Source organism: Giraffa tippelskirchi, chromosome 5 (assembly GCF_054371585.1).
Source record: "Giraffa tippelskirchi isolate mGirTip1 chromosome 5, T2T-mGirTip1v1.2.pri, whole genome shotgun sequence".
In the NCBI taxonomy this organism is placed as follows: Eukaryota; Metazoa; Chordata; class Mammalia; order Artiodactyla; family Giraffidae; genus Giraffa; species Giraffa tippelskirchi.
In genome coordinates this window covers 147,079,879-147,151,967 of record NC_137279.1, presented here as the reverse complement: position 1 = coordinate 147,151,967, position 72,089 = coordinate 147,079,879, and positions in this window count along the sequence as shown.

Sequence of the window (72,089 nt, the reverse complement as noted above, 5' to 3'; positions counted from 1 at the left end):
TCAGCATAAATCCCTGACCTCTAACTAGTCTGGTTCTGAGTTGTATTAAATCCTATGATCCATGGGGGTGGCCTGAGATGGAGGAGTTGCTGCCTCTGAAATAGTTACCAATATAGAATTAGGAATATCTCAAATTTCACTTACCAAAGGCAAGTCATCAATTAGACACTGAGCCCTTAGAATGATACAGAACCCAAGTTTTCAAATCAGAGAAAACGTTTCTATTTTTCACAGTTTTTTTTCACATTTCACTTTTCACAGTTCTTCTGATCTAATATGATAAAACAATAGTGCTTAAAGAATCTAACATAGAAAACAAAATATGCTTTAATTTTTTAGCATGACTAACCATATCAATGATATTTCCATACCTTATAATCTGAGGCAGAATCATTCATATGTGAAAAATTTTGTAGGTAATGTCTATGCTCATACAATTGCACTTTGTATGTTAATGACCCTCATCTATTGAGCCCAAAAGAATAGAAACTATGAAATGTTAACTGGCAATTATGCACCAAATAATACATCTGCTATTTTACATAAATTAATCGATGCTCTGAAAACAGAAACAAAGTTATATATACCTTACGTCAGGTAAGTGAGGGCTATGTGCATGTATGTGATCAGTTGTGTCTGATTCTATGCAACCCCATAGACTGTAGCTTGCCAGGCTCCTCTGTCTATGGAATTTCCCAGGCTGGAATACTGGAGTGGGTTGTCATTTCCTACTATAGTGTGAGTGCTAGCATGTTTTATTTTATATTCTCTTTTAAAGAGATCAAGATGAATAAATAAGCTGATTGGCAAGTTGTATTTATTTTGTAACATAATAGTTTCTAGAACTAAAGCTGTATAAATAAGTAAAAGAGGGACTTTGATGATGAGAGAAGCTATATTTTGAATGGATATATTAAAAGACTATAAAATATATATTAGTTTTCAAACAGGATGCGATTTAATTGCCTCTCTAAAAATCACCTTTTGTCTTCCTATAAACTGAATATTCTCTCCTGACATTTTAATACACTCATATCTCCAGCCTCTTTGAACATTCTGTATCCATTCCTAGGTCAGGTATTTTCATCTTCAAAGTATTTGCTCTGTCATCATTAAATATGGAATTAAAAGAAGTTTGGTTACTTATCTTCAATAATATTCAAATTGATCATCTACAGTGAAATACAGCTTAAAATTTATGACTAAGTTAGTGAATTAAAAGGAATGACAAGACAAAGTTGAGATGATCAATGTTTCTGCTCTAATTTTCCAGAAATCAACAAATTAAGTTATTTTGACAAGGACATAAATAACTTGATCCATTTAGATGCAATATAAAATTATAGAAATAATATGAATATCATTTTTCTTAAAAAAGTAAAAACAAATATATTTCTGAACAGGCTATGATAAGGAAAAGTTGATCTTTTTTTTTCTTTGCTGTAGCAAACAACACTTTACTTGAAGTGTACAGTTTTTTTTTTCAACTTGATTTTTGTGACAACGTCTTAAATGGCCTGTAAATTTGTGAGTCTTTCAATGTTACCTGATTACAAAAGTTTTTCTGAGATGTAAAAAAATAAATAAATTCTGTCATTGTAACATTATTCTAAATTAACTCAGTGTACAATTTAAAAATAAAATATTTACAAGGTTAAAAAAGCACTATTTTAATACTTATTTGTTCAACGTGCTTATTGATGCATGCACTTTAAATCATTTCAAATGAAATAAGCTCCTCTGTCCCTGGAATTCTCCAAGCAAGAATAGTGGAGTGGGTAGCCATTCCCTTCTCCAAAGATCTTCCCAACCTAAGGATTGAACCTGGGTCTCCTGCAATGCTGACAGAATCTCTATAGTCTGAGCCATGAGGGAAGCCTACTTTGAAAAATTTTAAGGGCTGTGAACTAGGAGGTCTACAAAGAAGGAAGAATAGGCTCTAATTGTTTTAATTCAAAAATTATCCATTCTGCTTTCCATTTCTATAACTTTTTTCCCTATCAAAGAAAAACTATAGAATTTAAAATTTTAACATTTTTAGAGCTGATTTTCATCAGGTATGAGGCTTGATGATGTGATTTCCAATGTGAAAACAAACATACCTGCTCTGAAGAGCTTACAGACTAACAGAAGGAGCTGAAACTCACAATTAATTACAAGTCACTGTCATTTATGTGAAACCATATAAAATTCCAAATGTATTCTTTTCCTACATTAAATATTAAATATTACATTAAATATTATAAATTTATATGAGTCAACCTATGATTATGCTAAAACAGAATGATTAAAATGCTGCTGAATCATAGAAGTGAAAAAACAGTTGTGGTCCCCAAAATTGAGTGAATATTTCATTTTATAAAATTACAGATAAGCCATGAATCTCAAAATTTTGAATACTAAAAAGAAATCAGCACTTTTTAACAATAAAGTTCTGGTAGTTTGGTACACATTTCCAGATTGAAGATGCTGAGGGTCCACCATGTTGCACCACCATGAAATCCAGAATGTGAGGTCGGAGTTAGGATTTGAACTTGGAGATCAGGAAAGCATGATCACTTACAAAGAAATCAGGAAGGCAGGAGCCTTCTCAGCAGCGGCCCCAGAAGCCTGTGTAGCTGGGGCTCAAAATGCTGGAGGATATTGCTCTCCAGCCTAGAATTCTGCTTGAAGACACACAAGGCCTTGGAAATGTTTTCTTGCTACCTTTCTGGGTGAGATATTCCACCAAAACAAAAGAATTAAACCCAGAAAAGTGGGACATCTTAGTGCAGGAGAGGGGCCCAACAATCTTGGGAGAAAGAAACCCATTTAAGTTGGAGCAGGAGATGGAAGCTTATAAAAAAAAAAAAGAAAAGAAAAGAATTGGCACCTGGTTGTACAGAAAAGGGTTTTCTAATTTAATCAAGGAATTTAGGAAAAAGTAGCAAGAAGTTTGTTGAAAATGAAAACTCAAGGCAGAAAAAAAGCAGTTGTGAGAGAAGGAGAATTGACTATTGATTATGCACATGTGTTATTTAAATACAAATAAAAGTTAACATGAGGGCCTTTCCAGATGACAAACAGATGGGGAAAAAGTGGAAACAGTGACAGATTTTATTTTCTCAGGCTCCAAAATCACTGTGGACAGTGACTGCAGCCATGAAATTAAAAGACGCTTGCTCTTTGGAACTAAAGCTATAACAAACCTAGATAGAGGATTAGAAAGTAGAGACATCACTTTGCTAACAAAGGTCTGTATAATCAAAGCTATGGTTTTTCCAATCGTCACATATGAATCTGAGAGTTGAACCATAAAGAAGGCTGAGTGCCAAAGAATTGATACTTTTGAACTGTGGTTTGGAGAAGACTCTTGAGAGTCCCTTGAACAGGAAGGAGATCAAACTCATCAATTGTAAAGGAAATCAGTCCTGAATATTCATTGGAAGGAGTGATGCTGAAGCTGAACCTCCAATACTTTGGCCACCTAATGGGAAGAGTCCACTCTTTGGAAAAGACCCTAATGCTGAGAAAGACTGAAGGCAATAGGAAAAGGGGGCAACAAAAAAATAGGATGGTTGAATGGTATCACCAAGTCAATGGACATGGATTTGAGCAAGCTCTGGGAGATAGTGAAGCACAGAAAAACCTGGAATGCTGCAGTCCACGGGGTCTCAAAGAGTCAGACACAACTTAGCGACTGAACAGCAACAGGTGAGTCAGCAGTAAAGAATCTGTCTGCCAACATAGGAAAGGAGAAGGAAATGGCAACCTACTCCAGTATTCTTGCCTGGAAAATTCCATGGACAGAGGAGCTTGGCAGACTACAGTCCACGTGGTCACAAAAGACTCGGACATGACTTAGTGACCAAACAATAATAACAAACTATAAAACTTAGGAATTTATGGAAGACACTCTGGAGTCTTCCTTCAACACATACATATAAATATGTGCATACACAGACATTCGGACTTTTTTCATGCCTAAAAAATTTATTATGCTTTACTCATTCAGAGATACCAGTCATTGTTTCCCAATCAAAATAAAGACCATGACAAAACAGTATGCCTCAGAACTTACTAATGACTATTAAATATATATTTTAAAATATTACTAAATGGTGGATTCTAGCTGATTAAGCAAAATCCTCTTTAAGATATATTGCCCAACTGGAATAAGAAGGGTTTATAGATTTAATTAATTTTAACTGAATTTTAATGAACTATATTTATTAGCTTATTTATTTTTTTAATACTATAAACACTTTTATTCATCTGTAACTCAAAAAAAAAAGATAACTAAAGGTATCAGTTCAGTTCAGTCACTCAGTCATGTCTGACTCTGCAACCCTATGGACTGCAGCACGCCAGGCTTCCCTGTACATCACCAACTCCTAGAGCTTGCTCAAACTCATGTCCTTTGAGTCGGTGATACCATCCAACCATCTCATCTTCTGCCATCCCCTTCTCCTCCTTCCATCAATCTTTCCCAACATCAGGGTCTTTTCAAATAAGTCAGTTCTTCACATAAGGTGGCCAAAGTATTAGAGCTTCAGCTTCAGCATCAGTCCTTCCAGTGAATATCAGGACCAGTTTATAATCAAAGTCAAAATGTATTATTTTTAATATCTGAAGGTATTTTTTAGTTCTCAAACATTTAGAAATTTTCTAGATAATTTTTGTTATTTAGTCTAGTATAGAAGATATTCTGTGTGAATTTAATCTTTGAAAATGTGTGGATTCCTAAGAATTCCTAAGATTTAATGTTCTTCCATACTGTCCTTTAAAAAAAATATTTCATGTGTGCTTTAATAGGCTTTAATAGGTGGTGTATTCCACAGATTTGGGGTGAGTGTTCTTTAACTACAGCAAACATTTACTCTGTTTTTCAAATTTTCTGTATCCTTATTATTTACCTATTGATAAATTTATCTACTGAAATCTGGTATTTATCTGGTATGTATATACTGAAAGAGATGTTTAAAAATAAAATGAACCAAATGACCTCTGTTCCTTTCCCAAGGCAAACAATTCAATATCACAGTAATCCAAGTCTATGCCCTGACCAGTAATTCTGAAGAAACTGAAGTCATATGGCTCTATAAAGACCAACAAGACCTTCTAGAACTAACAACCAAAAAAGATATCCTTTTCATTATAGGGGACTGGAATGCAAAAGTAGGAAGTCAAGAAACACCTGGAGTAACAGGAAAATTTGTCCTTGGAGTACAGAATGAATCAGGGCAAAAGCTAATAGAGTTTTGCCAAGAGAACGTACTGGTAATAGCAAACATCCTCTACCAGCAACACAAGAGAAGACTCTACACATGGATACCACCAGATGGTCAACAACAAAATCAGATTGACTATGTTCTTTGCAGCCAAAGATGGAGAAGCTCTACAAAGTCAGCAAAAACAAGACCAGGGGCTGACTGTAGCTCAGATCATGAACTCCTTATTGCCAAATTCAGACTTAAATTGAAGAAAGTAGGGAAAACCACTAGATCATTCAGGTATAACCTAAATCAAATCCCTAACAATTATACAGTGGAAGTGAGAAAAAAATTTAAGGGACTAGATCAGATAGAGTGCCTGAGGAACTATGGAGAGAGGTTGAGACATTGTACAGGAGGCAGGGAGCAAGACCATCCCCAGGAAAAAAAAATGCAAAAAACAAAATGGCTGTCTGAGGAAGCCTTACAAATAGCTGTGAAAAGAGAAATGAAAAGCAAAGGAGAAAAGGAAAGATATACCCATTTGAATGCAGAGTTCCAAAGAATAGCAAGGAGAGATAAGAAAGCCTTCCTCAGTGATAAGTGCAAAGAAATAGAGGAAAACAATAGAATGGGAAAGACTAGAGATCTCTTCAAGAAAATTAGAGATACCAAGGGAATATTTCATGCAAAGATGGGCTCAATAATGGACAGATATGGTATGGACTTAACAGAGGCAGAAGATATTAAGAAGAGGTGGCAAGAGTACACAAAAGAACTGTATAAAAATGATCTTCATGACCCAGATAATTACCATGGTGTGATCACTCACCTAGAGCCAGACATCCTGGAATGTGAAGTCAATTGGGCCTTAGGAAGCATCTCTATAAACAAAGCTAGTGGAGGTGATGGAATTCCAGTTGAGCTATTTCAAATCCTGAAAGATGATGCTGTGTAAGTGTTGCACTCAATATGCCAGCAAATTTGGAAAACTCAGCAGTGGCCACAGGAACTGAAAAGGTCAGTTTTCATTCCAATTCCAAAGAAAGCCAATGCCAAAGAATGCTCAAACTACTGCACAATTGCACTCATCTCACACACTAGTGGAAGAAGGCAATGGCACCCCACTGCAGTACTCTTGCCTGGAAAATCCCATGGACGGAGGAGCCTGGTAGGCTGCAGTCCATGGGGTCACTAAGAGTTGGACACAACTGAGTGACTTCACTTTCACTTTTCCCTTTCTTGCACTAGAGAAGGAAAGGGCAACCCACTCCAGTATTCTTGCCTGGAGATTCCCAGGGACGGTGGAGCCTGGTGGGCTGCCGTCTATGGGGTCGCACAGAGTCCGACACGACTGAAGCGATTTAGCAGCAGCAGCAGCAGCAGCACACACTAGTGAAGTAATGCTCAAAAATCTCCAAACCAGGCTTCCACAACATGTGAACCGTGAACTTCTAGATGTTCAAGTTGGTTTTGGAAAAGGTAGAGGAACCAGAGATCAAATTGCCAACATCCACTGGATCACTGAAAAAGCAAGAGAGATACAGAAAAACATCTATTTCTGCTTTATTGACTATGCCAAAGCCTTTGATTGTGCGGATCACAATAAACTCTGGAAATTTCTAAAAGAGTAGGGAATACTAGATGACCTGACCTGCCTCTTGAGAAATCTGTATGTAGGTCAGGAAGCAACAGTTAGAACTGGACATGGAACAACAGACTGGTTCCAAATAGAAAAAGGAGTACGTCAAGGCTGTATATTGTCACCCTGCTTATTTAACTTATATGCAGAGTACATCATGAGAACCACTGGGCTGGATGAAGCAGAAGCTGGAATCAAGATTGCTGGGAGAAATATCAATAACCTCAGATATGCGGATGACACCACCCTTATGGCAGAAAGTGAAGAAGAACTAAAGAGCCTCTTGATGAAAGTGAAAGAGGAGAGTGAAAAAGTTGGCTTAAAGCTGAACATTCAGAAAACCAAGATCATGGCATCCGGTCCCATCACTTCATGGCAAATAGATGGGGAAACAGTGGAAACAGTGGCAGACTTTATTTTCTTCGGCTCCAAAATCACTGCAGATGGTGACTGAAGCCATGAAATTAAAGGACACTTGGTTCTTAGAAGAAAAGTTATGACCAACCTGGACAGCATATTAAAAAGCAGAGACATCCTTGCCAACAGAGGTCCATCTAGTCAAAGCTATGGTTTTTCCAGTAGTCAGGTATGGATGTGAGGGTTGCCCTATAAAGAAAGCTGAGCACCGAAGAATTGATGCTTTTGAACTGTGGTGTTGGAGAAGACTCTTGAGAGTCCCTTGGACTGCAAGGAGATCCAACCAGTCCATCCTAAAGGAGATCAGTCCTGAATATTCATTGGAAGGATTGATGCTGAAGCTGAAATTGCAATTCTTTGGCCACCTGATGCGAAGAGCTGACTCATTTGAAAAGACCCTGATGCTAGGAAAGATTGAGGGCAGGAGGAGAAGGGTACAACAGAGGATCAGATGTTTGGATGGCATCACCGACTCAGTGGACATGATTTGGGTGAACTCCGGGAGTTGGCGATGGACAGGGAGGCCTGGTGTGCTGCAGTTCATGGTGTCACAAGGAGTCAGACACGACTGAGTGACTGAACTGTTTTGAACTGAAAAATAAAATATATCATACTATGACTGTGCATTTGTATACTTCCCCTTGTGGATTTGTCAATTTTTTGTTTTATGTATTTTGAAATTTAGAATAATTATATCTTTTGATTATTCAGACCTACTATCATCATGATTTGATGTGACTTTAACTATTTTACCTTAAAGGCTTGTTGTAATCTAACGTAATAATCAACTTTATCTTGATTAGTTTTTGCATGGTATATATCTAATTCTTTTTTTTTTTTTTAACTATTCCACTCCACTCAGCATGTGTGCTCATATACTCAGTCATGTCCGACTCTTGGCGACCCCATGTACTGTACCCACGTACCCATCAGGCTCTTCTGTAAATGGAATTCTTCCAGCAAGAATACTGAAGTGGATTGCCATTTCCTCCTCCCATACATTTTCCTGACCCACGGATCAAACTCATGTCTCTTGTCTCTGGCATTAGTGCCATCTGGGTAGCCACTTGGAATGCAGAATCAATTCTCTAACCAGGGACCACACCCATCCCCATTTGAAGCCTTAACCACTGGACTGCCACAGAAATACTATACTTTTTAATTTAATTCTTTCCTCTCAACTTCAGGGAATCCTTATGCTTTCAACGTGTCACTTGTTTAAAAATGTATATTATATATATATATATATATATATCAGTTCAGTTCAGTCGCTCAGTCGTGTCCGACTCTTTGCGACCCCATGAACTGCAGCACACCAGGCCTCTCTGTCCATCACCAACTCCCGGAGTCTACCCAAACCCATGTCCATCGAGTCCGTGATGCCATCCAACCATCTCATCCTCTGTCGTCCCCTTCTCCTCCCGCCCCCAATCCTACCCAGCATTAGGGTCTTTTCCAATGAGTCAACCCTTCACATGAGGTGGCCAAAGTATTGGAGTTTCAGCTTCAACGTCAGACCTTCCAATGAACACCCAGGATTGATCTCTTTTAGGATGGATTGATTTGATCTCCTTGCTAATAGAGTTTTGCCATGAGAACGCACTGGTAATATATATATATATACATATATATATATATATATATGTATATATATACCCGTATTTGTATATATATGTAAATAATTCATTGCTTTTTTGAAAAGGTCTGACAATCTAACTGAAAGTTTGTCCACCTGCCTGGAATGTAATAATATTTTAGTTTAAATAAAAATCTGACAGTTTATTTGCTCCTTATCTCATTGCTTTTATTTTTCCTTTTTTTTTTCTTCTTTCAAGCTTATTGAAAATTGTTTCTTTTTTTTTTCTATTTAGTTATCTCATGATAACCTCAGAAACTACAGTATGTATCCTTGACTTATAAAAATTTGGAGTTGATTGGTAGTTCCTTTTTTTTTCTTATTCTTCATACACTATGCAAGAAACATATCTCTTACTCCACTTATTTCCTTTTAACCTTATGCTCTTTTAATGTTATGTGCTTTATTTTTCTATATACATTAAACCCTAAAAGACTGTAGCTATTGCTGCACAGTCAACATCCGTTCCATTTAACCCACATATTTATCATTTTATTTCTTCCTTCTTTCCTCCTTCCCTCCCTAAATTTTCCTTCTTTCCTTCTTTTTCTTTCCTTTCCTTTCCATCTGGAGTAATTTTCCTTCTGTCTGAAAAACATATTTTAGAGTTTCCTGTTGGATTTTCCAGTCTGGGGTGTGCTGGCCATAAACTCTAAACTCTCACTTTTATTATTCTAAAAGTGTCTTTATTTTGCCTTCAATTTTGATGGATATCTTTGCTGATTGTTAACTTTTAAGCTTATATTTATTTTCTTTCACTGTGTAAAGCATATTTTTCCACTAGCTTCTTGTTTCCTTGCTGATGTGGAATAATCAATTGACTGCTCTTTTTTTTTTTCTAGCAGCTGCATTTAGATATATTTATTTCTTTGGTATTCAGAACTTTCACTGATATGGATCAATGTGGATTTCAGTCTACTTTCTCTGCTAGGAATTCTTTGGGCTTTCTAATTAATCAATTCCAGGAATTTTTTAGCCATTATATCTTTGATTATAGATTCTTTTATTTCTCTGTTCTCAGCTGGATCTCCAATCAAACCTATGCTAGATCACGTTTGTGATAAGATTTTATTTTTTGTGTTTTTCCCTCTTTATCTGTGCCTGTGATTCATTGTGAACAATTTTTTTTTTTCTCCTCCTGTCTTTTTTGGTCAGCTTTGTGCAATAGAAGTGGCTGCATTGATTGAAATGTTCTCTATTTGCATTTTCCAATACAGTAGCGCTAAACATGCATGACTATGGAGCACTTGAAACGTTGCTAGTACAACAGAAAATTTTAATTTTTTCCTTAATGTAATTTTATAAAATTTTTAGTTTGAAATACTTTTAGATTTACAGAAGAGTTGCAAAGATGGTATAAGGAATTTCTCGGTAACTTTCATCCTGCTTTTACTAAAGTTAACTGTGAAACATTAATCAAAACTAAGATGTTAAGTAGTGGTAAAATAGTGTTAACTAAGCTACAATCTTTACTTGATTTTCACCAATTTTTCCATTAATGTCCTTTATCTATTCCAGAATTCATCCAGGATACTATATTCCATAAAATCACTTTTATCTCCAGTCTGTGAATTTCTTACATGTCTTCATCCTCCATGACCTGGGCACTTTCAAAGAGAACTGGCAAGTTATTTTGTGGAATGTTTCTCAATATTTATTTGTAAGATGTTTTTTATAATTGGATTGTGAATATGAATTTGGGGGAATAATATCACACAGGTGGTATACCCTCCTCATCTCATCATATAAAGAAAGTCCATACTGATTGCATAGCTAAGGAAGTGCCTGTCAGGTTTATCCACTGCAAAGTTATATCTTTCCACATGCTTTGTGTTAGAATACAGACCAAATACAAGGGGAATAGTTAAGTCCTACCTTGTGGACAGAGCACTATCAAAGAATTTGTGGACATATGTTAAAGCCATCAGAGTAATTAATAAACTGGGGGAGGTGAGTGATACATTCAGAGTATGCAACGATCCTGTTAGTCCTTAAAATTTCACCCACTAATGTTAATATTCATCAGTGGTTCTCTCCTGCAGCAGTTATTACTATGGTATACTAATGGTGATTTTAAAATTTCCTTACTCCTTCTGCATTTACTAACTGTATTGCTTCTGTAAAAAAGAGTTGTCCCTCCACATATGTTTATTCATTCATTCATTCATTCATTTATTCTGGAGAAGGCAATGGTAACCCAGTCCAGTACTCTTGCCTGGAAAATCCCATGGATGGAGGAGCCTGGTAGGCTGCAGTCCATGGGGTCGCACAGAGTCAGACATGACTGAAGCGACTTAGCAGCAGCAACAGCAGCATTCATTTATTTACTCACTTATTTATAATAGTATGGGCTCATGGGTGTTTATTTTATTTCTTTTTGTACTGCATTACTATGTATTTTGTTTCCATTGTTTTAGCTTTGGTCAGAAGGAGCTTTTTCAAGTTAGCTTGCATGTCATTTGACATATCCCATCTGTGTGTGTGTGAAAGATAGAGGGAGGGAGAGAGAGAGAGCAAGAGAGAGACAGAAGGCATTTTTTTACTTTCTGGCATTATAAAATGTTCTAGACTAATGACAGATTGAAATTACAATGGATTAATATAGTTCAGTGGGCTTCCCAGTTGGCTCAGTGGTAAAGAATCTGCCTGCCAAGCAGGAGATGCAGATTTGATCTCTGGGTTGGGAAGCCCACTACATACCACCCCAGTATTCCTGCCTGGGAAATCCCATGGATAAGGGAACCTGGCAGGCTACAGTCCATGAGGTTGCAAAGAATTGGACATGACTTAATGACTATACAACAGCAGAAATACAGTTCAGACATACAAAAAACAGAGTTAGGTGGTCATTGATCATCTGGTCTTAGGTGGATCTTGAAGACCAGATACTCACCACTGAAAACCTGAACTTTCTTTGAACTATATCAGATGCAAGGACACCACTAGCCCAGTCACATTCAGAACAATACCTGCCAGCTGCACTTTTATTGTCTCAAGATCTCCCTTTGTAACTATACACTCATTTCAGACCCCAATCAATCCTAAATTAGCAAGCACCCTTACTACTGGCCAGCTCTATAGTTCCTGTAATTAACTGTATCCTTAGAGCTTGCCTTTATAAGCCTCTTCCATTTTGTAGTCCACCAGAACACAATTCAAGTGCTTCTTGAATCTATGTGTCTCAAACTGCAGTCCTAACAAATACCAAATACACACCTGTTTATTACAATCATATTTCTATCTCTGAAATTTTGGTTGATAAGCTCATTTTCTTTTTTTTTTGTTTGTTGGTTTTTCCTGTCCCAACCCTAGAATCAGACATTTCTTTCAGGATCTCTAGCTCCATTTAACAGAGAATTGTATTCCGGAACAAAATTTGTTATAAACATAATTTTAATTTGAAGTATCTATTTCTTATTAATGTTTACCATATTAGACAGCATGGTACTAGATCATTCATTCTTTTTACAGTTTTTCTTAGTCAAAAACTGTCATTCCCATATCTTTTCATTACCAGTAATTGCAACCCTCCATATATCAATATTATGCCATAATCTGACCATCATCTCTTTTTGCCCAGGTCACTCTCTCCAGTACCATTACTCCAACTATCCTTTATCACCTTGAATCTATTAATTCTAACACTTTTCCATCTTAAATTTCAAGATTAGTTATCATAGCTAATCCCTTGAGTCATTTGTTCCGCTCTCCATCGTACTCTGAACTCTGCCTTCTTAACACTTCTTCTGTGAAATTGAATGTAGAAAGGAAAAAGTTAGCCATCACAATGACCAGTCTCATTTTGAACACATGATTACGAACTGCAATGCTCCAGGGAAACATTACACATATTGCTAATCTACTTTATCATTCTTTGAAATGACTATGTACAACTTCTTTTCTCCAATAATTATTCTCCCATTTTTAATAATTCCTACAGCAATTCTACCAGGATCATTCCTCAGAGAACTTTGAAAAAGATATATAACTTCAGAGAGAAATTTCTTGGTTAGTAGTTTTACCAAGTCTCCAAATTCCTCAAGAATTTTCATTATCCAAGATTAGCATGGACATTGTGGGGTTTTTTTCTTAGATAAATAGAAAAGATGTATCTCAGAAACAACTATGAGGAACTGAAAATTTATTTTTTTTTTCTGGTCAACTTGTAAGTCTTTTTGCTTCTTATATAACTCTAGGTGGAAGGAAGGATCATCACACATAAAAGTTTTATATTCTCACCATTCTAACAGGTGGAATTTCACAGAAAGATTTAATTTGATTTAGGAAAAAAACAATTTGATATTTCTTGAACTAAGATACAGTGATTGAAAACTTATACCTGGCACCATAAGGGATGATACTTAGGTCTGAAAATTTTCATTCACCACATAATGACATCACAGACAGAATAAAACTCTAACTAATGTAAAACAACAGCCATTACCTGAGAGAGATCCACTGTGTAAAGGTGAATGGAGCTCCCAAAACTCACTAATGATTTGGTGAATAAAAGAAGACTTTAATGAGTCTGAGTCTGCAAAAATACATCAAAATGCTTAAAAACCCTTGAGAAAATACAAGATGACAGGGGATTTTTTTTTTTTTCAAAATGGCAAAGAGTATGAATTCTTCCTTTTCAGAACTTTTTTCACAATATTAGTTTCTGTGTAATTCCCTGTTTTCTCAGTCACTCAGTGGTGTCTGGCCCTTTGTGACCCCATGGACTGTAGCCCACCAGGCTCTTCTATTCGTAAGATTTCTCAGGCAAGAATACTGGAGTGGGTTGTCATTTCCTTCTCCAGGGTTTCTTCCCAACCCAGGGATCAAACCCATGTCTCCTGCAGCTCCTGGATAGGCAGGCAGATTCTTTACCACTGAGCCACCAGGGAAGCCTGTAGCCAAAATAGACATGCACAACATACTTAGTTTTGACTCATTCTAGTGAAAAAAAAAAAAAGTGCATGTCTTCCTAATTCTGAACTTAACACTAAGTTTTGGATAAGTGGTAAAGAGAGTTATTCTACCTATTTTAAAAAGTGACAAATTTCCCCTGATCAGGATGTGTTTTAGGAATGAAATGGCTACCATGGGAGAAGAGCAAGTTAAACATTAAATGGGGCACATAATGGCATTGCTGCAGCAATGGTGACTCTCCAGGGCTAAGCAATGATAACAACTGATAGAGTGTCTAATTTTCCCAGACTTTGTGGCCATTCATAGTCACAGAGCTAACAATAGTTCACTGACTCTAGCTGAACAGCTGAATATATTAGAATAGGCTCCTGGAGTTAGTAAAATCTACATCACTTACACTTCAGATCAAATATTTGATCCAATGGTGTTGCCCTGGAGAACTTCAAACTATGGAAGCATGTACCTCTGGTACATTAAGACCAATAGATGGGAGGACAATACAAGTAGCATTCTCTGCTTCTAGTTCAGTCACACTGCACCCCACTATGCTGCCAAATTCTCTCAGCTGCTAAAACGGCTAGGGCCGGATGGGGGAAAGATAAGGGTGGGGAGAAAGGAGAAGATGAGAGAAAAAAGTTGATTGATTGCCTCCACAATGAGGCCAATCACATACAGATAACTTCAGTGGAACCAGCCTAAGCCTTGTCACCTGAAGCCTTCTAACAGCAGAAAGTCTTAACTAAATAGTTAAGCTTTTGAGAAGTCAGGTGAGAGCAGCTTTCTATCTACCTCTCAAAAGTTTGCTACTCAAGGTGTTGCCCGTTGATCAGCAGCATGAGCGTCACTGGGAGATTGCTAGAAATTCAGAATCTCTAAGAGGTCTCAGAGGTATTGCTATTAAATTAGAATCTAAATTTTAACAAGATCCTCAGTTATTTCATATACACATTAAAGTTTGAGGGACAATGCTTTAAAATTTGCATTCCAGAACAAGAGAACCTGCATATCATCTTAAATATTAAAGTCTCTTGATCATCTATGTATTTGCTTGCCTAGTGCCTAAGCAACTTAGAGAAAGAGAATAGACTATGTAGTAATACCGCCCAAAAGCAAACAAATGTCAACATTTTTCAGAGTAGCTCTAGTTTATGTCATGGCAATATACAAACTCAGAAATCTCAATGGCTTTATACTATAGAAATTGGGGATTTTTGTCTTTTGTTACACATGTTGCAACTCAGCATAGGAATGGTGATCTTCTGCTTTATAGGGTTGCCATTTGGAACAAGTGCTCACCAAAGTCACTGTGGCAGGAAAGATGAAAGTGGCTCACTAGCTCTTTATTATCTTAGCCTAAAAATGACAAACATCAGTCCTATTTATGACTCACTGGGTAGAACTGGTTAAATAGTGAAGTTCATGAATATTTAGTGACTCCTGCTGCAATCTCCCTATGTGCTCTCATAATTATCATTTAAAAAATTTGGTTCACATTTTCATGTTTCTTCTATAGCAGCTCAGATTCATTAAAGGCCATCTGTTTTGGTTATTCTGCTTATTTTTCCTCTCACTTACTACTGGATTCCTGATAGAATATGTGTTTTTGTTTGTTTGTTTGTTTGTTTTTATAGGCTTATTGGGGCTCCAGTCCAGCTTCTGGGATACCTTATGTGGTCTGCAGTGAATTATGAAAGTGAAAATGCCTCTGCCCTTGTGAACTGACATGTCTAAGGCATCAATATATCAGTCTCCATTTGTCACCCAGCAGAAAGGTCTCAGTTCCACCCAGACCCCCAGACTCAGAGAAAAATTGAATTTAGCCCATCTTTGCAATTTCTTTTAGTTATTCATGTACCATAAGGACACAAACACATTAAATTCCACCTCCCATCATCACCCGAGATAATTTGTGATCTCTGTAGACCAAGCTATTTCTAGAATCTTCTATGTACCAATGCTCACTCCTTGGATTCTTGGATGCTATCTCCCCAGGCTCTTCTTTCATGAGGACATAAACTCCTCAGCTGGGCTTCCCTGATGTCTCAGATGGTAAAGAATCTGCCCACAATGTGGGACACTGGGATTTGATCACTGGGTTGGGAAGATCCCCTAGAGAAGGGAATGACTATATATTGCCTGAGAATCCCATGGACAGAGGAGTCCATGAGATCACAAAAAGTTGGACATGGCTGAAGCAACTTAGCATACACAAACTCCTGAGCCAGCTCTTTCTACCAGTAACTGGACAGACTGGCCCCACTAGCATTACCTGCCTGTTAAGCCTTGCTGCCATTGCTCAGCACCATAATGATACACAGTAATATGAGAGAACTAGGGTGCACCTAAATTATAATTTACCCATAATTTTCACTTTCTCATTTTATAGGAAACAAAAAAACTCAGCTTAAGATATTTTATACTCTTTGTACTAAGTCAATTAGGCAGTAAACTGCAGAGATTAGAACCAAGGTTAGTGGCTCCAGCTTCCAATATATTTGTATTGAACAGGTTCAATTTACTCACATTAGCTTCAGTATCAAGGACAGGTAAGTGGAAAACGGTCTATGCTGAAATCACAAAAGCAAGAGGAACACACATGTATCCATGGGTATGGTTACCTCGAGGTCAGAGATGGGGAAGTGGGGTTTGAGAAGGGTGAAGGGAGGTCCTACTGTTAATGACTCTTTGGAATCAGGTCTCGATAAGGGGCCTTCTGGCTGGTGTCCTTTGAGCCAATAGAACAAGACCAAGTTTGGTTCAGAAGTAGTTTTATTTTTCATCATAGAATGGAAAAATGCACATTGGCACTCAAGAGTACAAGCTCTCCTGGAGAGGCGATGGGCAGGGTCTCGTCAGCAGGGAAGGCGTGGAGTCCTTGCATCTTAAATTAAGCGCAGCTGTGATACAACTGCTTCATAAGGGTCTAGTCAGTGGGGAGGGGGCGGAGTTCTTGCAAGTCTGGTACAGCCGCATTGCTCACAGCTCTTATTCCAGATCGCAGTGTGAGAGGTACAGCATCTCTGCAGACAGCTCACCACCACATTTTTGTATTGAAGACTCAGTTGGGTGTATCTGCTTTCCACTAAGAGCCCTGGTCTGAAGTACCAGGAGGCAAGGTCCCTGTACCCTACAAGCAAGTGAAACTAGGTGAAACACAGAGGAAAAGAAAAGGTTAGATTTTATTTTACTATTCAGATTCTATTTTTATTTCCCAGATATTGTTAATGGGCTTTGCTGGTTGACAAATCCTTCTTCTGTTGTGTGTCCTGCTCCTCATTCTTGAGAGGTGCCTGGGGTTCAGGTCTGTCTTTTGTAACTACCTCTGCTGATTTAAGGCATCATCATAACCCAAGGAGAGGAGCAGTACTTCTCCCCAGCTGCCTTTAGATTTGATTGTTCCCAGGCCTTAGCCCTGAGCATTTACCCTGAATCACAACCATTTGTCCAACATTTTGGACACAAAGGGTACCAGACAGTTTAAGATGTGTAACCCAAATATTAGAAGAGAATAATGGTCACATGTCAGCTTTTTCCTGAAAATGAAGGAATTGAGGTTTCTCTGCTATAGGCAAAAGTATGCCCTGATGCTGAGGCTCACTGCCTTGGCCTAAATCTCCCTGGTCTCACTTCGCTGTTTTCCAGAAGAGAAGCTGCAAGTTAGAGTGGAGTTCACAAGCAGAGTCAAGGGGGTCTGTTGCCCCAGCTTGATTCTCCGGGGGTTGGGGCTCTGCGGCCTCTTCATTCAAGTGAGATGTACCTATAGAGTGACCTCAGGTAACTTCAGGCATAGTGGGTGGTTAGAACCACCAAGCAGGGTCTGTTCCGCTTAGCAGTGAGCTGATCTTAAGGGCTGCTGGTTTTCCAGGTTTTCACCTTTACCCAGCCTCCTGGCTGGGAGGGGTGGAGTCCGATCAGTGGGTGCAAGCAGCACCTGGTTACCATATTCTGTGAGAGGTTTAAAGATTTCTCCTACCTGGAGGTCATACTTGAGTTGTTCCATTTCAAGGGGAGCTAAGGGGTTGGTTTACCCTTCTCTTGGTTGTGGGGAATGGGTCTACCTTATGGGAATTCAAATGGGCTTAACTTTAACTTACTCCTTGGGGCTAACCACCCATGGAGCAAGGCAATAGAAGCAACTTAATCCAATTTTCTTGAGAGTCCTGGCATAGCTTGGTTAACACTTGTTTCAAGGTCTAATTGCATCTCTCTACTTTCTCTGATTACTGGGGTCTCTGGGCTGAGACGAAGGTCCATTTTATGCCCAGTACACTTGTTACCCCCTTTGTCATTTGAGACACAAATGCTGGATCATCATTACTTTGCAGGGATCCTGGGAACCCAAACCTGAAGATTATTATTTTTAGTAGCACCTTAGCCACTTCAGCTGCTGTTTCTGTTCTAGCAGAGAATGCTTCTATCCACCTAGAAAATGTGTGTTCTAGGACCAAGGGCTACCTGAAATTTCCCAGTAGTTCCAACAGGACAGGGAAACCAATCTTCAAATTTTTGTCAGGATATAGCTCTCTGGTTTCAGTGGGCCTTATCTGGGGGCCTTTGGGGAGACTGTTTTTGGGGTTGTTCATTGTGCAGATGATGCAGGTCTCAGCTATCCCATTGATTAAACTTTTCTTGCCAGAAGTTACCGTGACTTCAACTAACTAATTATATAGGGATTCCCACCTGGACTGAGTTCCTTGATGAGCCTCCCAGATGGCTTGACAAGCTACAGTTGGGGAAAGAAGTATTGTCCGTGATCATCAACTAACCACATGTGGCCTCCTAGGCCTCTACCAGAGCCCTATTTTTTTCCAGCTTTGTCTAATTCTTCCTTTGCACAGGCTAGGGAGTATTGGATAGATCTACCCTTGGAGGTATGAGGGATAGTTGCCAAGTTACTGGTTCTAGGGCTGCCCTTTCAGCATTTGCTTCCACCTCGTTATTCCCCCTTTATTATCTCTGCATCCCTCTTTGGTGACCCTACAGTGAATCACTGCCACCTTTTTGGAAGCTGTATTGTTTCCAAGAGCTTCAATATGCTTAGAAGCTATGTTTCACCTGTTTATTCTCTGCAGTAAGCATACCACTTTCCTTCCAAATAACCCTGTGTGCTTGTAGAATGGTGTATGCACATAAGGAATCTGAGCAAATATTTAGTACCTTCCCTGTCCCAAGCTCTAAGCCTCAGGTGAGGGCTATCAGTTCTGCCTTTGGGGCAAAAGTCAGCGTTGTGATTTTATGACTTAGATATGGGAGGTCACTGTGTATCCAGTTGGCTTTTTTCCCCTCTCTCATAAAACTCTGCCTATCTGTCTTGCTATTCGCTGGACCCAGGGTAGGGCAAGGCATGAGCAGGGAAGCTGGATGAAACTCTCAAGGAGCTGGAGGAACTGCAGTCAAGTCAAGAGAAGGGGATGAGAGAGGATGAGATAGGTGGATGGCATCACCGACTCCATGGACATGAGTTTGAGCAAGCTCCACGAATTGGTGATGGACAGGGAAGCCTGGCATGCTGCCATCCATGGGGTCACAAGGAGTCAGACACGACTGGGAGACTGAACTGAACTGAGGAACTGCAGACATGTTTATTCTCTCCTGGCTGGCACAGCACCGGTTCAGCACATGTGAGTACATCATGATGCATGTGTGCAGTGCTATAATGATTACCTGTTACATAACCATGCAGAGTCATTGTTCACAGAACATGGGGCATGAGCAAGAGAACAAGGGGTAAGAGAACCTGACCACCACCATCTTGGCTAATTGCTATTTCCCTACACCATCTGTGAACAATTCCTCTTCTGTCTTTGGGAGAGGCTTGTTCCTAGGTTGGGGCAACTGAAATAGATCGTGTCTATGGTTTCTGTATAATCATGATTCAGAGGGCCCATTTCTGTGGGTGGCAGGATTTTGTGTGTGACAGGTTTTATATTTTGTTTTTTTTAATTTATTTTTTATTGAAGGATAATTGCTTTACAGAATTTTGTTGTTTTCTGTCAAACCTCAACATGAATCAGCCATAGGTATACATATATCCCCTCCCTTTTGAACCTCCCTCCCATCTCCCTCCCCATCCCACCCCTCTAGGTAGATACAGAGCCCCTGTTTGAGTTTCCTGAGCCATACAGAAAATTCCCATTGGCTATCTATTTTACATATGGTGATGTAAGTTTCCACGTTACTGTTTCCATAAATCTCACCCTCTCCTCCCCTCTCTCTCCATCTCCATAATTCTATTCTCCATGTCTGTTTCTCCATTGTTGCCCTGTAAATAAATTCTTCAGAACCATTTTTCTAGATTCCATATATATGTGTTAGAATACAATATTTATTTTTCTCTTTCTGACTCACTTCACTGTGTATAACAGGTTCTAGGTCCATCCACCTCATCAGAACTGACTCAAATGTATTCCTTCTTATGTCTGAGTAATATTCCATTGTGTATATTTATCAGAACTTCTTTATCCATTTATCTGTCAGTGAGCATCTAGGTTGCTTCCATGTTCTAGCTATTGTATTTAGTGCTGCAATGAACAATGGGATACATGTGTCTTTTTCAATTTTGGTTTCCTCAGGGTGTATGCCTAGGAGTGGGATTGCTGGGTCATATGGTGACTTCATTCCTAGTTTTTTAAGGAATCTCCATACTGACTTCCATAGTGGCTATATCAATTTACATTTCCACCAAAAGTTCAAGAGTTTCCTTTTCTGCACACCCTGTCCAGCAATTATTGTTTGTAGACTTTTTGATGAAGGCCATTTTGATTGGTGCGAGGTGATAACTCATTGTGGTTTTAATTTGCATTTCTATAATAGTGAGTGATGTTGAGCATCTTTTCATGTGTTTGTTAGCCATCTGTATGTCTTCTTTGGAGGAATGTCTGTTTAGGTCTTTTTCCCACTTTTTGATTGGGCTGTTTGTTTTTCTAGTATTGAGTTGTATGAGCTACTTGTATATTTCGGAAATTAATCCTTTGTCAGTTGTCTCATCAGCGATTATTTTCTCCCATTCTGAGGGTTGTCTTTTCACCTTGTTTATAGCTTCCTTTGCTGTGCAAAAGCTTTTAAGTTTAATCAGGTCCCACTTGTTTACTTTTGTTTTTATATCCGTTACTCTAGGAAATGGGTCATAGAGGATCTTGCCTTGATTTTTGTCATCAAGTGTTCTGCCTATGTTTTCCTCTAAGAGTTTTATAGTTTCTGGTCTTACATTCAGGTCTTTAATCCATTTTGAGTTTATCTTTGTGTATGGTGTTAGGAAGTGTTCTACTTTTATTCTTTTACATGGAGCTATCCAGTTTTCCCAGCACCATTTATTGAAGAGGCTGTCTTTGCCCCATTGTATATTCTTGCCTCCTTTGGCAAAAATAAGGTACCCATAGGTTCATGGGTTTATTTCTGGGCTTTCTATCTTGTTCCATTGGTCTATATTTCTGTTTTGTGCCAATACCATACTGTCTTGATGACTGTAGCTTCGTAGTATAATCTGAAGTCAGGAAGGTTGATTCTTCCAGCTCCATTCTTTCTCAAGACTGCTTTGGCTATTCGGGGTCTTTTGTGTTTCCATATGAATTGTGAAATTTTTTGTTCTAGTTCTCTGAAAAATGCAGTTGGCAATTTGATAGGGATTGCATTGAATCTAAAGATTGCATTTGGTAGTATAGTCATTTTCACAATATTGAGTCTTCCTACCCAGGAACATGAAATATCTCTTCCTGTCTGTTTATGTCATCTTTGATTCCTTTCATCAGTATCTTATAATTTCTGTGTACAGTTCTCTTGTCTCCTTAGGTAAGTTTATTCCTAGATGTCTAATTATTTTTGTTGCAATGGTGATTGGGATTGACTCCTTAATTTCTCTTTCTGATTTTCCATTGTTAGTATATAGAAATGCAAGTGATTTCTGTGTATTGATTTTGTATCCTGCAACTTTCCTAAATTCACTGATCAGCTCTAGTAATTTTCTGATACTATCTTTAGGGTTTTTTGTCATACAGTATCATGTCATCTGCAAACAGTGAGAGCTTTTCTTCTTTTCCAATCTGGATTCCTTTTATTTCTTTTTCTTCTCTGATTGCTGTAGCTAGGACTTCCAGAACTATGTTGAATAATAGTTGTGAAAATGGACACCCTTGCCTTGTTCATGATCTTAGGGGGAATGCTTTCAGTTTCTCATCATTAAGAATAATGTTTGCTGTAGGCTTATCATATATGGCCTTTACTATGTTGAGGTAGGTTCCTTCTATGCCCATTTTTTGAAGAGTTTTAATCATAAATGGATGCTGAATTTTGTCAAAGACTTTTTCTGCATCTATTGAGATGATCCTATGGTTTTTATCTTTCAGTTTGTTGATACGGTGTATCACTTTGATTGATTTGCATGTATTGAAGAATCCTTTCATTCCTGGAAGAAACCCAACTTGATCATGGTGTATGAGCTTTTTGATGTGTTGCTGAATTCTATTTGCTAAAATCTTATTGAGGATTTTTGCATCTGTGTTCATCAATGATATTGGCCTGTAGTTTTTGTGAGTGTGTGTGTGTTGTCTTTGGTTTTGCTATCTGCATGATGGTGGCCTTGTAGATTGAGTTTGGAAGTGCTCCTTCCTCTGCAATTTTTTGAAAGAGTTTTAGAAGGATAAGCATTAGCTCTTCTCTAAATGTTTGATAGAATTCTCCTGTGAAGCCATCTGGTCCTGGGCTTTTGTTTTGGGGGAAATTTTTGATCATAGCTTCAATTTCACTGCTTGTAATCGGGTTATGCATAATTTCAATTACTTCCTGGTTCAGTCTTGGAAGACTGAACTTTTATAAGAATACATTTTATTGCAATATAGTTGTTCATAATCGTTTCTTATAATCCTTTCTATTTCTACATTGTCTGTTGTAACCTCTCCTTTTTCATCTCTAATTTTGTTGATTTGCTTCTTCTCTTTTTTTCTTGATGAGTCTGGCTAAAGTTTTGTCAATTTTGTTTATCTTCTCAAAGAACCAGCTTTTAGTTTTATTAATCTTTACTATTATTTCTTTCATTTCTTTTTCATTTATTTATGCTCGGTTCTTATGATTTCTTTCCTTCACTAATTTTTGGGTTTTTTCGTTCTTCTTTTTCCAGTTGTTGTAGGTGTAAAGTTAGGTTGTCTATTCAATGTTTTTCTTGTTTCTTGAGGTAGGATTGTATTGCTATAAACTTCACTCTTGGGACTGCTTTTTCTGCATCCCGTAGGTTTTGAGTAGTTGCATTTTCATTGTCATTTGTTTCTAGAAATTTTTTGATTTCCCTTTTGACTTTTTCAGCAACCTATTGGTTATTTAGAAACGTGTTGTTTAATCTCCATGTGTTTGTGTTTCTTACAGTTTTTTTTTTCTTGAAATCGATATCTAGTCTCATAGCTTGTGGCTGGAGAAGATGCTTGATACAATTTCAGTTTTCTTAAATTTACTGAGGTTTGATTTGTGACCCAGGATGTGGTCTATCCTAGAGAATGTTCCATGTGTACTTGAGAAGAAGGTGTATTCTTCTGCATTTGGATGAAATGTCCTGAAGATATCAATGAGATCCATCTCACCTAATATATCATTTAAGACTTATGTTTCCTTATTAATTTTCTGTTTTGATGATCTGTCCATTGGTGTGTGTGCAGTGTTAAAGTCTCCTACTGTTATTGTGTTACTGTCAATTTCTCCTTTTATGTCTGTTACTGTTTGTCATGTATATTTAGGCTCTCTTATGTTGGGTGCATAGATATTTACAATTGTTATGTCTTCCTCTTCCTCCCTAAATCATTATGTAGTCTCCTTCCTTATCTCTTGTAATCTTCTTTATTTTAAGGTCTATTTTGCCTGATATGAGGATTGCTACTCAAGCATTCTTTTGCTTCCCATTTACATGGAATATATTTTTCCATCCTCTCACTTTCAGTCTATATGTGTCTTGAGGTCTAAAGTGGATTTCTTATAGACCCCATATATATGGGTTTAGTTTTTGTATCCATTTGGCTAGTCTGTGTCTTTTGGTTTGAGCACTTAATCCATTTACATTTAAAGTAATTATTGACATATATGTTCCTATTGCCATTTTCTTAATTGTTTGGGGTTGATTTTGTATATCTTTTTTCTTCTCTTCTATTTCTTGACTATATAAATCAGTTTAACATTTGTTGCAAAGCTGATTTGGCAGTACTGAATTCTCTTAACTTTTGCTTGTCTGAAAAGCTTTTTATTTCTCCATCAATTTTGAATGAGATCCTTGCTGGATACAAGGCACAAGATACAAGATTACCTTGCTGGGTAATTGTGGTTGTAGATTCTTCCCTGTCATTGCTTTAAATATACCCTGCCATTCCCTTCTGGCCTGCAGAGTTTCTACTGAAAGATCATCTGTGAAGTGTATGGGGTTTCATTTGTATGTTACTTGTTGCTTTTCCCTTGCTGCTTTTAATATTCTTTCTTTGTGTTTAGTCTTTGTTAGTTTGATTAGTATATGTCTTGGTGTGTTTCTCCTTGGGTTTATTTTGTATGGGACTCTGTGCCTCTTGGACTTGACTGACTATTTCCTTTTCCATGTTGGGGACATTTTCAACTATAATGTCTTCAAAAATTTTCTCATACCCTTTCCTTTTCTCTTGTTCTTCTGGGACCCCTATTATTTGAATGTTGTTGTATTTGATATTGTCCCAGAGGTCTCTGAGACTATCCTCAGTTCTTTTCATTCTTTTTACTTTATTCTGCTCTTCAGAACTTATTTCCACCATTTTACCTTCCAGCTCACTGATTCATTCTTCTTCTTCATATATTCTGCTATTGATTCCTTCTATCGTATTTTGAATTTCAGTAATTGTACTGCTTTTCTCTGCATGTTTATTCTTTAATTCTTCTAGGTCTTCATTAATTGATTCTTGCATTTTCTCCATTTTGCTTTCAAGGTTTTTATCATCTTTACTATCATTATTCTGAATTCTTTTTCAGGTAGTTTGCCTATTTCCTCTTCATTTATTTGGACTTCTGTGTTTCTAGTTTGTTCTTTCATTTGTGTAGTATTTCTCTACCTTTTCATTATTATTATTTTTTAACTTATTGTGTTTGACGTCTCATTTTCCCAGGCTTCAAGTTTGAATACTTTCTTCCTTTCGGTTTCTGCCCTCTGAGATTGTTCCAGTGGTTTGTGTAAGCTTTGTATAGGGTGAGATTTGTGCTGAGTTTTTGTTTTGTTTGTTTTTCCTCTGATGGGCAAGGCTGAGTGAGGTAGTCATTGTGTCTGCTGATGATTGGGTTTGTATTTTTGTTTTTTGTTGTTGTTGTTTTGATGAGGCATCCTGCACAGGGTGCTATTGGTGTTTGGGTGATGCCAGCTCTTGTACTACAGTGGTTTCCTTTGTGTGAGTTCTATTTGATAACCCCTAGGGTTAGTTCTCTGGTAGTCTCGGGTCTTGGAGTCAGTGCTCCCACTCCAAAGGCTCAAGGCTTGATCTCTGGTCAGGAACAAAGATTCCACAAGTGGTTTGTTATGGCATTATGCTATGCTATGCTAAGTCGCTTCAGTCGTGTCCGACTCTGTGCGACCCCATAGACGGCAGCTCACCAGGCTCCGCCGTCCCTAGGATTCTCCAGGCAAGAATACTGGAGTGGGTTGCCATTTCTTTCTCCAGTGCATAAAAGGCAAAAGTGAAAGTGAAGTCACTCAGTCATGTCCGACTCTTAGCAACCCCATGGACTGTAGCCTACCAGGCTCCTCCGTCCATGGGATTTTCCAGGCAAGAGTACTGGAGTGGGGTGCCATTGCCTTCTCCGTGTTATGGCATTAAGTGAGATTAAAAAGTGAGATTAAAACAAATATCCAAAAATTAGAAATCTAAGCTGAACCCCAGACAAATGGCAGTTAAAAAATCAGGCAAATAATAATTAAAATAATGGAATATGCACATATACATAAATACTCATGAGCACAGTCAAAACAGTCCAGTGAAAATAAAGTACAATAGATTGACCCAGCAAACTAAGGAAATTAGAAATTATATGTACCAGTTAAGGTCAAAACTAAAGCACAAACTGGAAAGCAAAACTAAAGCAAGGTGCCAAATGGGGAATAAAGCAATGAAAACAAAACTAACAAATATGTTGAGAGGAAAGGAAAGAAAGAATAGACATGCAAAATTAAAGAGAGGTAGATGAAGAAGATTTATATACATTAAAGATTAATTGCAAGGAGAAAAGAACAGTAGGAAGGGCAAACAAAGAAATAAATGTAGAAAAAATATAATAGGTTTAAAAAACTAAAAGTTAAAATTATGAAAAAGAGAAAAGATTTTTAAAAAAGGTGGGGGGGGGGGGAAGAAAGAAAAAAGGAAGAAGAGCCAGAAAACTCCACAGAACTGCAAAAGTCCAATGTAGATACAGAGGTTTATAACAACAATAAAAATTGTGACTTAATATACACATATACATATACCCCCATGGGTCGTCCACTGGGGTTTGCTCCTGAGGCTGCCCTGGAGGACTTGTGAAGGCCAGGTGTTGAGGTGGTGCAGCTGCTTGAGTCGCAGGGGTTCTGGCAGCACCAGGTACTCAGAGGAGTTGGCAGCTAGGGCAGCAGGAAATATAGTGCTCTAGAAGGGTATGGCAACCAGTATTGGCCAAAACACTACAGTATTCTTGCCTGGAGAACCCCTTCCCAGACAGAGAAGCCTGGCAGGCCACCGTCGACAGGGTCGCAAAGAGTCGGACACTACCAAAACAACCCTGCACACATAGGTGCAAGACTTGTTTTGCCTGTGGCAACTCTGCCCCAGGGACAGTTGAGTGTGAAGGTAGCTGCTTGCCCTGCAGGGACCCTGGTGGCACCAAGTGTGCAAGGACACGGACTGCCTCCGCCGCGGGAGTTATGGCCCTATCAGAGACTTTTTTGATCCTCTTGTGGCTGGCGATCAGAAGGCCTTGTTGGCTAGTCTTTCTCCGAAGCTCCGCCCATTCAGGCACTTAGAGAGCTTCCTTGCCTGGGGTCCTTCTCTATTGTTCAGCGCATCAGGCACATAGAGGGGCACCCCTGGTTGGGGTCCTACTCTGTAGATGGCAAGCCAGGCATTTAGAGGGGCACCCTGGGTGGGGTCTTACTCTGTAGTTCAGTGAGTCAGGAGTTTGATGGGCCAGCCTGTCTGTTGTTCAGCTGCCAATGCTGGCTTGTGGGGGGAGAGAGGCTATAGTGATGGCTACACCCCCTACCCGTGACTCAGCAGTATTGCCTTGCTTCCACGGCTGTCCGGCTTTCCTCCACAGACATTTCCCACCACAATCTCCTCCTTCACATCCCCTCCATCCATCTCTCTGCAGTCAACAGCAGCTCTCACCCTGGGATTGCTCCACAATCGCTTAACTCCAGCGCCCAAACACTGCACCATCTAGGATATGTATGACTGTGGCAAGGACTGTCTGATTCTCATTCCATCTAGGCTGCCACAGATCAGCTGTTTCCCTTGCAGCCTTAACTGTTTCTCCTCTGACTCAGATGCCCCAGTGTGGGGATCAGACCCCTGCTCCCATTCCCCGACCCGCCAAGGGCAGGTCTAGTCCTACTAACACTCCCATTTTTCCTCCTAGTTCCTTCATCCTGCTGAGTTTTGCGTGGATCTATATATTCTTTTCTGCTGGTTAGGTACTGCTGTCCACTCTCAGCTGGTGTTCTGCATTCACTCCTGTGTCCGAAGGTGTATTCCTGATGTATCCATGGAAAGAGATGTACTCCATGTATACCATACCTACTCCTCTGCCATTTTGTTCCTCTCATGTGTGACAGGTTTTTATGGTAACCACTGGGTTGTCTAAAAGCACAACCTGAATTTTAATTGACTTCCTGGGGGATAGCCATTACGTTTCCTGAGAGCTTACTAAAGCCTGGACCATATCCTGACTGGCTGACTTTTCAGACTGGGTTCTTGTAGCTACAAGGAGACCATCTCTTAGTGGTTTGATCTAATTGTTTAGAGAAATAAGCATCCACCTGAGGAGAGGTCTCGGCACTTGAGCTAATACCCTAGGGGCAATTCCTCTTCTCTCAGGAATATAAAGGTCAAAGAGTTTAGCTAAATCTGGGAGGGCCAGGGCTTCAAGTAAGTGCTTTTTCAATTCTTAAAAGACCCCTTTGTATTCTCTGTGTTGTGGGCTCAGTCTGACTCTTGGACTGTAACCCACCAGTCTCCTCTGTCCATGGAATTTTACAGATAAGAATACTGGAGTGGATTGCCATTTCCTGCTCTAGGAGATCTTCCTGACCCAGGGATAAAATCTGCTGTCTCTTTTGGCAGGTGGATTCTTTACCACTATGCCACCTCAAAGGCTCATCGTCCTTTCTTTTGGACTTTTCAGATAGAGGCCCACCTATTGGATCAGAGTGAGGGTAGCTAGATGTAGCAAAACCAGCCATCCCCAGGAAACCCCCAAGCTGTCTTCTAGTTTTAGGAGGGGAAAGTCTGCAAATGGCTCTTTTCTTCTCCTGGGATAGTCTTCTCTGACCCTCTGTGAGAATGTAGCCTGGGTAAGTCACCCTATTTTGTGATATTTGAGCCTTTTTCTCAGACATCATATATCCTTTTATCAATTAGGTAGTTCACGGTGGTTACAGTATTTTAGTCAGAGGTCTCCTTAGTTACAGTTGGTGATCAGGCTGTTGTCTGTGTACTGGAGGAATACTCTCTTCTCCAGATGTAGATTTTTTAGATCTTTTGCTAGTTTTCCCAAAGATAGTGGTGGAATTTTTGAACACTTGTGCCAGGACTGTACAGCAGTATTGTTGCTTTTGTTGAATGTTTGGGTTCTGCCACTTAACAGCAAGACTTTCCTGTGACTCTGGGCTATTATAGTAGAGGCTTTATTTATTTAAAATTTTTGGCCACACTGGGCAGCATGTAGGATTTTAGTTCCCCAACCAGGGATCAAACCTGTTCCCCACTGCAGGGGAAGCACAGAGTCTTATCCACAGGACCTCCAGGGAAGTCCCTGGAAGACATCTTTTAAGTTTAATACAGAATACTAGATTGTGTGGCCAGCAGGATGTAGGGATTAGGGACACTTATATCCTAGGTGGCTTGATGGACTGTTATGAGACTCTGTACCACCCAGTATTCCCCACTGGGTTTCTTTCTAGGGAGAATGGGGGTATTACAGACTGATTGGTGTGATCTAACAAGGTCCTTGTCAATGGTTGTTGTTCAGTTCCTAAGTTGTATCCTACTCTTTGAGACCCCATGAGACCCCATGGACTGCAGCGTGCCAGGCTCCTTTGAAAGTGAAACTGAAAGTCACTCAGTCATGTCCAACTCTTTGCAACCCCATGGACTATCCAGTCCATGGAATTCTCCAGGCTAGAATACTGGAGTAGGTAGCCTTTCCCTTCTCCAGCAGATCTTCTCAACATAGGAATCAAACCATTATCTCCTGCATTGCAGGTGGATTCTTTACCAACTGAGCTATCAGGGAAGCCAAGGCTCCTCTGTCCTTCTCTATCTCCCGGAGTTTGCTCAAACTTATGTCCGTTGAGTCAGTGATGCTGTCTAGCCATCTCATCCTCTCCCCTTCTCTTCTCCTCCTGCCTTCAATATTTCCCAGCATCAAGGTCTTCTCTAATGAGTCAGCTCTTTGCACCAGGTGACCAAAGTATTGGAGCTTCAGCATCAGTCCTTCCAATTAATATTTAGGGTTGATTTCCTTTAGGATTGACTGGTTTGATCTTCTTGCTGTCCAAAGGACTCTCAGGAGTCTTCTCCAGGACCACAGTTCAAAAGCATCAATTCTTTAGCACTTAGCCTTCTTTATGGTCCAGCTCTCACAATTATGCCCTGTATAATGGGGCAGTGCCCAGCAAGGCTGCCCAGTAAGGCCTCTGGATAGAGAGGGTACTGTATTCTATTGAACCATGAATGTCTGTGTTTCATTTAGATGGATTATCAAGGGACTGGCTCCTACAGGTCTCCCTCCCCATCCCATCCCTGGGCTCAGACCTCAGGATTTACTCTAGGGAGATTAACTTACTCTATCTGAAGAGGCTTGTCCTCCAGCATGAACATCATGGTCTTGTGCCCTTTGTCTAAGAGGACATCACTCTATAGTTTTTCTCCCTTTAGGGGGACAATGGCCTCCAGTTTATATATCTCTTTCTAATATATTATAGGGTTTGGGGGACATACAGGAAGGGATGGGTGAATGCATGTTCATCCAATGCACATTCTAATGGCTTTGTGAATGTCCGTTCTTGAACTTTCCCTCATATTCCATAATTTTATAATTCTTGTGATCTGGTGTTCAGAGTTTAGTAAGTGTCACCAATGGCATCAGTGTCAATTAAGAATTTGATACGCTTTTCTCCTATGTCCAATGTCAGCTGGGGTTCCTTGTGGGTCAATTAGAATGCCTGCTTAGGACACCTCTGGCCCTAGCATTCTTAATCTATTTGGACCATATTCCTTCAAGGGTTGAGGCCAGGATCTGTCATCCTAGTTGCCTTTCAGGGGTGACAATAGCATTCTCTCTTCTAGTGTCCCTCTTTTTTACACATGGCACACTGATCGGGTTCTTATTTTCCTGGCTTGCTATCCCTTAGTGGGGGATGAGGGTCCCACCAGAATAGAGAGTCCATGGACACATAGTCCATATTTTCATGCTAATCAGTTGATGTTGGAAGGCAATAGCCAGTAGGTTGGCTTGCCTCCAGGCCTTGTCATCCTCTGATTTTTCCTCCTCTATATCTGGGTTATTAAAAATCCAGTAGGCAACCTCCACCAGATGAGAGGTAGGGGTATCTGGATCTATTTATAGTTTCCGAAGTTTACACCTAATGTCAGGAGCACTTTGGAAAATAAAATTCTCACCAGGATTGCACTCCCTTCCAATTACTCAGGGTCATTGATAAGATAGATTTGGGAACATTCAGGCACTGAAGCACTCAAGGAATGCTGGAGTTTTCCAATGGCTCCTGATTGATTTCTTATTCCAATTGCAGGGTTCCTCCCTGCTGCCAGGATTCCTGTTGTTGTTATTTAGTCACCAAGTTGTGTCTGACTCTTTTGCAGTCCCATGAACTATGGCCACCAGGCTCCTCTGTCCATGGGATTGAGAGAGTCAATTCCTAGGTAGGTTGATAAGAAGTCTAGGGTCCCCAAGGAGGAGAAAGGGGTCTGGGGTTCTCAAGGGGGCAAAAAGGACAAAGGTTGTTTTTTTTTTTTTTCCTATATTGCTTTGCCTTAGTAGAACAATGTATCTTGCTCAAGGACATGTTTCTCCTTAACAAGAACCTTCTGACTAATCTTGTTATCCTAAGAGGTTTGTTGTGGGAGTGGGTCTGGTAAGACCTTTCTATTGTTTGTTCTAATCTTATTAATTTAAGATGTATATCAGGGGAGTGCCTGGTAAAATATATAAGGCCTTGCTAAGACTAGGGAGTAGGTCCGCTCTCCATTCCCCTTCTGATGTCTATGTCAGAAGCTTTCTCTGTCCCTTTTTCACTAAAACTCTGCTACACAAAAGCTCTTGAATGATCAAGCCTGGTCCCTGGTACCGAAGCTAAATCTTCTTCGGAGATCACAAATCCAACATTATTCACTGTAAGCTATCAGGATTTCCCAGGCAAGAATACTGGAGTGGATTGCCATTTCCTTTCCCAAGGGATCTTCCCTGACCCAGGGATCAACCCAGGCCTCCTGCATGGCAGGCAAATTCTTACCATCTGAGACACCAGGGAAGCCCATGGATCTCTTTAGGATCATATTTTTCTATCAGGTCAGCCTCTGTCTTCCATTTCCTTCTCCACTGACTCTGTGATCCCATTTGGGCTTGTTATTTGGGACTGGGATTCCCCAGCCCGAAAAAAAATAGCAGAGACAATGATCTGCATTGTCTTTGTTCTTTGTCTTTCTGGCTTGGGAAATGTAGAACCATCACCAAACTGTTAATGGATTCCTCAAAAGACCAAAATAGGAGGCATCCAGATGGTAGGGACTCTGATATTATTGGGATTTCCCCTTGAATTTGTACAGTTCATGTTTGAGACCATCTCTCCTCAGTCAGAATTCTGCACAGGAGTTTAGATGGGGTTGCCTACAGGCTAGAGGAGCTTGGCCAACTTAATTCCTGAACAGCGTGGGCCATTAGGGGGTGGTACAGCTGTCTGAGGCTGGGGTTTCCTTTTCCTTCTTTTGGCTGAAAGGGAGGAGTTTTCAGATTTCTGCTGCTAAAACCATGAGGAATTCCCATGGGGGTACTTACTAGATCACTGGGGCAGCTGGAACTCTCTGTTGATAGAGGAAGAGAGACTGTGGAACCTCCATCAATAAAGAATTACCCAACGTCCCCCTCAAAAGCAGAGGAAGGAGGAGTTGGGTGGTGATATTTCCTATTCTTACTTGTAGTTCTCAGGGTTTCCTAATAATGGGATTCCTGGTCTTGAGAATGGCTCACAGGCCTTCTTGATCCACTTCAGAGAAACTAGAGCCAACCTGAAGAAGTTAGGTAAGCGATCGTGTGCTTATCTTGGGAACCTTTTGCACTCAGACATCCCGTGTGCTTTTTCTGAGCTTAGATGTAGTATTATCATCCCTTTTTGACAGGCAGTCCTTATTTCCTGGACCCTATACCGGTCTTGCCTCTTGGCTCACAAGGCTGGCCACTTTCCTTTAGCAAACCAAAAGTGACTATGGAGAATACTACTGTTGGCCCCTGGGGGGTCAGCAAGGAGAATAAAAAGCCCTGGTACAGCCCCTATGACCTTTACAGGGGTCAGGAGGACAACACTACTAGCCAGACAGAGAGCAAGACTGCTATGGCTCCTTCTCATCCACAGGTCCCCATTGTCCCCCAGCAGCTGGTACCATGAGAGGGCCAGCCAGAGGCAGTGGGCAGACATGCTATATGAGTTTTAGTTTCTGATTTCCAATAATGTCATAGTATAATCCCCTTAAGGGGGTTCAGTCCATATTACTCTGGGGTTTATGCTATGTGTGAACCAAATCCCACAGTATTCAGTTCCTGGGCAGAGTTGCTCTGAATTCTGTTGAAGGCTGCTGTCATTCTCTCCCTCAGAGTGAGCTCAAAGGTTACAGTCAGTCATTTTCATCAAACCTCCCAAAGCCTCCACCAATCTCCCACTGGAGCTGGGCAATGTTAAAGTCTAGTGGAGAAGTGTATGGTTTATATCACTTGGGTCACTGAAATTTGTTACATACCCTTTCAAGTTGGGCCCAGCAAGGGTCCCTCTTCCTGATATCATTCAAGCCAACAGAACAAGACTACGTTCAGTTCAGAAGCAAAGGAAAGTTTAATTTTTGACCAAAGAATGGAGAGGTACAAACTTGCATTCTAGAGAGTACATACTCTTGTAACAAACCATTGGTGGAACTGCTTTATATGGTTTTTATCAACAGGGAAGCAGGTGAAGTTCTTGAAGGTCAGGCACAACTGTGCTGCTCAGGGCTCCAGATCAGCGCAGGGCACAGCATCTGCATACAGCCTAGAATTGAGGGGCTGTGTACTGTGTCTCTGCACATGGCCTGCCAGCCTGATGTGTTGGGTGCAGCCACTTTGCACTAGAAACTTTGGTCTGAAGTGTCAGATGTAAGGCCTCTACATAGAATACCCAATGAACAAATGAAACTAGACTAAGCACAAAGGAATTTTTTTTTAAGGTTACACTTTATTACCCAGATTCCACTTTTATGGTCTGGGAATTGTTAATGGGATTTTTTTTCAGTGACACTGTCATACAGTTAACCTGAGACATGCTCTGGTTTCACCTTTGACTTGACCTGTTTCCTGTCCCCAACCTTAAGGAGTGAGATGGATGAACATTTAATTCCCCCCTACTGCATTGCTGGAAGGGCTAATTGAAAAGGTCAAATGTCTCTGCAGGAGGGTAGACCAAGAGCCCAGATACATGATCACAACATGAAACCTGCCTGGATTTCTTATACACAATTAATAGAGACCTCTATGTTTATGTAAGTCTTGGTTATCTTAAAGTTTCATTCTGACCAGAAAAGCAGGATTTCAGCCAGGTATTGAGAAGAAGGTAAGGGAAATTTTGGTATGGTCAATACTCCAATCAATCCGGAAAGACTGTCCAGGCTAATAACTATTACAGATAGACAAGCAAATCCAGTCATGCTCTGTGTATAGACACACAGGTTAGCAAGGATACACAAACAATCTGAGACTACCGATCCCCCATAGAGTTAGTCATTATGGTTACAATGATGGCCTAGATACTTAGAATGTTTCAGAACACCAACTAGCTCAACAAATCTTAAAGTACACATAATACAGTGTAGAGTCATTGATCACCCCAGATCTGACTAATTAAGATCAGTGACACAAAACAGATAAAACAATTATACCACCATCTTGGACCTGCTGACTCTTATGCCCCTACTGCCTTCCCCAGCAGCATCCAGGAAACCACTTGCTATACCACATTGGCTGCCCTTGTAAGTAGAGTCAAGGGAAGGCTGGGATTGCTCACAGACTCTCATTCAGGGCCAAACTCTCCCTACATCTCAGTTTGATATGGTTTTTCCAGGAATGCATTTTCTCAACAAATACAAATGTATTTTACAAAAACTACTCTAAATCTTGACAAGAACAGGTGATAAGAAAGTTTTAACTACTTTTGAGATTTTTAAACACTATTTAGGGTTGTATAGACCTCTGAGTCTGACACAGAAGCAGGTACTGGACCAAATCTTAGATATTCTCTGATCTGTTTTTATATCAACTATATGATGCTCTCTCAAAAATGTCACTGTTATATTCATTGTGTTATATCTGAAATTTTTTAAATATAGAAAATGAACAAAATGAGGTAATATTTTAGTAGTAACTTAAACATGCTCAATTTGCATATATTATACTTCATAAAAAAAAAAAATCAAGCTAACCTGAAGGATAAGAGAGCAAGTAAGAATCAGTAAGAAGTCTTGGAAGTAGCTTAAACAAACCAAAAGGCCTTTTCAAGAGATAAATTCCTCTGCAGAAAACAATGAGGCCAAACTTTGAGCATTTCATTCATTCATTTGTTCATTCACAGGCAACCTATATTAAATGACTACTTCTAAATTTCTGTTTGCTCTCCCCATGATAAGTTAAGCCCTGAGAAGGTAATAGGAATACTATAGTAAGACGACTTTTTTTCAGAAGAAATAAGAAATGGGGTGAGCCAGGAAAGATACAGCAGTGCTACAGAACTAAGTGAATACTAGATTGAAGGGTATAACTGCTGTTTTGAGTTATAATTGGCATCAAAGATAATTTTTATTTGATCATCTGCATGACAGTGGAGAATTATGAAAGACATTGATAATAAAGGATATAGGGAAAATAAAAGTAAAAAGTTATTTTGTCAGTGTTTAGTTGCAGAGGGTATTACAAAAATGAAAGAATAAAATCCTAAATATTGAAGAGTATAATGAACTCTTAATAGTGATTTTGGATAAAAATATATTCCTAAAGTTACATCTCTGGAGAACTGTTATAAACAGGCAGCTAAATAAATCAACCCATGTTTAACAAATATCTTTCAAAATACAGATTTTATTTTTAACTTGGCAAAGCAGTTTTGCAGCTGTCAATGAATAACTCAGGAAAGTCTTACCAACAAAAGAGCCATTACAAGGATAAAAGAAATTCCAGAAGAATAATAGAAGGCTTACTTAGGGAAAAAATAATAATTTTCACTACATTTAAATACATATTTAGATTTCTCAGCTGTATGCATAAATGTGATGACTAGTTTGATGATTCCTATAAAGAGTTTACATGGACTCTGAATATTAAATAAATAAATAAAATATGAAAACTTTTGCTGCTATTCTCAATGAGAAAAGGAAGCCAAGAAAGCCAATTGACAATCTTCCCCAATCTCTTAAATCCATGAGAAGTGACATTTTCTAAGGCTGTGCTCCCACCTGATTATAATACTTTGTTAAATTGCTTGATCTTTGGGAAGAGTAATTTTCTTCTTATTCTATGAAAGACTCAATAGCATACTTATTAATGTTATAGAGTCTGCAGCCAAGTTACCTGGGTTCAAATTCTAGTGCTACCACTTACCAGCTTTATGACCTAGTTTTCTGTGCCTCAGTTTGTCATATATAATACTGTAGGAGACAGGAAGAATAAAAGAAAAGCAGGCTCCTGCAAGGGTCACAATTGGATGCTATAAGGCATGAGACTCTTGGAACAAGTCCGGAGGGAATAGTTCATAGTCTTGAAAACAAGATATGATACTGGGGTTGGAAAACTGACCCCAGACTATTTCTCAACTGGTGTCTCAGAGTCACATGTTTTATGTATCTGGTGGAAAATCTATAGATAAGAATATTAATCTTAGTTACTGATTTGTTATTGATTACTGTTTCTTAGTTACTCAATGGTTAGTGATCACTTTATTCTTTGGCCCTGAAAGCCACATGAGTTATAGCTTAACTCTCCGCATATTCTTTCCTTCATGGCTGAAAGTATTAATAAAGCTGGCTTGGATTCAGTTTCCGCACCTTTACCTTGGAGTGGTGTTGGTCCCCTGATCCTCGCTTTTCCCTGAATTCTTATGTCTTGTTTCTCATTCTCTGGCCATATCGTGCTTTCGGAAACCCTGCTTGTAGAGCCAGTCTCGACATAATACAAAGTGAGTATGCTAATTATACTACCCATGTCCTGTGGTTTTTAGAAGGAGAAAAGTCAAAATACTTAGCACAGTGCCTGATAGTATTAGACCTTACTATATATGATCAATTCTACATGGCTCAGCTCTAGAGATAGTATTAATGATTCTTAATATAATAACTAAAGAAATAGACATTCAAATATAAAGGAAACAGAGAAGGGGAGCAGATGATAGAAAGGCAGAAAATGTAGAAAAAAGAAGGGAAAATGAAGGTAGACTTTATGGTGAATTTGGATGGAATAAGAAAAAGAGAAAAAGATATTATCCTTTCTAGAAAAGAAAAAAGTGATGACATCATGGACATATAACACTTACCCCATTCTCCAGTCTTTTTCATTAGAATTTATATAGGCAGATCATGGCTACCTGGCACTTTAGATATAAAGCTCCAATTAAGCCAAAATTCAGCTTAGTTATTTAACTAAATGTATGATACAGTTAATTGTGTAGCTATACAATAATGCATAAATTAGTCCTTCCTCCACCAGTCACATGGACTGTTTAGTGGTGATTACTAGACATAAGATCTATCAACAATCAATATAATGGAAAGCTATTATTTCTGGGCTGTGTCACACATGTTGAAAGATGACTCATTTATTTTCTTCTTTCATCCTACTCAAGTAGTTCATAGAAATCAATCCATGGCATAGAAGTCTATAGAGATAAAAACCAGATCATGAGCTTCTAGAGCAAAGAGTCCATCAGTGAAAGCTGGGATGCCCAAAGAAAAATCATAAAGTAGAGATACTATTGGAAAGTTGGGAGCAGAAATTAATAATTTGGCTCTTTCATTTTTAAGTTCTACAGTGTGGTAAATCTGCTTGCAATATTTGTGCTTTTACTAACACTGAGATTCATCAATGATGTGTGTGTGTTGGTCGCTCAGTCGTGTCCGACTCTTTGCAACCCCACAGACTGTAGCCCACCAGACTCCCCTGTTCATGGGATTCTCCAGGCAAGAATACTAGAGTGGCTTGCCATTCCCTTCTCCAGAGGATCTTCCCAACTCAGGGATCAAACCCTGGTCTCCTGCATTGCAGGCAGATTCTTTACCGTTTGAGCTACAGGGAAGTCCTTATCAATGATGGCAAAGAATAATTAGAAGTTTTATTTTTATGAAGCTTCAAATTCATAATTTGTTCATTCTTTTGACAAATTTCAAGCATCAGTCCGTAATTCAAGATAATTCCAAATTAAGTCATTAGTGACTTTTCAATGTGTTAAGGGAGTATTGTCTATCTACTACCTGAGTTACTACTGCTTCTTTTTCACACAGGAAGGAAAAGCATTCAGCCATTTATCCTTCTGAGCATTAGTACAAGCCTTATTTTCAGGCTAACTTTATCTCCTGGTTCATTGTAAAAATGAAAACAATTAAATATTTATTACAAATATATGCAAAATTCCAAATATTATCAAAAGAAAAAATTTTTTAACAATGGAGTAAATTATCTTGGAGCAACTCCTGGGATCCCAGGCAAGGCCCCTGAAATATGAAGATCAGGCTGATTTAAACCAGTAAACAATTGAAGAAGAGAAAATCAACAAAGTCCTTCAAAGGATAATACTTTGAGATTTAAGGCATAAAAAGTGGCTCTTGGAAAAAATTATGACACATATATTTTGTAATGATCTTTTTTATGATGCTATATCACACAACTGTTTTATCTAAATGTGAAAAACAATGGTTAAGCAAGTCTATGTTTTAAGAATATTAGTTGTAATTTTAGCCCAGATTTTACTAAGTTTTTTTTAGAATAAAGTTACATATTTTATTTTTCAGAAAACCTCAATCACACCCCACCCCCTCCAGAATTATTTTTGCTTTAGGAGATTCACTTTTGTCTATTATATTTTACTGTTTCCTTGTATAACAAAGACCCTGTGTTGGGGGGGCACTAAGAATTTTGTTTATAGTATTGACTTTACCTTCCTGATAATTTGTTACATTTAATTGTGAATGTAAGAGGATTTCTGAGGGATTCAGAAATTCAGCCAACTAGAGGTTACTTGGTATTCACCTTCCCAGAGAATACAGTAATTATTTAAAGTAGGAAAACACAAAGCCCATGTATCTCAGACAAAGAACCTTTTGTATTAAAGCTGTATTAAAGAAATGTTTCTAAAACACACTATTCTGCCCTAATTCTCCAAATGTGTGAACAACCAGGAGCAAATAAAAGTTGTATCAATACTTTCATTACCTGATACACCAATGATAAGATGAATTTTGGAGTTAGTGAAGATATGGTAGTTCCTGAGGTTTAACATTAGACTTTTTAAATAACAACTATTCAAGCATACTTGTGGAAATCATTGCATATATTAGGTGCTTAAATCCATGTTATTATACTCAAGTGTTAGTCCAAGACTGCTGAGGCTTTCCGGGTAAATGTCTGTGGCTAATAGGAAATATTTTAGTAATAGTCATTTCTATACCCTTTCCATTTATGTTTTAGCATTCTGTTTGCAATTGGAAACTTTGTCTTTTAATCTGTGAAGTGATAAACTGATTTTTTTTTTGATAAATGATCTGCTATTTTTTACATTATTCAGTGTATCAACTCATTGTTTTCTGAGTAGAATCTCCTTATTTCAGTGTACCATGTTTGGACAGCCTGCACAGGACTCTGCTATTGTCATAACCCCGTCTTTCCATCGAATGCTATTTGTCTAATAAGAATAAAATGGCCTCAGGTGCTAACAACATCTAGAGGTTTAACAGCATCTAGAAATCACATAGTCAACTCTGCCACTCCTTTAGAGAATGCTTTTGTTGTGTTTAGGCTTGGCTTAAATACCTTAATAATTTATCAAAACTCTCAAAGTGATTGAGAGTTAATGAACATTTAAGATGAATCAACTAGTACTGTGCTGAGCAGTTTGCAACCTACACAGCTACAAGAGAGAAACAAATAGACAATCAGCCTGAGTGAGTTGTAAGGCAAGATGATTAACAAAAAATTAATTGTACCTATTCTTTCTGCCCAGTGTAAGAAATAGTTTAAACACAAACTGAGGACAGTTTGATATACTCTTCTTTACAAAAGTAGAAGTAGGGACAGGATAAAAACAGAACACAGAGACAGGGGTAGAAAGACAAAGAAATGAAAAGACAATTCTGTTAGATACACTTGTCATCAAAACAATTGTAGGTAAAATGTGAATGGATGATTAAATCGTATTCTTATATTAGCTAGGATCTTTAGCAGGGAACTGAAACCAGTGCTTGCCAAGAGTATTCAAAGGATGAGTATGGGGTAGAACATATAATTAAAGGAAATTAAAAAAAAAAAAAAAGCAAAGAATTCAAATAGTTCAGGAATAGCAGCTATAGGAACCTGAAATCAAGAACTAGTGAGACATATCTCTGGGCCACCAGCAAGAGGACCAATTAGCTCCAGTCATACCAGACCACCTGACCTGCCTCTTGAAAAACATGTATGCAGGTCACGAAGTAACAGTTAGAAGTGGACATGGAACAACAGACTGGTTCCAAATAGGAAAAGGAGTACATCAAGGCTGTATATTGTCACCCTGCTTATTTAACTTATATGCAGAGTACATCATGAGAAATGCTGGGCTGGAGGAAGCACAAGCTGGAATCAAGATTGCCAGGAAAAATATCAATAGCCTCAGATACGCAGATGACACCACCCTTGTGGCAGAAAGTGAAGAACTAAATAGCCTCTTGATGAAAGTGAAAGAGGAGAGTGAAAAAGTTGGCTTAAAGCTCAACATTTAGACGACTAAGATCATGGCATCTGGTCCCATCACTTCATGGGAAATAGATGGGGAAACAGTGGAAACAGTGGCTGAATTTATTTTTCTGGGCTTCAAAATCACTGCTGATGTTGATTGCAGCCATGAAATTAAAAGACGCTTACTCCTTGGAAGGAAGGTTATGGCCAACCTAGATAGCATATTAAAAAGCAGAGACATTACTTTTTCAACAAACTTCTGTCTAGCCAAGGCTATGGTTTTTCCAGTAGTCATGTATGGATGTGAGAGTTGGACTATAAAGAAAGCTGAGCACCGAAGAGTTGATGCTTTTGAACTGTGGTGTTGGAGAAGACTCTTGAGAGTCCCTTGGACTGCAAGGAGATCCAACCAGTTCATCCTAAAGAAGATCAGTCCTGGTTGTTCATTGGAAGGACTGATGTTGAAGCTGAAACTCCAAAACTTTGGACACCTGATGCGAAGACCTGACTCATTTGAAAAGCCCCGATGCTGGGAAAGATTGAGGGCAGGAGGAGAAGGGGATGACAGAGGATGAGATGATTGGATGCCATCACTGACTGAATGGACAGAGGTTTCGGTGTACTCCAGGAGTTGGTGATGGACAGGGAGGCCTGGTGTGCTGCAGTTCATAGGGTCACAGAGTCAGACACAACTGAGCGACTGAACTGAATATATTTTTTCTTTGTGATTCTCAGTTTAGGAATAAAATTCTAGAAAGACGGAATCCAACTAGCTTAACTTGGATCATGGGCCATTTGCCCGGAGAAGGGAATGCCCATTTATAAAGTCTCATTGCATCATATTCAATGGGATATGTCCCCCATAGCAAAGTCACCGTACTCATCTGTAGGAGGAGGGATGCGTGTCGAAAATGCAAACCAACAGACATCCACAATACAATTCTGTGCAAATTGGACAGGCAGAAAAAAATTAAACCCTGGATAACTTAAGAAATCTAGTCTGAACTGGAGTCAAAAAATTGTCTTTGGCAAAAGCTTTAACAATTTCACTGATCCCTTAATAAGAAAGAAGAATGTTGACCTGAAACTAGTAGAAAGCCAGATATTTATCCCACAAAGATGAGTTTATTCAAGATCAGCAGAGACTGCTATTCGGGATCTGCAACCTTGTACAACTCCCAAAGAGCAAGGGAAAGTGACTACATTTGTCAAGAGGTAAAGGACATTGGGAGGGACATAGTGAAAAAGAAAAAAGTTTGTGGCTTTTCACTGGTGATATCTTTGCCAGAAAAGAAGAGGAATTTTCTTATTGGGCTCTGCATTATCCCTCTTGTTTCCCAAATTTGTTTTATCAAGGCTTCTGTGTACTAATTAAAAAAAATTTTTTTCCCTTTTGACCAAAATCTTTCTCTATGAGTAACACTGATCAAGGGTCAGGTTTTCCAGTTTCAGTGGCTTTTTGTACCTCAGGGTCAGAAAGATCTCTCCTGGGTATAATGTCTCACATTGAAGAGAAAGTGTACAGACTGGAAAATATGAGGGTCATATTAAGTAACAAGGAGGGTTAGGAAGGAGAACTTTCAGGTACTTTTTATCTAACGCCCACATATTATCAAGACCATAGACCCTGAAGATCATCTAAAGGACTGTACCAATATCAAATGTTTAATGACAAAATTCCAACTGATCTGGTCCAGATATATTAGAAAATCTGTTTCATTATATGTCATCTGCTTAAATTCTAGGAAATCAACTTTTGTGTCCAAATGATGTGCAGTTCCAGTCAGAGTTTGGTGTCTTCTTTGACTGTGTCACATGAACCCAACAATCTATCCTTAGAGTTTGGCAGCACAAGGGTTGGTTAGTGGTTAGTAGTACTTGATAGTGGCCTTTCCATTGAGGTTGAAGAGAGTTTCTCTAGAGATGTCTTTTCTAATAGACAAAATATTCAAGCTGCAAAGTGTGATTCTTAAGGCCTTTGTCTCCCAAGAGTGCATTGTGAAAAGATTGCTATTCCATAACATGGTTATAGGACTTTACAATATTGGAGTATCTCTCCTTTTCTCAGTTGTGGATCAAAAGCAGCAAGAGCCAAGTCACTGGGTATCCTGGGACTATCTCAAAAGGTGGGAGATTATGAGTTCCAAAAGGGAGTAGATCTGAGATTTAGAAAGACCAATGGCAATGCTTTTAACCAAGGTATTTAGAGGGTCTCTACAAATTTTGCCACCTGAGTCTTAATAATGCTGCTAAGTGCATTTGACTAAACCAGAGGGCATACTGAAAACATTGTAAAACCAGTCAAATAGCACACAGCCTTGTTGAAACATTTGGTAAAGTAAAATGGATTTCCTCAATCACTATGAGGTTTGAGAAGAGTTCTCCAGGTGTAGGGTAATCTTTTCCAAAAGGGCCTTAGTCACAGAAGAGGCTTCTGTCCAGTGTGAAAGCATGCAGACCATGACTAAAACATATTTGTATCCATTACATAAAGGAAGTTGTATGAAATCCACTTGCCAGAATTCCAATGGTCCATTCAGCAGTTTAAGATGTCTGAAAACAATACAAACAGGCTTCCCTGGATTGTAATTTGAATGAGTGGAACAAGTGAGGTGAACACTTTTTGTAGACTTGTTAATGCTTCTCTACCAATACTGGTTCATGAAGGCTATCATTTTGTCAGAAGGCTGATGATTTAGTACACGTACAATAGTGACAAATGAGAGTTTTAGAAGGATTGGTTTGTTATTTGGTCCAAACCAGAGGTTTTTTATTTTATCAAACCAACAAGTGTTGTTTTCCAATCCTGATTTTCCTTTTCTGAGGCCAATTATTTGGCCTTTCTTGTCAGTCTTTCTAAATTATTATTTGTGGAAATATCCCATTGGACTATACTAGTGGTTTAGCTGCTATTGGTCCCTTTAAAAGCAGCATTTTTTTTTTTTACAGAAATATCAGAAGAGTAACTTCCCTTAGCTTCCAAAAAGTCAAGTTTAGCATGCCCCAGAATCTCAAAAGCTAAAGCAGCATGCAAAATTATTGTATTTAGTAATTCCCAAATATGGGGCCATTTATAATTTTACTTCCTCTGGAAGGAAGACATGTTGTTTCCACAACACTTCAAAATGCTCTCTAAAAGCATATCTACTATCAGTATAAATGTTGGCAGCTTTGTCCTTTGCTAATTTACAAATCTGTTTAAGACCATAGAGTTCTACTTGTTGGGCTGAAGTAGCCATAGGTAAAGATGCTGCCTCAATACCAAAAAGAGTTGCAATAGCAAATACAGTACAATATTTTCCATGTCATCTTTTAAATAAGAACCATCAATGAACCATGAGAAGTCAACTTTATCCAGTGGTATTTTTTATGGATCATCCAGAGAAGTCAGATGTGGTCCATCAGTGTTAAGTAGTAGTAAGGGACTTCATTGGGGCTTTCTTGGTGGCTCAGATGGCAAAGAATCTGCCTGCAATACAGGAGACCCAGGTTCAATATCTGGGTCAGGAAAATCCCTGGAGAAGGGAATGGCTACCCACCCTAGTATTCTTGCCTAGAGAATTCCATGGACAGGGGAGACTGGTAGGCTATAGTCCATGGGGTTGCAAAGAGTCAGACACGACTGAATGACTACCACTTTCACTTCACTTCACAAGGGACTTCATCACTGATGAAGGAGAGAAGAGTAACTGGGACAGGTGACTACAACATAAAATAGTTATGTGAATGGCAATTTTTTTTTAAAGGACTTCATAGGAGGTGAGGTGGGCTGGCTGAGAAATGTTGAGTTTAATGAGAATTTAGGAGAGCTTCTACTACATGAGATACAAAAATAGTTACAGGGGATCCCATAATAATTTCTCACTGGTCACAACCAAAAGAGCAGTTTTAGGTTTCGGGAAACTAGGACACCATGAAGCCTATCTGGATCTATGGGTAGCCCTTGTTCCAATTATAGATGCCCAAAATATTAAACCTGGGTTTGAGAAAACTGCAGTTTCTCCTTGGCAGACTTACGTTCCTTTAAGGTTGAAAGCTTTCGCAAGGGGATACCAACTTCTTGAGAGGTTTGAGAAGGAGAGAAAAAAAGCAAATCTTTGCTATATTGCACAGAGTAGAGCCTCTGGGGGACTTTGTGTCAGGGAGATCTCCTTCAAGATTGTGAGAAATAAGAAAGGCTAACAGTGTAACCCCACGGCTTTACATCTAGGCAAGTTAGGGTTTCTCCCCAAGTGAAGGCAGAAATGTATTGCCTAGAACAACTTGAATACTAAAGAATGCCCTCAGTTCAGTTCAGGACAGTCGCTCAGTCCTGTCTGACTCTGCGACCCCATGGACTGTAGCATGCGAGGCCTCCCTGTCCATCACCAACTCCCAGAGTTTACTCAAACTCACATCCATTGAGTTGGTGATGCCATCCAAACATCTCATCCTCTGTCGTCCCCTTCTCCTCCCACCTTCAATCTTTCCTACCATCAGGGTCATTTCTAATGAGTCTGTTCTTTGCATCAGGTGGCCAAAGTATTGGAGTTTCAGCTTCAACATCAATCATTCCAATGAATATTCAGAACTGATTTCCTTTAGGATAGACTGGTTTGAATTCCTTGCTGTTCAAGGGACTCTCAAGAGTCTTCTCCAACACGATAGTCCAAAGGCATCAATTCTCTGGCACTCAGCTTTCTTTATAGTCCAACCCTCACATCTATACATGACTACTGGAAAAATTATAGCTTTGACTAGACGGACCTTTGTTGGCAAAGTATGTCTCTGCTTTTTAATATGCTATCTAGGTTGGTCATAACTTTCTTTGAAGGAGCAAGCATCTTTTAATTTCATGACTATAGTCACCATCTGCAGTGATTTTGGAGCCCCCCAAAATAAAGTCTGCCATTGTTTCCTCTCTTCCCCCATCTATTTGCCATGAAGTGATGGGACCAGATGACATGATCTTAGTTTTCTAAATGTTGAGCTTTAAGCCAACTTTTTCACTCTCTTTCACTTTCATCAAGAGGCTCTTTAGTTCTTCTTCACTTTCTGCCATAAGGGTGATGTCATCTACATATCTGAGGTTATTGATAGTTCTCCTAGCAATCTTTTTTTTTTTTTTTTTTTATAAATTTATTTATTTTAGTTGGGGGCTAATTACTTTACATTATTGTAATAGTTTTTGCCATACATTGACATGAATCAGCCATGGGTTTACATGTGTTCCAGCTTGATTCCAGCTTGTGCTTCATCTAGTCCAGCCTGTCTCATGATATACTCTGCATATAAGTTAAATAAGCAGGGTGACAATATATAGCCTTGATACAGTCCTTTCCTGATTTGGAACCAGCATGTTGTTCCGTGTCCAGTTCTAACTGTTGCTTCCTGACCTGCATACAGATTTCTCAGGAGGCAGGTCTGCTGGTCTGGTATTCCCATCTCTTTCAGAATTTTCCACAGTTTGTTGTGATCTACACAGTCAAAGGCTTTGTCATAGTCAATAAAGCAGAGGTAGATGTTTTTCTGGAAATCTCTCACTTTTTTGATGATTCAACAGATGTTAGCAATTTGATCTCTGGTTCCTCTGCCTTTTTAAAATCTAGCTTGAACATATGGAAGTTCACGTGCTGTTGAAAACTGGCATGGAGAATTTTGAGCATTACTTTGCTACTGTGTAAGATGAGTGCAATTGTGAGGTAGTTTGAGCATTCTTTGGCATTGCCTTTCTTTGGGATTGGAATGAAAAATGACCTTTTCCTGTCCTGTGGCCACTGCTGAGTTTTCCAAATTTGCTGGCATATTGATTGCAGCACTTTAACAGTATCATCTTTTAGGATTTGAAACAGCTCAACTGGAATTACATCACCTCCACTAACTTCATCCATAGTGGTGCTTCCTAAGGCCCACTTGACTTCACATTCCAGTATGTCTGGCTTTAGGTGAGTGATCATACCATCATGGTTATCTGGGTCATGAAGATATTTTGTGTACAGTTCTTCTGTGTATTCTTGCCACCTCTTCTTAATATCTTCTGCTTCTGTTAGGTCCATACAATTTCTGTCCTTTAATGTGCCTGTCTTTGCAGGAAAAGTTCCCTTGATATCTCTAATTTTCTTGAAGAGATCTCTTGTCTTTCCCATTGTATTGTTTTCCTCTATTTCTTTGCACTGATCACTGGGTAAGGCTTTTTTATCTCTCCTTGCTATTCTTTGGAACTCTGTATTCAGTTGGGTATATCTTTCCTTTTATCCTTTGCCTTTCACTTCTCTTCTTTTCATAGCTGTTTGTAAGGCCTCCTCAGGCAACCACTTTGCCTTTCACATCTTTTTCTTGGAGATGGTCTTGATCATTGCCTCCTGTAAATGTCATGAACCTCTGTCCATAGTTCTTCAGGCACTCTGTCTATCAGATGTAATCTCTTGAATCTGTCATTTCCACTGTATAATTGAAAGGGATTTGATTTAGGTCACACTTGAATACTAAAGAATACCCTGCATAAGTCAATTCTACTAAATAATTTACTTCCAGTGGGAATGGACTTTAGTGATGTATTAGGGTTAGGAATTATAAAGTGTTGAGGGATAATAATGTTGTTTACTGCACAGAGATCTTGGGAAAGTTTTCGTTTCTGCCATAATGTCTTCTCACTGATGAAATGGGAGTGTTCCAACTACAGGTTAATGTGGCCTTGAGCGTACAATCTTCTACTATGGGCTTTATGCCTTGAAGAGCTTGTATATTTATAGGGCGTTAATCTAGGCAAGAGGTTTTGAGGAGTCTGTTTGAATCTTGACAGGAGGTGCTCTGTAACTTTTGCCAAAATCAGCTGGAGATTTTGACATCAGGAAGGTAGGTAGTAGATGATTCAGCAGGGAAATGATCAGCAGTTCCCAGAATCTGCTCTAGTACTCTCAGAGATGGAGCAAATAAAAGACATCAAAACGAATATGTAGTTCACCTGTTTGGTTACTTTGACCACTACTGTCAAATTCTAGAAGGCTTTCCCCCTTTTGGGAGAAAGAGACTCTGTCATGATACTTCTCTAAGAAGTCTTGGACTAATAAATGGACTGGGGTAGAGGTACTAAGGAGAAAAGTGTATCTCTCAAAGGGCCTAAAGAAAAGGGAATAGGTCTGGAGAAAGGAAACTCTTAAGGGTCACTGGAGAGACCCACAGTATGGACTCTTTTGGTATTCCAAGACAGAGGCTGGCTGCTTTATAGTAGTGGGATTAAACATCAAGAATGTGGCTCCAGAGTCAATTAGGACTGGAAGAAATTCATTCCCAATGTAGTAAAATGTTTCTCCAAGCTGATTAAGAGGAAAGACTGGGAATACCTCCCATAGATCCTCAGAACTCTGAGAACTGAAAGGCTGGTTAGAGGTCTGAAGGTAATCTGAAGGTAAAATTTAACCATCTGAAGGTACTGTTAAATTTGTAACAGTCTCTTGTCAACTGTCCTATTATCTTTTTCTTTTTTTGCACTAATAACAGAAACTAGGAGAGTTTTGTTTTGGGGGACTTCATTTGCTGGAGTTGAAGATTAAGAATTAGGGTGGTCTTTCATTTAGGTGACTCATCTAAAGTGTGAATTATTTTGCCAGATTAACTAAATCTAAAGTAGACAGTTTCCCATTTCATCCTGGTTCTTTTAGTAGAAGGGAAAGGTCCCAGTTCAACAGCACATTAGTAAACATAGAGTTAAGAGCTACCTGAGTGGAATCAATATTTGAAGGAAGATCAGAATTTCCTTTAACAACATTCCAAAGTGGATTGTAATAATCATGAAAAAGTTCATTGATCAGATTTTTGTTTGCAAGCTTGCATTTTGTTCCCATCAATAGGCTTTGGAAAAGCCCTAGGAATTGCTCCATAAAGTTGCCTAGTGATTGCCCAAGCCTGATCATATAAGTTAGTGGACTGCTCTCTAAGTTGTAATTCTAGAGACCTTTTTAGAATTTTCCCAATTTGGCAGTTTTCATCCAATGTTTGTCCTGGCCTTCACCAACAAGCATATAAACTGGCTGATAAGAGTCAGAGAAATCAGGCTGATAAACTTGAATGACTTATATTAAATCTCTCAGCAAATCTGTGAGGAATTACCTTGAGAAAATCTTTGACTATGGCTTGCAATTCATCCTTAGTCCAGGAAATATAAGAAATTAAGTGTTTTTCTTCTGGATCCTCTGATGCTTACTTTTAAAGGGACAGATTCTGACAGGTTGAAGAAAAGGGACCAGAAAGAGTATCAGAGAAAAGGGGAGGTTTGGAGGGAGAATTAGTTTGAAGGATCTTAAGGTATAGTGAAGGTATATATAGACGGAAAGGAAGAAGGTGGAGACGAAGGCAGAGCATGAGACAAAGAAGTCAAGGAAGACGAGCGTGAAGATTTGCAAGCCATTTTCTCTTTGTCTCAGTCTTAAAATCTTATTTTGAAGAGAGGCAATTTTAGATTCCTGATATTGGAAAATCTCAAAATACAATCAAAATAAGCACTCCACTCAATTCTGGAAATTTTTGAGGTTTTGTACTCCAATTCAGTTCGAAGAAAATTAAGTTTTTCTTGATTTCAAGAGGATTTCAAAAGTTCCCCATAATGACTATTGATATTCTAAATTGACTCTTTCCAGGTTAGTCCATTTAAATTAGAAATGAGTGTGAAGAAAGCAAAGGTTTTAAACATAAAACTAGCCACAATCCTTGGGCAGACACCCTAAAATACTTAGATAGGGACCCCGTTTCCTAGGGAGTTTTCCTCTAGAGTAAAGAATAATCTTCAAACAACTTGCAAGCCAATCCCAGCCAGTCCTAAAAAGACTGCTTAGGCCTGGAAGAGCCAGGCTGAAGGCTTTTATTTTTTTCCAGCCAGTCTCCAGAAAATAGACTTTCCAAAGGAATAGGCTAAAGGCTGAAAAACTGGCACAGCTTTATTTGAAGCAACACTTTCCTGAAGAAATTGGGCTGAAGCATTTTCAGCCAGTCTGATCTCAAGATCAGACTGAAGTGCCAAATGAGCACGTACATACAGAGCAAGGCCTTAACTAGAAAAACAAAACCTTTAAACCTTTATTCAGATCCTGAATAAAGCCTGGAGAGCTTCAAACTCAAAGAGGGCATGAACGCAGATCCAAGAGAAAGATGTACCTTCAAACTCTTTGGTGAAAAAGCAGTGAGTGAAAACGGGCTGAGTTATTAGTCTTGTACCTGTCTGCTCCTCAGCTCCAGAGCCATCAGGGGTCTCCTCTGGTCTCCATATAGGCCACCAAAATGTTGACGTAAACAAATAGACTGTCAGATATTTCTCTGGATAAGATGGGTTTATTTAGAATCAGCAGAGAGTTGCAGTTTGGGGTCTGCAATCATGGTGAGCCACAGGCGAATTCTCACAGGCAAGGGAAGGAGAAGACTTTAATAGAGGATAAAAGGAGGTTGGGAGGACTGCAGTGAATGATGAGTATGAGTTTTCAAAGGTGGAGTCCCTGCCTGGGAAGAAAAGAAGTCTTTCTTCTTGTTATTGGATTGCCGTCATTGCAGGATATAGGAGTTCCCCCTTCTTGTCACCCAACTCTATTTAACTGAGGTTTCTGCTTATTAATTTCACAAGAACAAAGTAGAAGTTGATTTTCAAACAATTCTTATTAATTTTGTAAAGTCAGATGGTAAAAGATCTTCTCCAGGTATGCTTATAGTACTGGACTTGGTATATACCACAAGGCCAGAATACTGGAGCAGGTAGCTGTTCCCTTCTCCAGAGGAGCTTCCCAACCCAGGGATCAAACCCAGGTCTCCTGTATTGCAGGTGGATTCTTTACCAGCTGAGCCACCAGGGAAGACCAAGAACACTGGAGTGGGTAGCCTATCCCTTCTCCAGGGGATCTTTCCAACCCAGGGATCAAACCCAGGTCTTCTACATTGCAGGCAGATTCTTTACTGACTGAACTCCCAGGGAAGTCATACCACCAGTTATATGCTGGCAAATCAGATAATAAGATCACTTATAATGTCTTTCTGTGGTTCAACTTCTGTCTGCCTGACTAGGCTCCCTGTGGTTTGTTCAATTGTGCTCATGGCGGCACTGTAACTAAAGAGAGATGTAAAAGCTCTCCCATTGTTTATGTGTGTGTGCTCAGTCAGTCCTGTGTGACTCTTTGCCACTCCCTGGACTGTAGGCCACCAGTCTCCTCCATCCTTGGAATTTTCCAGGCAAGAATACAGAATGGGTTGCCCTCTCCTACTCAAGGGGATCTTCTTGATCCAAGGATCAAGCCCACATCTCTTGTGTTTCCGCACTGGCAAACAGATTCTTTACCACTGAGCCACCTGGGAAACTCCATACTCAAGATCTTGGTAAAACTAGGGGGCCAACACTTAGGTTTTCTGCCTCCAAGTCCAATTGTTCCACTGAAAAAAAAGGCCTCTATTACTCAGTTGGAGGAAAGTTACATGAGCATAGAATAAACACCAAGGGAGGAATTCCACTGGCAATTTCCTCTGGCAAAAAGGAGAAGCAATTGGAGGATGTGCATGACAATCTGAACAGGAAACCCAAAGTAGAGTCCAGCACAGCTGCTCTGTTTTTTTTTTTTTGCTATTTGAATCTAGTAACAATATTCAGTTAACAGCAGTTTAAATGTACAATTTGTAATACCATCAAAGAAGACACCATATCTTAGAAAGTATTGTTGGAAGGATGGATTGACTGTATTAAATTGTTTTCCAAGTGTAAGGCCAAATTTAGCTTTCTTGCAAAACATGCTATTTTTCCTCTTGTATTTATTTACAATTTCAAGATTTTGGGATATACTAAGGAATACAATAGTTATTAGCATTCCCAGAGGATTTCCCTGGTAGCTCAGATGGCAAAGTGTCTGCCTACAATGCGGGAGTCGCGGGTTTAATCCCTGGGTTGGGAAGATCCTCTGGAGAAGGAAATGGCAACCCACTCCAGTACTCTAGCCTGGAAAATCCCATGGATGGAGAAGCTTGGTAGGCTACAGTCCATAGGGTTGAAAAGAGTCAGACACGACTGAGCGACTTCACTTTCACTAGCATTCCCAGAGACCAACAGTTTACTCCTAGCAGAGTACTCTTAGTGCTGAATCATATTTCCATCTTCTCACTAACAAGAGAACACTGGCCAGAAGCAAAATGGGGCATAAGAAAATAGCATATCGTTCTCAGTTGAAGCTGTTTTCTGAGCTGTACATGCAAGCTCAGTCATGTCCAACTCTGTGCGATCCCATGAACTGTAGCCCACCTGGCTTTAAATGGTAGAATTCAAAAGGGGATTTTCTGAAAACTAGTTCTATGAACATTGGGGTCCATGTATCTTCAATTAGTTTTCATCTTTTCCAGAAATATGCCCAGGAGTGGGATTGCAGGATGATATGGTAGCTCTGTATTTAGATATGTAAGGAAACTCCATACTATTTTCCATAGTGGCTGTAACAGTATACATTCCTACCAACAGAGTGGGAGGTTTACCTTTTCCCCACACTCTCTCCAGCATTTAAATTTCGTAGATTTTTTTGTGATAGCCTTTCTGACAGATATGAGGTGATACCTCAGTGTAGTTTTGATTTGTATTTATCTAATAATTATTGATGTTTAGCAACTTTTCATGTTCCTGTTAATAATTTATGCCTTCTTTGGAGAAACATTTCTTTAGATCTTCTGCCCATTTTTTGACTGGATTTTTTATTTTCTTGTTATTAAGTTGTATGAGTTGTTTGTATATTCTGGATATTAACTCCTTTTCAGTCCATCATTTACAAATATTTTCTCCTATTCCATAAGCTGTTATTTTCTGTTTGTTTTATAGCTTCCTTTGCAGTGCTAAAGCTTTTAAGTTTGATTCAGTCTCATTTGCTTATTTTTGCTTGTATTTATTTTGACTTGGGAGTCTGATCTAAGATATTACTATGATTTATGTCCAAGGAACTTTTGCCTATATCCTCTTCTAGGAGCATTATGGATCATGTCATATTTAAGTCTTTAAACCATTTTAGCTTTGTATGATGTGAGGGAGGGTCCTAATTTAACTGATTTACACGTAGCTGTCTGGATTTCCCAGCAATACTTGCTGAAGAGACTCTTTTCTCCATTGAATATTTTTGCCTCCTTTGTCATAGATTAGTTGATCATAGGTGTGTGGGTTTATTTCTGGACTCTCTATTCTGTCCTATTGATCTATATGTTTTTCTGTGTGTGTGTGTGTGTCAGTATCATGCTGTTTTGATTGCTGTAGCTTTTAGTATTGTCTGAGGTTTGGAAATGGTAATGCCTGTAGCTTTGTGATTTTTTCCTCAGGATTGCTTTGGCAATTCTGAGTCTTGTATGGTTCCATATAAATTTTAGTATTATTTGTTCTAGTTCTGTGGAAAATATTGTGGATATTTTGATAGGTATTATATTAAATCTGTAGAATACCTTAGGGTAAGTATAGCCATTCTCACAACATTAATCCTTCCATCCAATAGCATGTGATATCCTTCTATTTCTTTGCATCGTCTTTAATTTCCTTTGTCAGTGTTTTAATGTTTTCAAAAAAAGGACCTCCTTGGCTAAATGTTGTTGCTGTTCAGTTGCTAAGTCCTGTCTGACTCCTTACAACCCCATGAACTGTAGCAGGACAGGCTTCGCTGTCCTTCATTATCTCCTGGAGATTGCTCAAATTAATGTACATGGGATGATAACTGCCCACTTCTCTTCTTACCCTCAATCTTTCCCAGCACCAGAATCTTTTCCATTCAGTAAGCTCTTTGAACCAGATGGCCAAAGTACTGGAGCTTCAGCTTCAGCATCAGTCCTTCTAGTGAATATTCAGGGTTGATTTCTTTTAGGATTGACTGATTAATCTCCTTGCAGTCCAAGGGACTCTCAAGAGTCTTCTCCAGCACCACAGTTCAAAAACATCAATTCTTCAGTGCTAAGCTTTCTTTATGGTCCAGCTCTCACATCCATACATGACCACTGGAAAAATTATAGCTTTGATATATGGACCTTTGTCAGCAAAGTGATATCTCTGATTTTTAATGTGCTATCTATGTTTGTCATAACTTTTCTTCCAAGAAGCAAGTGGCTTTTAATTTCCTGGCTGCAGTCACTTTCCACAGTGATTTTGGAGACAAAGAGAATAAAATCTGTCACTGTTTCCACTTTTTCCCCATCTATTTGCCATAAAGTGATGGGAACAGATGCCATGATCTTTGAATGTTGAGTTTTTGAACCAGCTTTTTCAATGTCCCCTTCACCCATATCAAGAGGCTCTTTAGTTCCTCTTCACCTTCTGCCATAGGGGTGGTGTCATCTGCATATCTGAGGTTATTGATATTTCTCCAGGCAATCTTGATTCCAGCTTGTGAATCACACAGCCCAGCAGTTCACATGATGTACTCTGCATATAAATTTAAATAAGCAGGGTGACAATATACTGCCTTGATGTATTCTTTTCCTAATTTAAACCAGTCCATTGTTCCATGTCAGGTTCTAACTTTTGCTTCTTGTCTTTCATACAGGATTCTCAGAAGAGAGGTAAAGTGGTCTGATATTCCCATCTCTTTAAGAATTTTCCAGTTTGTTGTGACCTGCATGGTCAAATGTTTTAGCGTAGTCAATGAAACTAAAGTAGATATTTTTCTGGAGTTTGCTTGCTTTCTCCATGATCTGGCAGATGTTGGCAATTTGATCTCTGGTTCCTCTGCCTTTTCTAAATCCAGCTTATACATCTGAAGTTCTGGTATTGTAATTGCAATACAATTGCAATTACACTGGAGTTTGAACATTCTCTGGCATTGCCTTTCTTTGGGATTGGAAGGAAAACTGACCTTTTCCAGTCCTGTGGCCACTGCTGAGTTTTCCAAATTTGCTGACATATTGAGTGCAGCACTTTCACAGCATTATCTTTCAGGAATTTTTTTTTTAAATAACTCAGCTGAAATTCTATCACCTCCACACTAGCTTTGTTCATAGTAATGCTTCCTAAGGCCCAATTGACTTCGGACTCCAGGATGTCTGGCTCTAGGTGAGTGACTAGGCCATTGTGGTTATCTGGGTCATTAAGACTGTTTTTTTGTATAATTCTTCTGTATATTCTTGTCAGCTCTTCTTAATATCTTCTACTTCTATTAGGCCCTTTCCATATCTGTCCTTTGTTGTGCCCATTTTGCATGAAACGTTCCCTCAGATCTCCAATTTTCTTGCAGAGGTCTCTAGTCATTGCCATTCTATTGTTTTCCTCTATTTCTTTGCATTGTTTAATTAAGAAAGCTTTCTTATCTCTCCTTGTTATTCTCTGGAACTCTGCATTCAGTTGGGTGTACCTTTACCTTTTGCCTTTTGCTTCTCTTCTTTACTCAGCTATTTGTAAGGCCTTCTCAGACAAATATTGTGCATTCTTGCATTTTATTTTCTTGGGGATGGTTTTGGTAACCATCTGCTGCACAATGTTGCAAACTTCCATCCATAGTTCTTCAGGCACTCTGCCAGATCTAGTCTCTTGAATCTACTTGTCATCTCCACTGTATAATCATAAGGGATTACATTTTGGTCATACCTGAATGGTTCAGTGGTTTCCCCTACTTTCTTCAATTTAAGTTTGAATTTTGCCATAAAGAGCTCACGATCTGAGCCACAGTCAACTCCAGGTCTTTTTTTTTTACTAACTATATGAAGCTTCTCTATCTTCAGCTGCAGAGAATATAATCAATCTGATTTCAGTATTAACCATCTGGTGATGTCCATGTGTACAGTCATCTCATGTGTTGTTGGAAGAGGGTATTTGCTATGACCGGTGTGTTCTACTGGCAAAGCTTTGTTAGCTTTTGTCCTGCTTCATTTTGTACTCCAAGGCCAACCTTGCCCATTTTTCTGTATATTTCTTGACTTCCTACTTTTGCATTCCAGTCCCCTATGATGAAAGGACATCTTTTTTTGGTGTTAGGTCTAGAAAATCTTGCAGGTCTTCATTGAACTATTCAGCTTCAGCTTCTTTGGCATTAGTGGTTGGGGTGTAAACTTAGTTTACTGTCATGTTGAATGATTTGCCTTGGAAAGGAACTGAGATCATTCTGTCATTTTTGAGATTACACACAAGTACTGTATTTCAAACTCTTGACTGTGAGGGCTCCTCCATTTCTTCTAAGGGATTCTTGCCCACAGTAATAGATATAATGGTCCTCCAAATCAAATTCACCCATTCTTGTACATTTTACTTCACTGATTCCTAAAATGGCAATGTTCACTCTTGCCATCTCCTGTTTGACCACATCCAACTTACTTTGATTTATGGACCTAACATTCCAGGTTCCTATGCAGTACTGTTCTTTACACCACTGGACTTCACTTTCAGTAGCAGATACATCCATAACTGAGCAAAGCTTCAGTTTTAACTCCACCTCTCCATTCTTTCTGGAGCTGTAACTCCCCTCTACCCCAGTAGCATATTGGATGCCTACTAATCTCAGGGGATCATCTTCTCCTGTCATACCTTTTTGACTTTTCATTATGTTCATGGGTTTCTCATGGCAAGAATACTGAAGTGGTTTGCCATTCCCTTCTCCAATGGACCACATTTTGCCAGGCCCTGACTAGCAGGGAAAGGCCCTACAGCAGCTCCACGTAGCTAGACGACATGCCTGGCACCTCGGTTGTCACACTATTGGTCCTCATTGAGCCTATAAACCTTTAGCCTGGAATGTGAAGTCAAGTGGGCCTTAGGAAGGATCACTATGAACAAAGCTAGTGAAGGTGATGGAATTCCAGTTTAGCTATTTCAAATCCTAAAAGATGATGCTGTGAAAGTGTTATACTCAACATGTCAGCAAATTTGGAAAACTCAGCAGTGCCCACAGGACTGGAAAAGGTCAGCATTCATTCCAATCCCAAAGAAAGACAGTGACAAAAAATGCTCAAACTACTGCACAGTTGCACTCATCTCACACACTAGTAAAGTAATGCTCAAAATTCTCCAAGCCAGGCTTCAGCAATATGTAAACCATGGACTTCCAGATGTTCAAGCTGGTTTTAGAGAAGGCAAAGGAACCAGAGATCAAATTGCCAACATCTGCTGGGTCATTGAAAAAGCAAGAGAGTTCCAGAAAAATATCTATTTCTGCTTTATTGACTATGCCAAAGCCTTTGACAGTGTGCAGCACAATAAACTGTGGAAAATTCTGAAAGAGATGGTCATACCAGACCATCTGACCTGCCTCTTGAGAAACCTGTATGCAGGTCAGGAAGCAACAGTTAGAACTGGACATGGAACAACAGACTGGTTCCAAATAGGGAAAGGAGTACGTCAAGGCTGTATATGGTCACCCTACTTATTTAACTTATATGCAGAGTACATCATGAGAAATGCTGGGCTGGAAGAAGCACAAGCTGGAATCAAGATTGCTGGGAGAAATATCAATAACCTCAGATATGCAGATGACACCACCCTTATGGCAGAAAGTGAAGAAGAACTAAAGAGCCTCTTGATGAAAGTGAAAGAGGAGAGTGAAAAAGTTGGCTTGAAGCTCAACATTCAGAAAACTAAGATCATAGCATCTGTTCCCATCACTTCAGGGCAAATAGATGGGGAAACAGTGGAAACAGTGGCTGAATTTATTTTGGGGGGCTCCAAAATCACTGCAGATGGTGATTGCAGCCATGAAATTAAAAGATACTTACTCTTTGGAAGGAAAGTTATGACCAACCTAAACAGCATATTAAAAAGCAGAGACATTACTTTGTCAACAAAGGTCCGTCTAGTCAAGGCTATGGTTTTTTCAATAGTCATGTATGGATGTGAGAGTTGGACTATAAAGAAAGCTGAGCACCGAAGAATTGATGCTTTTGAACTGTGGTGTTGGAGAAGACTCTTGAGAGTCCCTTGGACTGCAAGGAGATCCAACCAGTCCATCCTAAAGGAGATCAGTCCTGGTTGTTCATTGGAAGGACTGATGTTGAAGCTGAAACTCCAATACTTTGGCTACCTCATGTGAAGAGCTGACTCATTGGAAAAGACACTGATGCTGGGAAAGATCAAGGGCAGGAGGAGAAGGGGATGACAGAGGATGAGATGGTTGGATGCCATCACCGACTCAATGGACATGAGTTTGGGTGAACTCCAGGAGTTAGTGATGGACAGGGAGGCCTGGCCTGCTGCAGTTCATAGGGTTGCAAAGAGTTGGACACAACTGAGCGGCTAAACTGAACTGAACTGAAACCTTTACTTGCCCTCAGGTGTCCGTCAAAGTGCCACCCAGGGGCTGAGGCAGAGACCCTGCTGGAGTTGCCAGGAAGGGTGTCTAGGGAAGGCTGGAGCCATGGTTGGAGGATGCTCAGGAGCAGAGGGATCCCTGGCCTCACGGCTATGGCTGCCATCCTCAGACCATTCAGCTGCCCTGATGGCCCACTGCCAGCCGAGCTATGGCCCCAGCCTTTCCTCTCCCCCAGCTCTTCGGTGTTATTTTCCAGGTCTGGTATCCCAGTCGTCCTGAGGGAAGTGTGTAGTACTTTGCAGACTCCCTCCCCACCCTGATAGGGACTCAGGGTGCCGGTCACTATCTTGCTCCTGCCTCTGCCATGATCTCAGCAAAGCTGCTTCCCAGCCATTACACATAGGAAGACTTTAGCATAGTCAATGAAGCAGAAGTAAATGTTTTACTGGAATTTTCTTCCTTTTTCTATAATATAGCAGATATTGGCAGTTTTGATCTCTGGTTCTTCTGCCTCTTCTAAATCCAGCTTGTACATCTGGAAGTTCTAGGTTTATGTACTGTTGAAGCCTACCTTGAAGGATTTTAGCATTGCCTTGCTAGCATGTTAAATGAACACAATTGCGCTGCAGTTTGAACATTCTTTGGCATTGCCCTTCTTTGGAATTGGAATGAAAGCTGACTTTTTCCAGTCCTGTGGTCACTGCTGAGTTTTCCAAATTTGCTGGCATACTTCTTGCAGCACTTTAACAGCATCATCTTTTAGGATTTTGTGTATTCCTAGTTATTTTAATTTTTGATATGATTTTAAATGGGATTTCAAAAAATTTTCTGATATTTTAGTGTAAAGAAATACAACCAATTTCTACAAGTTAAACTTGCATACTGCTACCTTGCTGAATCTATTTATTAGTTCTAATGGTTTCTGTGTGGAGACCATGGTTCTCTATATAAAGTATCATATCATTAGCAAAGAGTGACAGTTTTACCTCTTCCCTTCCAACTTGCATACCTTTTATTTCATTTCCTTGTCTAATTCCTGTGGCGAGGGGTCCCAATACTATGCTGACTGGAAGTGGTGAGAGTGGGCACCATTGTCTTCTTCCTGACTTATAGGAAGACTTTTACCATTGAGAATTATGTTGGCTGTGGACTTGTTTTAAAGGGGTTTTTAATTCTGTTGAGATATGTTCCCACTGTTCCTACCTTGGGCTTCCCTGGTGGCTCAGATGGTAAAGAATCTGCCTATAATGAAGGAGACATGCATTCAATACCTGGGTTAGTAAGATACTCTGGAGAAGGGAATGACAACCCACGCCAGTACTCTTGCCTGGAGAATCCCATGAACAGAGGAGCCTGGTGGGCTTCAGTCTATGGGGTCGCAAAGAGTCAGACATGACTGAGCAACTAACACCACTTCATACTTCAACATATATGACTCATAGCAGTTTCAGCAGGAGAGACTAGAGATGAGGAGAGGCATGAACTATAGACTTTAGTTAATAATACTGTTTAAGTATTGGCTTCTCATTGTAACAAAAACAACACAATAATTTAAATAGAAAACTGTGCCAGGGAAGGAGAAAGTGGTCAGAAGTATCAGATACCTACCTCTGTGAGAGTTTTTATCATGAATGAATGTTAAATTGTATCAAATAATTTCCCTGCATCTATTGAGACCATGTTGTTTTTGTCCTTTTTGTTAATCTGTCACACTGATTGCTTGTATATGTATGTTGAACCATTTTTTCAACACTGGAATGAAATTAAATTGATCATGGTGTATGATTCTTTTTTTTTTTTATAAATTTATTTATTTTAGTTGGGGGCTAATTACTTTACAATATTGTAATAGTTTTTGCCATACATTGACATGAATCAGCCATGGATTTACATGTGTTCCCCTTCCTGGACCCCCCACCCACCTCCCTCCCCATCCCATCCTTCTGGATCATCCCATTGCCCCGGCCCTGAGCCCTTGTCACATGCATCGAACATGGAATGGTGTTCTGTTTCACATATGATAATATACATGTTTCAATGCTATTCTCCCAGAACGTCCCACCCTCACCTTCTCCCTCAGAGTCCATAAAATTGTTCCATGCATCTGTGTCTCTTATTCTGTCTCGCATATAGGGTTATCGTTACCATCTTTCAAATTCCATATATATGCATTAGTATACTGTATTGTTGTTTTTATATATTATTGGATTAAGTTAGCACATATTTTGTTGAGGATATTTGCATCCAAATTCATCATAGATATTGGGTTGAAAAATTCTTTCTCTGTTGTTGTTCAGTCACTCAGTCTTGTCTGACTCTGCGACCCCATGGACCATAGCTTGCCAGGTTTCCCTGCCCTTCACTATCTCCTGGAGTTTGCTCAGACTCATGTCCATTGAGTTGGTGATGCCATCCAACCATCTCATCCTCTGTTGCCCCCTGCTCCTCCTGCCCTCAATCTTTCCTAGGATCAGGTTCTTTTCAAATAAGCTGGCTATTTTCATCAGGTGGCCAAAGTTTTGGAGCTTGAGCTTCAGCTTCTGCATCAGTCCTTCCAATGAATATTCATGGTTGATTTCATTTAGGATTGACTGGTTTGATCTTCTTGCTGTCCAGGGACTCTCAAGAGTCTTCTCCAGCACTACAGTTCCAAAGCATCGATTCTTCATTGCTCAGACTTCTTTATGGTCCAACTCTCACATCCATACATGACTACTGGGAAAACCATAGCTTTGACTATATGGACCTGTGTCGGCAAAGTGATATCTCTGATTTTAATATGCTATCTAGTTTTGTCATAACTTTTCTTCCAAAGAGCAAGTGGCTTTTAATTTCATGGCTGTAGCCACTCTCTGCAGTGATTTTGGAGCCCGAGAAAATAGTCTCACTATTTCTACTTTTTCCCCATCTATTTGCTATGAAAGGATGGGACTGGATGCATGATCTTAGTTTTTAGAATGCTGAGTTTTAAGCAGCTTTTTCACTCTCCTGTTTCATCTCCATCAAAAGGCTCTTTAGTTTCTCTTTGCTTTCTGCCATTAAGGTGGTGTCATATGCATATCTGATGATACTGATATTTCTCCCGGCATCTTGATTCTAATTTGTAATTTATCCAGCCTGACATTTTGCACGATGCACTCTGCATATAAATTAAATGAGCACAGTGACAGGATACAGCCTTGATGTACTCCTTTCCCAGATTTGAACCAGTCTGTTTCATGTCCTTTTCTGTTTTTTTTTTTTACTTGCATACAGGTTTCCCAGGAAACAGGTAAGGCAGTCCAGTATTCCCACCTCTTTAAAAATTTTCCACATCTTGGTGTGATACACAGGCAAAGGCGTTAGCATAGTCAATGAAGTAGAAGTAGATGTTTTTCTGGAATTCCCTTGCTTTCTCCATGATCTGGCCGATGTTGGCAATTTGATCTCAGGTTCCTCTGCCTTTTCTAAATCCAGCTTGAACATCTGGAATTTCTCAGTTCACATACTATTTAAGCCTATCTTGAAGGATTTTGAACACTATCTTGCTAGCATGTGTCAGTTGTTATTTCTCCCTTTTCATTTCTTATTTTATTTGGATTGTCTCTCTTTTCTTCTTGGTGTGCCTGGCTAAGCTTTTGTTGATACTTTTTATCTTTTCAAACAACCCTTTCTTGGTTTTGTTGGTGTTTTCTATTGTCTTATTGATCTATTTTACTTATATCCTCTCTAAACTTTAGTGTTTCCTTCCTTTTGTTGACTATGGGTTTTGATTCTTCTAATTCTTTTATGTGATAGGTTAAGTTCTTCATTTGAGATTGTTTTTATTTCTTGAGGAAGTCCTGTATCACTGTAAACTTTCCTCTTAGAACTCCTTTTGCTGCATTCCATAGATTTTTGTAAGGTTTTGTTTTTATTGTCATTTTATTGAGGTATTTTTAAATTTCTTCTTTGGTTTTATCATTGACCCATTGAGTTTTTTTGGTAGCTTGTTTAGTCTTGATGTGTTATTTTCTCTTTTTTCTTTCTCCAGTTGATTTCTAGTTTCATACAGTTATTGTCAGGCAGAAATGCTTGAAAATATTTCTATTCTCTTGAATTTGTTGAGGCTTCTTTTGTGTCCTGATATATGATCAGTCTTAGAGAATATTTCATGTGCACTTGACAAGAATGTGTATTCTTTTTTTTTTTTTAATGTAAAGTCCTAAAATTATCAGTTAAGTCTAACTGTTCCATTGTATCATTTAGGACCTCTTGTTGCCTTATTAAATTTCTGTCTAGAAGATCTGTCCATTGATGTCAATGGGGTGTTAAATGTTTTGCTATTATTATATTCCTGTTAATTTCTTCCTTTATGTCTGTTAGTATTTATTTTGTATATTTAGGTGCTCATGTATTTGGTGCATATGTGTTAATGACTGTATTGTCGTCTTCTTGAATTAATCTCTTTATTATTACATAGTGTCTGTTATTGTCTTTATTGGTTTTAATTTAAATTTTGATTGTGTCTGATATGAGCTTTGCTACCCCCCACTTTCTTGTCATTTCCATTTGCATGAAATATCTTTTTCCATTTACTTAATTTCTATCTGTGTTTTTCACCCTGAAGTCTCTTCTAGGCAACATATTGTACAATTGTGTTTTGCTTTCTAATCCAATCCACCACTCTGTGTTTTTTGATTAGAGCATTTAGTCCATTGACATTTAAAATGATTATTGGTAGATATGATCTATTGCCATTTCAACCTTGTTTCCTAGTTAATTTTATAGCTTTTTTTTGTTTTGTTTTTTACCTTCACAATTTGATAGTTGTCTTTTGTTTATGCTTGGATTCATTTCTTTTATTTTTTGAGTCTATTACTTTTTAATTTGTAGTTACCCTGGTTTTCCATTGTGTTGACCCATAACTTTATCTGCTTGCTGTACTTTTTAAAAATTTTTACAGAAGTATCGTTGATTTACAATGTGATATTAGTTTCTACTGTAAACAAAGTGAATCAGTTATACATATACAAATATCTACTCTTTTTAAAGCTATCTTCACATATAGGTCATTACAGACTATTGAACAATTATAGCACCTATGCTATAGGTGCTTATTAGTTATTTTATATATAGTAATGCATATATGTCAATCCAAATCTCCCAGTTTATCCCTTCTCCTCCTTCCCTTCTCTCCTCCACCATTAACCATAAGTTTGCTTTCTACATCTGTGACTCCATTTCTGTCTTATAAATAAGTCCATTTGTACCATTTTTTTTAGTTTCCACATATAAGTGATATTATATGTTATTTGTTTTTCTCTGTCTGACTTACTTTACTCCGTATGACAATATCTAGGCACATCCATGCTGCTGTAAGTGACATTATTCCATTCTTTTTATGGCTGCTTAATATTCCATTGTATATATGCGCCACTTCTCTTTATCCTTTCTTCTGTTGATGGAGATTTAGGTTGCTTCCATGTTCTAGCTATAGTAAATAATGCTACAATGAACATTGGGATATATATCTTTTCAAATTACAGCTTTCTTTGGGTATATGCCCATGAGTGGGATTGCAGGATTATATGGTAGCTCTATTTTTACTCTTTCAGGAATCTCCATACTAGTCTCCATAATGGTTGTATCAATGTGCTTTCCTACCAAAAGTGTAGGAGGGTTCTTCCCTTTTCTCCACAACCTCTCTAACCTAACATTTATTATTTGTATATTGTTTGGCCATTCCGGCCACTGTGAGATGATACCTCATTGTAGTTTTCACTTGATTTCTCTAATGATTAATGATATTGAGCATATTTTCATGTACTTTTTGGTCATCTGTATCTCTTCTTTGGAGAAATTGTCTCTTTAGATCTTCTGCCAATTTTTTGATTTTTTTTTTTTTTTATATTGAGCTCTATGAGCTATTTGTATATTTTGGAGATTAATCCCCTGTCAGTTGTCTCATTTACCAGTATTTTCTCCCATTCTGTAAGCTGTCTTTTCATTTTGTTTGTGGTTTCTTTTGCTGTGCAAACATTTTTAATTTTATTTAGATCCTTTTTGTTTTTATTTTCATTACTCTTGGAGGTTGATAAAAAAAGATTCTATTTCAACATATGTCAGAAGTGTTCTGCCTATTTTTTCCTCTGAGAATTTTATAGTATTCAGCTTTACATTTAAGTCTTTAAATCACTTTGAGCTTATTTATATGTGTGGTTTCAGAGAACATTTTAATTTCATTGTTTTATATGTAGCTGCCCAGTTCCCAGCACCACTTATTGAAGAGACTGTCTTTTCTCCATTGGATATTCTTGTCTCCTTGTCATAGTTTAGGTGATGATAGATGCTTGGTGTTTGTTTCTGGACTTTCTATCTTATTCCACTGATCTTTATTTTTGTTCCAGTACCATACTGTTTTGATTACTGTAACTTTGCATTATAGTCTGAAGTTGGGGAGCTTGATTTCTCCAGCTCCATTTTTCTTAAGATTGTTTTGGCTATTCAAAGTCCTTTGTGTTTGCACACAAAAAGTAAATTTTTTTTTATTCTAATTCCATGAAAAAGGCCACTGGTTATTTGATAGAAATTTCATTGCCTCTTTAGATTGTTTTGGGTACTATAGTCATTTTGACAATATTGTTTATTCAAATCCAAGAACATATGTCTACTTGCTTTAAGCTCATAGTCATACAATTTTGAGCATATTCTAAAAGATCTACATTTTTTAACTTCTTCCCTACATTTTGTGATGTTGATGCTCTATGTTACATCTTCATGTTTACCCTTTGGCAAATAATTATAATTATAATGACTTTTAGGATTTCTCAGGTGGCATACTGGTAAAGAATCCCACGGCCAATGCGGGAGATGCAAGAGACATGGGCTTGATCCCAGGGTTGGGAAGATCCTCTGGAGGAGGCAATGGCAACCCACTCCAGAATTCTTGCCTGAAAAATTTCATGGACAGAAGAGTTTGGTAGGTTACAGTCCAAGGGGTCACAAAGAGTCAGACGTGACTTTGCAACTGATCACACATGACTGCATAGTCATTTTTACAAAAAAAAAAAAATGTTATTTTCTTTTAATCTATGTATTGGCTTATTTAGGGGATTTTCAATTCTTTTATATATTTATTTGCCCTTTGTATTGCGATTTTCCCTTTTCTATAGATTCTTCTTTTCTGTTTAAAGAGTACCTTTTAAGCTCTAGGGTGTTCTCTATGGCATGTGCCTTTAAATAATGTATAAATAATGTATAACATATAAAATTACAAAAGTAAACATAGTATAAATTGTATATATAAATTATGTTATAAGTGTTTATAATTGGTGTGACATATATATACAATATATATAAATATATATATATATAAAGAGAATTATGTAGCCAGTAAATATGTTTTTCCACAAGTAAGAAAATTATAATCACTTAAAGGCTTAAAGTTCTTATGTAAAATCACCCAGCAGACCTCAGTATTAATTATAGTAATTTAGTCTTTCTCACAAGTAGGTTTCTGGTGAACTTTAATCAAAGGAGAGTAAAGCTGTACAAATACTTTTATTTTATTGTTGTATCTTTCTCCAGTTCTTTGTATCTTTCTCCACTTGGTTTAGTTCAAGAGAGTGACTGGGTTTTTACTACTAAAATGAGCACTCATTATTGGTAAAAGTCAAAAGAGGTTTACTCTGTAATAATAAATATGATAAAGAATAGGCTATTCACTGGGGAAAATGTCTCCATGTGAAATTAATAAAATTATGATCCTTTATCAGTTGGAATTGTACAGTATAGAAGACAGGGTGGGACAAATATAGAAGATCTGACTCAGGGGGAAAAAACATTTTTAATAACCACATAAGAGAATGAAAATAGGAATTTAATATACTATAATTTAAGCTAATATTTTATATACATATTTGTGCATATACATATATATCTATATGCACAGTTGATTCATTTGTTTAATAATATGTAACAACATACTGCAGCATATTACTAGAGGATATAACTGTTGACTTCTATCGCATTTGTTTTCTGCTCTAAAATGATATCAGAACTCTTTCACCAAGGGAAACAGTCTCTGAGAACAAAAAAAGATATGAGCTCTATGTATTAATTCTGTATGTGCTCTCTCAGAAATTCTGAAAACTACAGGTCAGCTGGAATAACCAGAAAGAATCAGATATCCATATATTTAGTTTCACTTCAGAAAGTGAAAATATTATTGGGCTACAGAGAACTGTTCATGAACAAACACCAATGCAAATATTAACATTTTGAATCTTTAAGGCCTCAGTCCACCATGAAAACAATGAAAATATTCTTAGTTGTTCCTTGTTGCTGAGATTTACTGAGGGTTGAATGCTTTATATATTTTCAATGAGAAATTATTCTGAAACTGTTCTAAGTTAATGACATTAGTGAGTAATTCAAAATATATATCAGTGAAATCAATGGTATATATATTTTATTGGATAAATCTGAAGTTTTTCTTTCTAGCTGTATTTCCATAATTATAAATCACAGAGCCAGATAATTTGATGTACTTCTTAATTAAAACTGCAATGACTCACCAAACAAAAATTTGTAAGAATAGGTTTTAGAAGCACAATAAATATCACTACATACTTAAAGATCTTTAGAATAAAATGAAGAATATCATTTATCTTTCATAGCTTAAAACATTAGATATTAAACTATTTGCTACTTTTGACAAATGCTAAAGATTTCTGTAATTAATGTATAGACACTTATAATTACATTTATATTGTTCATGTTTACAAGAAAAAGATTCAAAGCCTACTTTGTTCATTCATAGCAAATTCATAAAGACTTCTATGATTGATAATTGTTGAAACAATTGATAATAGTTTCTTATAGCCCTCTGTGGTTTTGGTAGGCATATTGGATTTCTCACAATATTCTCCAAAATCATCAACCAAGAGTAGGATGTAGTTAGAGCTTTACAACAACACAAAAATATATTCTACCACTGAATTATACCCATGTTTATGTAAAAACAAGTATTTCTAATGTCAGAGACTCAAAATGCCCAGTGTACATGTTCATTAAGAAAAGAACATTATCACATTACTGAAGTGATGCAAAAAACCTTTTATGCTAGTCATATCTCTTCTCTTTCAGGAATGTATACATTAAGCAATATTCTATGTCCCATGCAGTGCTTTACAATCTCACTCTTCTTCCAAAGGTAACTATGGTTCAACCACAAGATCCTATTTGCAAGTTCTTGAATGTAACCTATATTTGTTTGCCTCTGGCTTTCTTCTATACTCAGCCTAGAATTTTTTCTAAATATTCTCTTTTCTTGCATCTCTATGTGGCCCTTATAAATGCTTCTCATTCTTCAAAATATAGCTAAAATTGTATTTCCCCCTGAAGTCCTCAGTCACTACAAGCAGGAATTAATCATACCTTCCTTGGGGCTCCCTAGCATTATGTTTATACTTAACTTTTGACACCTGTCACTTCATGCATTTTGTTATGGTAATTTTGGAACACATTTTTCTTCCCCACTAGATTGTAAAATCACTTAGGTCAAGTACAACACCTTAGTAAACATTAGCTGAATTTAATTCTTAATGTTCTGCAAGAAATGCACAGAAAAAAATTAAAATACTTGTTTCACTCTTATTATAATTAAAGTATATTCCTCCCCAACAATTACTCCCAGCAGTAGATGAATTCTGAGGTACTCTTTATGAACATGGGTGCTTAACAAATATTTTTTGATGAACTCTCCCTTACTGTGAGATTATCTAAAAGAGACACAAAAGCTCTGAAACAAATTATTTTCCTTTTTTTCCTGGAGTCCAGATACAGAATCACAGTGGATAGTTTTCTTTATTACCCCTGAATTAAGTAAATTAAAGTTTTTGTAACTCTGTCTAGACTGGTGGTTATGAACTTTCTGGCAAATAGGGATATCATTTTACTATCAAAAATATTAACAATCTCTACATCATTTTGTGTGCTGCTGTATCCTCAGTACTTGGAACAATGTCTAGCTCATTGGTATTCTATTTACTCCTCTGTCCCTTACTCCAACATTTCTTAGAGCCCAGTTAAATTTCCAGTTACAGATACTACCACTTAATCACTTTGCCCCCCTGCAAACCCTTCCCCCCCCAAACACACATACATACACACATTCTCTCCCTTCTGCTCTCTCTATCTCTCTCCCTCTCTGTCCCTCCGTCTGCATGTTTGCATTTTCCTTCCCATCAAGTTCTATGTTTCTTCATGAAATTTCTTCTTTGCTTATATCCTCAACTCACTCCATCTTACCAGTTGGGCTAAATCTCCACCATGGCTAAACCCAGCTATCCTCATATTCTATCCCTGCCTCTGAGCAGATGAAAATGGCTATAGAAAAACATTCCTCTGTGCTGAGCTTTCACATTTTTGTTGCTATTGTTCAGTCACTAAGTCACGTCCGACTCTTTTGCTACCCCATGGACTGCAGCACTCCAGGCTTCCCTGTTCTTCACTGTCTCCCAGAGTTTGCACAAACGCATGTCCATTGAGTTGGTGATGCCATTCAAACATCTCATCCTCTGTTGCCCCCTTCTCCTCCTGCCCTCAATCTTGTCAGCATCAGGGTCTTTTCCAGTGAGTCAGCTCTTTACACCAGGTGGCCAAAGTATTGGAGGCTCAGCTTCAGCATCAGTCCTTCCAATGACTATTCAAGACTGATTTCCTTTAGGATTGACTGGTTGGATCTCCTTGCTATCCTAGGGACTTTCAAGAGTCTTCTCCAGCACCACAGTTCAAAAGCATCAATTCCTTGATGCTCAGCTTCCTTATGGTCCAACTCTCACATCCATACATGACTACTAGAAAAATTTGTTATGATGAAACACTAGTGAAGCCATAGAGCAACACTGAGCCACCCAGCCCTTATTCTCAATGGAGGAGCTGGCTTCATATTTCACTGAGATTTTGCACTTGCTATTCCTCCAACCTTACCAAATAACCTTCATCTTACCCTCTGCATGCACCTCTGTTACACTGGATGACCTGTCTGTACTCCTACACAGGAGATGACCTATATGTACTCCTACACAGGCCTGTAACAGGAGAAAAATTAGGCTCAGAAAAGTTTCAAAGCATGCCCCTATGAAGGGGTAAGCATTTGAACTTAGGTATCCTGATGCTCATAAATTCTCAAAGTAGATGTTTATTTGCTTGGATGGAAGAATGACATATAGCATTAGAAGAAAAATTAGATGAGCATGGGTTCCAGTTATGACGCTATCTTTTACTAGTTGCCTGAGTTTTCTCATATTATCAAGGTTCTCAAGGCCTGTGCTTTCTCATCTGCAAAATTGGAGCTAATAATACTTATGTTACAAATAATTGATTGTATGTTATTGAAGTTTTAGTAGGTACCCCATAAATGTGTTTTCCTCTTCCATTGATACAGAGGCTGAGTATCATACTGCTTTATATTTTCTACAGTAAAATATGGCAGAAATTCTATAACTACATGAGAGGAGAAAAAAAAAGAAATATTGACTAAAACATGCATATTTGTGTTCATTTCATTGTACTTTGAAAATTTTACATTAGGAATTACTATTTTAACCCAAATCTAAGACATAGCATGGGCTTCCTTGGTGGCTCAGATGGTAAAGAATCCACCTGCAATGCAGGAAACATGGGTTCAACTCCTGGGCTGAGAAGATCCCCTGGAGAAGGGGATGGCAACCCATGCTAGTATTCTTGCCTGAACAGAGGAGCCTGATGGGCTACAGCCTGGCAGAGTTGGACACAACTGAGCAACTAACACTTGAATACATGAGCATAAACTGTAAGACAGTTAATTTTATAGGACATGTTATGTAAGGAATAGTGGACCAAGGGTCCTATTATAAGGAGCCTGTAATTTCTTCCTTATACTTGCCTGTCATTGCTCCAAATGCCGTCACCAGTTTATAATAATCTGTGCCTACTGTTTATTTCACTTTTCTGACTTAACTATATAGTCATATGGTTGGCAAAGCAACCTACCTTCTCAGTTATTAATTATTATAAACGTCTCCTTCAAATCATGGCAAAGATAAAAGATAGGCAGCAAGCTCCCTCCACCCCCACATGGTGACACATGAAAAGTTGGCCACTTAGAAATATTGTCAATAAGGAGATTTTGAAACCATCTTTCAAATTCTGATGCCTAGTGTTACCATATTGTGACAGGTGACTTTAAAAGAGAGAATAAATCTTCCAAGCTACTGTTCTTTCTGCAAGTTGCAGATTTATTTCCTTCTCAAATTACAGCCTTCACTCTTGCTTAATTTTCATCGTCCTAATAATTCATCACAGTAGGCTTCATCTCAATGTGACAGCAAAAAAAAAAAAAAATGGAATCTTTGCTGGTGCTCAACAAATTCATATTTGAGAGAAGAATTTATTCAGAATAAACGTCAATAAAATGCAAGCCCAGATTGCTAGATAATGTTAAGATACAGCTATATATAGATAATCAAAGAAGTCTGCTTCAGATAAAAACCTATATTATCTATGATTAGAATTTAATATTTCAGCTCCAGATAATTTACCATGACTAAAATGGCTATGATTAAAGCTGACCTCAATGTTCCTCTTACTTTACTAAGAGCACAAATAAATATATAATTGTAAATATCAAATAGTTATCATTCTATTGATAGAAGTTGAAAGTTAATGATAAAATGACAGTGAATGATACTACCTTTTTAAAAACTTAGTACATCCACTTTGAACTCTAGTACATACTAGTACATAAATGAGGGAGAGAAGACTAAGATCTGCAAAAGCAAATCCAAGATAATATTTTGAATTTGGCTTTCATTGATATGTCTTCTTCCTCTAGCCCAAATGTACACAAATGAAAATAAAGCTGCAGTCAAGGAGGGAAGTGTATGACAGAGACCTCACCTTTCACTTCCTTTGACATCTGTCCGAACTTCTAAGAATGTACCTTTTTAGATAACTGTTAAATACAAATATATCCCCATAATAATCTTGGCTAAATCAGGGTAGAGAAATCCTGAAAGCTGTAAACATATTTTAATTGGTGATTATTATAAACACAACATATAAGCTTCAGTTTCCACCTGTCTAATGAAAGGGAAGCTTCCCTGGTGGCTCAGATGATAAGGAATCTGCCTGCAATGTAGGAGACCAGGTTTGATCCTTGAGTCAGGAAGATCTCCTGTATAAGGGAATGGCTACCCACTCCAGTATTCTTGCCTGGAGAATTCCATAGACAGAGGAGCCTGGTGGGCTATGGTCATGGGGTTGCAGAGTCAGACACGACTGAGCAACTAACACTTTCAATGAAAGTGTAGCAAACTCAAATAATTGTAGGTGCCAGACAGAAAATGCAAATTTAGGATTCAGAACAGTGGACACTGTTAGGAATTACAGAGTGCATGACCTTTGAGAAAGTATTCAAATTAAAAAATATATTAAACATTATTCCAATAGATAAGTCCCCTTTAGTTACCAGTTTTTAACCCCCAGGCAACGTTATTCTAGTTTTATTTTCTACCATGAAAGCATAGAGTGAGCATCACATTCAGGAGTATTTATAATGGGCAAAGAGCATGAAAGGTCAACTATAGCCATTGGGATTGTCTGCTGGTCATTTCTTAAGGTTGGATAAGCTTTAAATTGCATTTATAAAGGCAGTGTTGCAAATGAAAATGCAGATCAGTAAAGATATAAAAGGTATTCCTCACTTTAAATAGAATGACAGTATTCACCTCTGAATGATAGCTGTAGCAGTCATATTTTTTGATTATCACTGAGTTCCACAGATCATTTCTGTTGCCTCAAGAGTTCCTGGAGTTCATAGTTTCCTTAAAATGTGTGCTCCAGGAATCCTTATAAATCCTCCAGAACTACTAAATAAATCCTAGCTTTGTTCATTTTGGATAAACACAAGTACCACATGTGGACATTCAAATATTAAAACTTGCTTACATTGGGCACAGTAGTTTAGGCAAGCTTACTTTAACATTTATAAAAGCAAGTAAAATTCATGACTTTCGTAATTTTAAAGTGATATTTCAGCATAATATCAACTCATATACTTGCAAATTCTTTTCGAGGCTATTGAACTCTCCCTAACTTGCTGGCTGATTTGTGTGAATTTCCTTATTATGCTCGTTTGTAAATAATCAAAAAGCTGGAAAGAGGCTGTAGACCTTGGTACAGCAAGTTATGTTCTCATAACTAGTTAGATAAGGTCCAAGAAGTAATTTCTTCTCAAGGCTGCCAATTGAATTTTAAAAGAATAATTTGTGGTTTAAACTTTCTGTATTTTCGTCCCATGTGAACAGGTGCCTGCTTAATCCATGTGAGCTTGTCATGCTCAATTGTGATGTGACAGATTTAGGATTGCTTCCAAGCTCTATAGACAGCACATCCCACCCAAAGCACGCTTTTCTTAAAGCATAAACTTTGGAAATAAAAACCAGAAATCAATCTCTGTGTTTACTGTGAACATAGCTAGAGATAAATATCCACATATTTACTAGACAAGTTCTTCATCTGTGGCTAGCTCAACTCAACATAAAATTAAATGAATAGAATAAAATTTTTGAAAATGTGCATGCTCTAAGAATTTACATAAGAGTTAATGATGTAAATATTTTTCCCCAAAAGGAGAAAAACATCCAGAAAAGACAAGATTCTAAATATGAAAGCAAGACAGAGAAATAGACTTTTGG